We start from the raw sequence: 72,089 nt of genomic DNA, 5'->3' as shown, positions 1-72,089 counted from the left end.
GAAAGTATTTACTTCCAATCTTTCTGTGCATCACCTTAATAGAACTTGTTACCTCTAGTGCATTTATCATGCTGAAGAAAATTGATCCCCAACAGACAGCCTGGATCAGGATGAGACAAACATTTATATTACCCCTTAATTGTCTGTAACACACAGAAAGCAAATTACATTTCTTTAGCTTTTCTGCATATGGAATGGTTGCTATGCCTCTGATTTTCCCTATCAAAAACCACTGAGCCATTTCAAATCTAAAAAGATTATAGAATTCTGAACCATATTCCATTATTGGTCTTATGATTGCTTTGTAAACATGAATTTATTACCAGTTCATCTCTAGATGACACAGTTTTCAAGAATGTTCCTAAGACTATGTTTTTTTTTAATAATTTTATTCACATGCCTTTCAAAACTCAATTGATTATTAATTAAAATTCCTAAATCATCATATTCTACACTTTCACTAATAATGGAGTAATCTATAATGTAAGGGTAGAAGGTTTTCCTACACATGCAGAGCACCTTGAACATAAAGTTATTAAAGTGCATACCATTCAAATGAGCTTAATGGCAAGTAAATCTAAATGTGATTGCATTCTGTGTTGGTCCTTTATGAAAGTAACCATCTGTGCAATTTTTGCGTCATCTGCAAATCATCCAAATTTTCCAACATTTATGAGCAGTAGGAAATGTAAACATAAAGATGTGAAAATGTACAGACCACAGACAGAGCCATGGGTTACACGCCTAGATATTAAAAACTCTTTGATTTAAACCATTGAATTACTACTCTAGTTATTTTATTTAACTAGTCCCCAATACATTTAATGATATAGTTATTAAATTTCCTTTTCTCCAAGGCTCCATTAATTTGTTGATGAGGAATAGTACTAAAGGCCTTGGATGAATTCAGATATATCATAACATCTGGTAGACGCATATCCAAATCCTCAACTACATCATGATAAAAACTAATCAGGTTTGATATAGCAGACCTTTTTGAAGAGTAACTGTGTTGAAAGATGTCATCATACGTTTGTTCCACTGATTTTTAAATGACATCTAACAACATTCTCTCAAATGTTGAGGAATTAATATAACTGCCAATGTGTGAGCAACTCCTCAGCACAGCTCCTTACTCTAAACTTACAATCTAGCAAAATTCTGCATCAAAAACTATACAATTGCTTCATACAATGACTTCATTGCAAGCATGAAAGAGCCAGATAGACAAAATGTTACTATTTTGTAAGAACAGAATTTACATATCTTTTGATCTGTAGGTGTGACTGATTTACCCTGGTTCATGTGTTGTAGCTGTACACCATATGAAAATCTAAAAAAGGAAAGATGCACTCCTTTACTAAAAAACATTTATAGTCAAGCAGTCTCAAGCTCTACCAGTAAAATATCCAACATTATGTCCAAAAATGGACCTGCAAACTACAAAAAAAATCTTTCTTTACTACTCACTCTGGAAAAAGATGCCTCCAGTAAAAGATCCAGAATGTCTACCAAAGAAGAAAAGAAAACTTTAACCAAATCCAAATTAGAGCAATTGTTTGTACTAGAGGAGTTAAAATGGCTTCCCAACCTTTCTAACAAGTTATCCAACAACTGAACAAATGACAGCCAACATAACATTGAGTCAAATACCTAACAGGCTGGAAGTGTTGAAGAATCATGTTACTCATTGTGAAGATAAAATTGACAAACTTGATCAATAAATTAAGAAACACTGAAGACATCAAATATATTAATGAGAAACAACTCCTAGATCTGGAATCAAGAACCAGGTGCAACAACATTCTGGTTCGAGGTTTGTCTGAGAATAATGACCAACTATTTTTTTTTATGATGAACCAGTCTTGATTAAAAACCTTTCACTCAATATGCAACAGTTTATTGAATGATGATCAAGCAGCAAAGAATAGAACAGGCACGCAGAGCAGTCTCTGAAAGATATATGTTAAACTATTAAACTTTCAAGATATAACCAGAATTGTTGTAGCAGCAAAGAAAAGAAACAGCTTCTTTGGCATGATAATAAACTCACACTTGTCCAAAATCTTCCCATGCAAATAAAATGAGACAGACTAAAACTGTCACAGTTTTGTTTCTTCCTGATTTAAAAAAAAAACATCAAATTCCAGTTGCAGTACCCTAACACCATGACATTCAATTACAAAGGAAATAAATACACTGTACATACCCTAAGTGAACCTAATCTACTTTTCTAGTTTTATTCAGCTTTAAACCAAACTGAAAATAAATATAAAGAATATACTGTCCTAAGTTTGTGGGTAGGATTTTGAGCACAATCACTGTACTGTTTCCAGACTGCAGACTGATATGGCCTAGAATAGGACTATTTACACAATGGAAGATTCCAAGTATTGTACTATGGTTCTTAAAGTTAATGGATACAACATTTTGACAGTCTTTGTGTATATACTGACCATGTCTACAGTTACACTTCCTTTAGATGTAGGAAATGCTTATAATTGGATCATCATAATCATTCAAGTTCTGACAAACAATGCTTTGTTTAACCAGCAGTATTGACAAGATTTGTTTATTCTTTTTATACAAGCAGGATAACAGACATATCTACAAACTGTATTTTTTCTTTACCCTCTTAAGTAATATAAATTTTATGTTTGATTATCTATTTTAAAATCTGAGTGATTAGAAAGTATAAAAATGTATTCAAATCAGTAAAGACAAGATATTTTTTTTTTTAACCTGATGTGGTAAATAACAAAATATGTTAGTATTCAAATAGTTGTTTTCATAATATTTTATATGTAAGCATTTGTTATTTTAAGGTCAGCTTCGTTCCATATCTGATTGAAGCATTTCTTATAACTTAGTTTAACTGCTTTTTAGGGAGCAGTGCTGTAGTGATGTAATCACATGTTTCATCAGTGTTTAGTTCTGCCTTAGTTATTAGGGTTTTTAAAGTAAATAATATATTTTATTTAATAACCATAGAAGCTCAATGCTATTGTTTGTAGCTCTTTTCTACTACTAGTCTGGTGTAGCATCTCTTTTTATTGCTCTTCCCATGTGGGATAGGGTCTTTAAGGAAAGAGTCAAGTGCTGCATGCTTTACTAAGTCTACTCAACAACCCTTAATTTCATGATATTTGCTAACTTTTCCATCTCTTTTTAATAACTTATCTACTGTTTATAGTGCATTGTTGACTAATTATATTACCTTGTACTACCAGACTACTTTACTTGGGTAAATAGTCATTAAATGTGAACAATTGATTCTTGGAAGGCTAAGGGAATTCAGCAACTAAAAAAGGGAAAATATTCTTCCAGCTATTGTAAAATCTAAAGCCAAGGTACCCTTTATACAAGAATCCTACATGTCTGTAGAACAATGGAATCAAATTTTAAAAAATGGCTGCAGTCCATTGTAACAGCTAGTGCCAAATATAACATGTTAGGTGGTATGGAATTATTTAAATCTTCTTTTCCTGATCCTATTGTAGTTTGTGGCACTGATCCAAATGGTAGATAGTGATATTTTATTTGCAAAAATACCTTTTTTTAATAAACCTGTTTTGTTTTTGAATATTTCGGTCCCATTTTAACCAACAAGACTTCATTATGGAAATTCATAATTTGCTAAGTAAATTCCACAATTTTCATTACATTGTAGGTAGTGATTAGGTATTGCATCCTGTAAGGGACAGAACTAAAAAAATCTAGATTATATAATGTTAATGCCTCTTTATAGCTGATTTAATAACTGATTAACTGACTTCAATCTGTTTGACCCATTCCAAACACGTAGCATTAACTCATCTATTATAAGATACACTTATTTCTCACATTGTTATAAAATTTGGTCAAGGTTAGATTTCATCTTGATTTTGTACTTATTTTCAAATGTACAACTTTATTATGAGTCAGAACCTAGGTTTTTTTCTGACCATTCTAAAATCAAATTAAAATTAGACGGGTCCAACCTCAAAACAGTTATTCCACACAATTACAACTGGATATTTAATCCTATGTTACTTTAGAAAATGATATTAATCAAGAGATTGAATTTCTGCTACAAAATTTCATACAGAACCCAGACAACTCTCAACTACTCCATGATGGACAATGAACTGCTCTCAAAACCCAAATAAGAGAATTTATCATTAGCAAAGCATCTTACTATAAAAAGCTATATAAATTAAGAGAATCAGTCTTAAAGCAGGAAATTACAAAATTAGAACAAAGCAATCTATTAATTACTGCAATGAAACTAGTAAATATACTGTTCATTAAAATGGGAATTATACCTACTGATCTATTACTATCTATATCTATCTCAAGCTTCTTGATATCAAATTAAATGTACTTCTGAATACTCAGAGTGAGCATAGGTGGGTTTATATTATATAATCAAAAAGTCAGTTCCGTGAACAGCACTTACATCGAAAATGCCGTTCAGCAAACTGTTTATAGTAAGAGCATGGTACAGTGAAGATTGTAAAATTTGCACTTTCTTCACTGTAGTGCGATCTCAGAGTTGGTATATATAATTAGCTGGGGGTGTGGGGGCACAGCCCCCCACAAGAGCAAATTCGATGAGCGACATATTCTATATAAGTGCTGTTTGCTGAACTGACTTTTCAATTATATAATATAGACCCAGCACCCTCACTGGCCTTAGCAAAATTAATAAAAAAATTAAAAACTCAGTCCCAGTCATACATGAGTTTGAGTATAATGTTACTACATTTTGTACAAACAACAAAATCATTTAAACTTTTGCTAACATCTACTCCCAACTATATGGAGAGCCCAAGCTTAGTGTAATGAAGATGAGTTGGCCTCTTACCTAAATCAATTACATTTCCCTAAAATAAATCAGGACAGAGAAAAATAATCTCACATCTCCCTTTACCAAACAGGAAATCATTAAGGTCATTAAAAATCTTAAACAATGTAAAGCTACAGGCCCTAACAGATTTTGTTCATATTTTTTATAAATATTTTATACAAGACATCCCACAAATGTTGCTACCAATCTATAAAAATAAAAGTTCTAAAAATATTACAGATCTTTACCTAAATGGTCCCAAAACCATTTTATATCTAAACCTAACCTAAACCTTAAACATCTGTCAAATTATAGATCAATCTCTTTTATTAATGTGAATTTAAAGACTTATGCTACATTACTGGTTAATGGACCAATATCTATTTTGCTATCTACAATTACAGCATTTCAATCTGGGATCATAAAATCCTGACAAACCTTGACATTTTTAATTGATAACAAACACATTACCTTTACCCTTACTTTAGAATCTTCCATAGCTTTTGAAAGCACAAATCTAAATTTTCATTTTCCTGCAATGCAGTATTTCAACTTTCCCCCATCATTTTTAAATGCAATTGTAATGCCTTTACATATTTATACATTAATCAGACTAGCTCCCCTTCAATACCAGTCATCAATGGTACCAGACAAAGCTGTCCTCTTTCCCTTATCAACCTATACATTGATCCCTTATTCCTTTCACTATTGCAGAATGTTAATACCTTGTGCCAAAAATGTATAATGTCTCTTTACAGCTAACAGCCTTTTCAGATGACATCAGTATTTATCTCACTCTACCTAACTTAGATCTGCCCAAAATAATTAAACACCTACCCACTTACTCAAAGTTCTCAAATTATAAATGAAATATGAATAAATCTACTCTCTTTACCCTTAATTCAAGATGTCAGCTAATTGATCCCATTCTTATAGTGAGATTAAAACCAGTACCTTTCTGAAATATTTAGGTATCTCTTTCACTTAATATATGACATTAAAGTACAGTGATAACATAGCTGAAATATGGATGGATATCACTAATGATATCAAAAGATGGGAGAAATTAAAAATGCCCTTCCTCTCAAAACTTGTCATAGTGAAAATGAATATACTACTAAGGATATTATGTCACTTAAATTCCTTGTTTCAGATACTGCATATTATTTTTTTTTTCAAAAAGTTGTACTTCTGTTCTAGGAACATTTATTTGTCAACTTAAACATGCCCAAATTGCCTATAATAAGTTAGTCCAACCAAAAAATATGGTGGGTTAGGATGACCCAAATTCTCTCTATATTATATGATAATCAACACCAGAAAATTAGTAAGAATAATTAATTTCTAACTTGAATAAAATATATGATTTCCTAGATGGATTATATTGTGTTATAGCCAGATACAAAGCTATCACTGCAATCATTTGGATTTATTGTTCTTATATATAAAAAAATGAAACTAATTAAGCTAATGCAAATTTCTATTTGATAGAATAATTATTACTCAAAATTAATCAATGCCCTCAACTTACTGTTTTCATTTGTACTTTTTCAACCCATCTTTTTAAACCCCAATTATAAAATCAGTAATCAAATGTTACACCTGTCCAATTTTCCTTTATTTAAAGATAAACTAATCTTAGACATTATTTCCAATAAAATTTATTTTTAGAAGAACTAAGAATTTCTCTTAGGTTGCCAAAAGAATATCTCCTTGTGTTAAACCAAATTTCTCAATTAATACAACATAAAATGTCTGAATTACAAGTGAGCACCAAACGATATCAGCGTTTGCAAACAGTTATGTAAATCATTATTAATTTCTAAGAAGCCCATTTACAATATGTAACTATTTAAATGTTTTCCCTAATAAACAACCCATCTGCACAGCCAGGTCTATATTATGTTGTTGAAAGATGAATTAATTGAATACATCTTTATCAACACATAAACATCAAACACTATAATTGCCAAATGGCCACTTCGGCAAATTTTTTCTCAGGGGGAAAAAAATTGCTTGGCCGTCATCGAGGATTTGCCCTTTTCCCCACTGTAGTGTGATCTTGGAGTTGGTATATTTAGTTAGGGGGGTGTGGGGAGCACAGCACCCCACATCAGGGGTGTGGGGGTGAAGCCCCCCCCCACTATGTAGGGTTTGAACATTTGCTTTGTGTTTCTACAGCCAAGCAATTTTTTTCCCCTGGGAAAAAAATTCAGTGTTCTATGTTTATGTGTCGATAAACACGTATTCAATGAATTCATCTTTTGACAACATAATATAGACCAGCACAGCCTTTAACTTTTATAACACAGATTTGTTACACATATCATGGAATTGAAAATATTTTCACCAACTGTGGTGCTCCTTAAAAGTTAGACTAGAAAAAAGGACTATGAAAAATCTACTTTCTCTTGGGAATTTTCAATACTTCATATCCCATCATCAAAACTATCCAAAAAAGACATTTTATGTTCTAATTCCATTGCTCATGTTGGTTAAATCATACATTACACAAAACTGGCATGAAATAAGTGAGCTATATTGGACCGACTTTAATAAGACAGCTCTAAAGTACATCAGTGTCTATAAACTGGTGCTTTACATCCGAACCCATGCTTGCTTTTTTAGCAACTGCTGGGAAAAATTCTGGAATGTGTTATTTGAGAAATGATGTTACCTAGACTTCTTTTTATACTTTAATTTAATTAATCATTCTAAATGTAACACATTTGTATGCATAATTGTACATACCCGAATAGAGTTTTTTTTCTATTTTTTGTTGCTATTTTTATGGTTAATCTGCACTTCTGTTAGTTTTTCATTTTTGTAATGTTTTTACAATATCTCATCATCAAATAAAAGACATCTGAAAAAATCATTCTCTCAAATGTCTTACTAATAAGATTAGTCAAACTTATAGGCCTAAAATTGTCAGTACCATCATTCTGATTCAAGATAATTAAGACACATTTCCATTTAGTTGGTACAATTCTTAATTCCAAAGGTACTCAAAATAGATAAAGTAGGATTTCTATAATACTCTCTTTACTAGAGAAAAAAAGAATCATTCATTTCATCTGGAAATGAACCTGTGTCTTTTCATATTTTTGACAGAGCCTTCGTTAACCATTTTCTTAGATGTCATTTGAGGACATTCACAATCTAGTGAACAAGTCTAGAAGAAGGAATTTGTCATAAGGCCATCCCCGCACTAGTTCCCCAAAATGCCCAGCAAAACTATTTACCAACGCATTTGGATCTCTTTCTCTCTAGTCTATCTTCACTTGTCAGAAAAGTGTATGAACTCTCCGCCTTGTTGCTTTGTCTAGCATATTTATACAACAATTTTTGTTATCTTCCACATTGCATTTCATACTTACACTTAGCCTTCCTGATTTTCCCTCTAAGATTTGATGTCACTGTCTTAAACCTTATTAAATTCAGATGGTGATTACTTTATTTTTTCTCAATACCTCTTTTTTTCTTAAACACTTCCCTATTTTAGAATTAAACCAAGGGGCACTATTTACTTTTGATGTGCTGGCCACTCTTCCTACAAAAATAAACTTTTCTGTGGAGAGATTTATTTTCTCATAGAATTTAGGCCACATCTCATCTACTGATTAACCTCTGAACTCATGCCTCCATTACCAACTGATAATGATAATAAAAGTAGCTTTGTTAATAGTTTTTACACAGAGCTGAATTCAATTTCTTAACAGAAATTTCCAACTAAAATTACATTTAGCTAAACAATTGTCAGAGGCACTTATGGGATTTAAAATAACAACATCCTTCATCACCATCCATAAAAATCCTTCTGGAAAACTAAACACTGTGAGCCAGCAATGCTAACTGCTGTGTAATGTGTTGCCCCAAAACTAATAATTTCCATTAATATGGGAAACTATAAGGATTTCATCATTTATGATAAGGAGATTGCTGGTGAAAGTAAAATGTGTACCTTTTGTCAGAGAGGTTGAAGATCTGAAGAATATATTTTGAACCAAGCCTGGATTTTTTCTGGGAATAGACAGCTATGCAAGTGAGATGGCTGATGTAACAGTTGTCCAGAAATGGCGTACCTTTTAGTAGGATAGTAATGTGTGGCTGATCTATGTGAGTTCTGTAACTTTAGTAACTCTAGACACCTCAGAGATTCATAACTAAAATGATTATTATCCTTAAAAATCTTAGTTATCATGACAGAATGTCAGTCCTCTCTCTAGTAAGTCTCTTATACACACCTCTGTGGACATCTGTGCCCAGCCTTTTCAGCCATAAAAGATCTGACTCTGTTTGACTTCTTATTGCTTTATAGAACATATAGTGTTCATATACCTGATTACAGGAACTAACCCTTCATCAGCAGATAAATAGGACATGATGGCATGATAAATTTTTACCCTAGTGTATGTCTCACCTCTGAAACAAACACCCACAACATGACAACATGCCAAGCCGAGATCACACTTGCCACCTAAAAGGTAAAACTAGATAACCGTCGGGTAGGCTCAGATTCTATCACAATCCTTTTTGTCTTCACTTCTTGATGCTGGATGAAACTTTTGTATAGGAGGTGTTGGCCAAGCTTGCAATGTTCTGCAGACTGATTGCATCGTACTTACCCATGAACCTATGAAATTTTGCTATTGTTTTTGTATTTCCATATTTTTTCCCCTCAAGGCTTTCAGGCTATAGTAAGACCATTCTTTTTACAGTGATTTTAGAAACATTGATTAAATGATCCTAAGATAATTATATATATGGGAAAAGCAAATGAAAAGGATGATGATAATAAGCCCCTCTATGTATTTTTCCGCAAAGCTTACAGGCTGCAGCAAGACCATTCTTTTTACAGTGACTTAGGAGGGTCTATGTCAAAGAATCAAAGGTTCTCTTCCCCGAACTACTATTCATCGAGACCACAGCAGCTAACACTTATTTCACAAAGTTTTACATTGCTGAATTGCCATAGTTGGCAAACATAGCAGACATTACAATACTTTGTGAATAAAAAAAGTAAAGTGAAAAAAACAATCACACACACACACACACACACACACACACACACACACACACACACACACACACCACAAAAACTGCTAATTATATATAGCAACTCTGAGATCACACTCCAGTGAGGAAAAGGGCAAATTTCCTGATCCCTGCTGTAAGAAGATCTCAGTCAAAAAGCTGAAGCAGTTTTTGTGGTGAGTGCAGGTGAGTGTTCTTTTCTGTTTACTTTTGTTGTTCACCAGGTATTGTAACATCTGCAATGTTGGTCAGCTTTGGAAATTCAGTGTTGTGAAACTCGGTGAAATTAGCATTCGCTGAATGGAATGTTCGCTCCTGTAGTCTTGATGAATAGTAGTTCAGGGAAGAGAACATATGATGCTTTGACATAGACCTGATTTTGGAAGCATTGATTAATTGATCCTAAGAGAATTACAAGCATGGAAAATTAAAAGAAAAGGATGGTGATAATGCGCCCCTGTAAATGTATTTCTTAACATTTTTAGGCTATAATAGGCAATGCTCAAGGAAATAGTATCACTGTCTCATTCAGATCTCTCCTGATGCAAGAGATGGAAAAGTGGGACAATAGGCGGGTGAAATTGAAAGAGACCTATGTAGGGTATTTCTGCGAAAGTGTAGGTGCTTAGGAGAAATGGCGCATTAATTTCTCTTGCTCATTTAAGTGTGTATATAAATGGAGTTTGACAACCAGTACCATGAAAGAGCTATAAGGAGAGAAGGATATGGGCAAATGGCAAACCAGGTTAATAGACAAGAGAAAAGCAGGATAGTTTACACATTAACCACCACATGGGAACTATATATAAAATCATGCAAGAATTAAGTGTTTAGCAACAAATTTACATTTGTTTCCAAGGGGAAAAAGAAATAATAATTTTCTTTTTGGAAAGTAAAATTGTTACAGGTTTATCTGATAACACAGTGAAGGGATCCAGTTGTGGAAACAGTAGGCACAGATAATAGCAAGCTCATTGTATTATTAAGAGACTGTGAGGGTTGGAATTTCTCTAATATGAAACCCTTCAGCTGTTTTTGTAGTTTTAGGGAAAACATAGCAGTAAAGTTATAGATTTTGTAATCAGCTGCATCCCAGTAATAATATAAGGGGTTTTTGCTGATAAAGAATAAAAAAGGGAGCCTGAGTTATGATAGAGGTTGATGCGTTAAAGGGCTAGCTGTATCAACTGAAACAGTCTAAAGAGCAAATAAAGGAAATGTCTGAATAATATAATTTAAGGAAATATCGTACTCCTGAGGACATTTGGAAAATATAGATAAACTGTGAAATGAAAGAGTGCAGAAAATGTATTTTTGATTTGAACATATGCTATTTTTTGGTTTAAGCAGGGGGAATCTGTATATATTGGCTTGCAATTGCTGTATGCTGTACACTGGCTATGCTGCTTTAAATAAAACTCACTACTTTGCTGAGACAAGTGCTGAAGGGTCTTTAATATTCACATAAACAGTCAGATGGGAAAGCAGATTAATTTCTCATTTGAAGAACAGAAAGTACCACGAGTGCAGACTTCTTATGCTTCACTGCCTTGTCAGTACAGAAATAATCTGTTTCCAGATCCCTAAGGTAAGGACAGAACCTTGAGTGCACTGATCTTCCAGCAGCAAAGGATAATATGCAATCTACTGAGTCACTAACACTAGTAAATGTAAACAAATCTCTGCATAACCAGTGCACAGACTTAAAAGATGGTCACATGACTTATTTCAGATAAAAAAATAATTATTTTATTTATTAATTTGTTTGCAAAACAACCAATATTTTACTTTACCCATCAGTAATCCTTTTATTTATGCAAACTGCAGTGAACATTTGGTGGGCTATTAAAGTTTAAAACACACACACATACATCTTTAACAAACATATTAAATTAGGCTAGCATTAGATTTGCTGTTTCATAAACTCAGAAAATGCTATTAAAAAGTTATGAAACTCCTAAGCATGTTGTAACAGAAACTAGAAATGTAACCCTGGGGGTTCTAAACCTAAGACTTCCCACCACCATTATTTTCCAGTTTTCTTATTCTGCATGTAGGAACAAGAACATATTTGATGAGTCACAGTAGTAAATTCCAATACTTTCCTCATGCTATGAGCAAGCAGAAATGAACACAAGAGTACTGAATCTATTCCAGTAATATACTACTTATCATATGAAACTGCTGAAGGTCTTGCTAAAACTAAAGTAGGCTATCCAGTTATTCACATTACTTAATTGTCATGAGTAACCAATCAAAGAAAGCTACCTGATACATGGTTCCACACCTAGATGGAGGTCTGGGGTCTCTGCTGGCAAGCATCTGGTGGTTAAGTGACCTACTGAGCCCACCTGGCCTCAGCCCTGAAATGTCTGTGCAGTTGCTCTGCAGCTTCCTCATTACAAAGTGAAAGTGAGGGGTCAGATGCAATGCCAGTCAAGTGGGAGACAAGAATAGGATTGATTAAGATGGATGAGAATGAAATCTGACACTCGGGACAAGGCATGTCACCTCAAAGCTTACATAGGACTTGAAAAGTAGCAGCTAAATTTAAGCCCAGGGCAGGTGTTTGATTCGGATCCTCAAAAGCCATGCACCTTTGTAGCTGGAGTTTGTGCCAGAAGGAAAGAGTGATGCCTCAGTGTGACTGCAAGTTACATGAAGCAAACTCTGTCTGTTGTTTGTGTATATGAACCTAATGACTTCAGAGTATTTAGCCTTTACATATGTTCAAAAATGAGATTCAAGGCATCATGCTCCTTAATGACCAGTACTTTGAGTCTGTTCATTCACCAAGCCTATGAGCCTATGAACATAAAGAAACATTTAGTAGTCTCATAATAGCCCTTAACTTTCTCATTATTGCTTCATTATAAGGAAATCCTCTGTCATCCAATGAGTATTAACCCAATGTTTGAAAATGTCAGTTTCCTGAAATGAGAACATGTGAATATCCATAACAGACCACTGTTTCCTCTGCCTAGAGGTTTCAGAATCACTTTAATTGCTGGCAGAGTTTATGAACTGTTCATTTATTAAATACTTGATTGCTGAAATGTCCATACATGTCATGGCTCTGTACATTTCTTATTCAATACATTTTACAGTTCATTACATCAGAATTTTCTTACTGAATAAAATCCAGTACGGCATTTGAAATGCAACAAGTCTTTATTAAAATGAAAGCAAATAGGTGAGTGCTTTCAGGGGTGAAATTCCTGCTTCATCAGACCTTAATACAGATTTTTTTCTAAGTGTATCTTATATAAAACTTTTAAAACTGCAAAAAACAATGACAGTGAGTAAAACACATTGCATCATTCAGTTGCTTAACTTCTTAACTGTGTCATGGTAACATACACTTCTTAAAAAGGTAACATCATCCCAAAAAGGGAGAAAAAACATATATATATATATATATATATATATATATATATATATATATATATATGTGTGTACCTACACATACACACAAGCAAGGGCTTAAACCCTGGACCCTCAGATTGAGAGTCAAATACTCTACCAACTGAGCTAACTCACACTACAGCAATAAGGACAAAATATTTACATATGCATTAAAAAATCTGTATAAAACATTAATGTATATGTGGCTATTCATGTAAAAAAGTGTGAGTGATGTAAATGTGTGGATCTTAAAACATTGATGCATGCACACATTTTTATTTTTATTTAAATAATGACCTACCTTTTAAAATGGGTTTGAGTGGCAAATGTCCATTCTGACCCATTTTGCCACCAGCCCTGAGTCTAATAATCCATTTTATTTCTTGAGCTTCTGTATAATTGGACAGATCTCCCTTGCGTTCACTGTACTTGGTCTTTTCTAAGACCATAAAACTAAAGTGATGCTCAGAAGAGCTCTTAGCTATATGTTTAGCTGGGTGTACTTTTGAAGAACGAAAGTTCACTACTTAGAACTTCAAAGGTACACACACACTAATGCGAAAGTGCACTTTCACGAAAGTGCACTTTCGCAAACCCGCTAGACCAAATGGGCTAGCAGTCACGGACCTTAGGGTTAGGGCATGGGTTAGGGTAAGGGGATAGTTATCCCCTTACCTTAACCCGTGTCCTAACCCTAAGGTCCGTGACTATTGAACTACAGTGGAAGACATTCCAAATCGGGCTATGTCCTCCACTGTGGTGCGATAGTAACGGACCTTAGGGTTAGGGCACGGGTTAGTGTAAGGGGATAGTTAGTAGGGCTATCCCCTTACCTTTACCCATGCCCTAACCCTAAGGTCTGTGACTGCAGCATGACAGTGGAAGACATTCTAAATCGGGCTATGTCCTCCACTGTGGTGCGACAGTCACCGACCTTAGGTTTAGGGAACGGGTTAAGGTGAGGGGATAATTAGTAGGGCTATTCCCTTACCTTTACCCGTGCCCTAACCCTAAGGTCCATGACTATCGCACCACAGTGGAGGACATAGCCCATTTTTCAATGTCCTCCATTGTGGCACGGTAGGTTCAGTCTAGTGAGCTTAAGCGAAAGTGAAATTTCGTTAAAGTGCACTTTTGTTTAAGTGGGGATGTACTTTCCCATTTCGAAAAAGTGAATTTTCGTTGTAGGAAAGTACACCCATTTAGCTAGTGCATTATTCACATTATGTGTAGTAATATTGTAAAGATGTTCCCTGATACAATCTTTCAGTCTTCTATCGGTCTTTCCAACATAGAAGACTTGGTAAAATCCGCATGGACAGAAAATATAAACTGCTTAGCAGTAACTGGGTGGACAAAATGTCCACTATTATTAATATATAAACAGTAAATACAAGCTTTACAAGGCTTTGTACAAAATTCACTAACACCAATCTTATTTTTCTGGTCATAGTTCCTACTACCACATAACATTCTCGTAATATTTTTCTTGTTCTTATATCTAAAATATGGCTGCATACCAACTATATTACTAATCCTACTATCTGTTGTGAGAATCTGCCAGTGTCTACTGATAATCTCTCTAATATATTTATTATCATTACTGTAATAGATGGAGTACTTCAAATGCTGTTTCTCTAATTTAGTGGACTTTCTATCTATACCCCATCCCTATTACTGGAGTAAAAAGGACAAAACTTTTCATTTCTATCATGTTTTACATCTTCCAAAATAGGACTGATGTATGATTGTTTACAATCTCTAGATGTAAATCTGCGGCTGAGCTCCTTTAATTCATCCTCAAATTTTTTATCTGTGGCATTAAGCCTGGATGCTCGAATGGCTTGCCCACTCACTACATTGGGAAACACATGGGGAGGGTGCATACTATTACAATGAAGCAACTTATTGCATGTACAAGGCTTCCTAAAAATTCTAGTGGTAACATTATCCATTTCATCCTTATTAATCCTGACATTGAAAACATCTATCCTATTTCAATTGTGTTTTATGTCAAACTTCAAAAATACATTAATATTTTGAATATACTCACAAAAGTGTTGAAAGACATCAGCATCTCCAGCTCATACAAAAAAAGATATCATCCACAAAACAACGGTAGAATGGAATAAACTTGCTATATAAGTCATTGCTTAATATATGTTTGGTTTCCCTAGCTGCCATAAATATGCTGGTGTAGCTATTGGCACAGACAGTGCCCATAGCTATGCCATCAAGCTGAAGGTAATACCTCCCATTAAACACAAACATATTGTTGGTTAATACCACCGACATGAAGGTGGTAATACTTTCTAAATCATCTTCTTGATATTCACTCTGCATAACAAGATATTCCCTAAGAGCCATGATGCCATGTTCATTGGGAATTTTAGTGAATAAAGAGCACACATCCGTTGTAACAAACTGAATGCTATTAACCTTATTACATAGAGATCTGACAGAAAACTTCTGGTGACATCAAGAATGTTTTGGTTTACAGAAACAATAGGACATAAATGCTTCTCCAATATAATAGGTAAAGATTTGGTTAACCAACCCTCACAAGGCACAATAGGTCTTGGGGAGGTTGCGTAGGATGCTTATGGATTTTTGGAATGCCCTATATACAAGGAATCTTAGGATGTTCAACCTGACAATATCTGAATATATCATTAGTAATGAGTTGACTGTTGTACAGATTTAATTACATACTATTTACACGTGTTTTCATCTGGTGCATTGTCGACATGTCTATGACACTGAATGTGGTGCAATCTCCTAACATCTCATACATTTTGTCACCATAATAAACAGTGTTCATAATTACTGTTGGTCCACCTTTGTCGCGAGCTTTATCACAGTGTCATTACTGTTTTGTAGGCTTTTTAAAGCTCTATATTCTTGCACATTAATGTTATAAAAAATCTTCTTTCTATCTGATCCTTCAAACAGAGTGTAAATATCATCTGCACATAATTTACTAAATGCCCCCACTACTGGATGATGGGAGCACATACGTACTTGGTTTTATAAAATTACAATTGTTATTAACATTACCTGGATCAGTAGTTGGAAACTGCATCTTCAGCATGATGTTATGTGGGAACATTTTTAAGTCCCATATAGTCTCTGTCATATCTGCTGGTTGAGACATAATAAAGGTAAGTCCTTTTTCAAGGATCAACACCTCATGAGTGGAAAGTTTCTTATTAGAGATATTTCAAATTAATGTGGACTCATATTTCTCCACATCTTCTTTATGATTTGGTTCTCTCCCATCTCTGATGTGAATTTCCCCTTCTGCCTCCCTTGGTTTCTCGATCTGTTTCGACCATACCTTCCTTCCTGACATATGGGTAGCGGTAACCCCATAAATGCACTGTTCACGTTTTTTTAAATGATCCACATGTTTTCAACTGTTACTAATAGAAGAATGTATATTTTGTTTAGGACACACAGCTGGACCTTCTGTGGAATGTACTTCAGCTGTCACAGTGATATTAGATTTTCTAGTCTCACTGTTGTCATTATTCTTCTCCCATGTTGCTTTTTTTATGTGAATTCCCACTAGACACATTATTTGTAGCTGTGATACATTCACCAAACTACTACCGCTGGATGCCTTTATCTCTTTATTAGTGGGATTATTAGCTGATATTCCAGTATTGTCTTCTGGTAGTGGAACAGTGGGCTGTTTTACTTCTTCCCTCTTTTCTATGGGCAAGCAAAACTCTCTACCAAGGCGAAAGTCTTGCATGTCTCTATCTATTTTCTTAAACTTTCCTTGCATAATTCTCTTCTCAAATAGTTAAATACTATCCAAATACGTGAGACATTGACATCTAAAACATCATGAGGAAACTTGTCATATATCTCTATCTGTTGTTTTTTTTATTGTTTCTATTAGTGCCTGTTCCTCTTCCCTAAAAAAAAATAATTCAAAAGTCTCACATATGCAAAACCTGTTTGCAGGTTGATCTTATGCCACCATTTTAATAACTCAGGATAATGCTCTCCCTGCGTGAGTATATTAAGAACTCTAAATCCATGAGGCACTATTTGATATGCAAGGCAGACCTCAAAATATTGCCTCTGTGCCTGATGCCTCTTAAGTTTATACAAATTATCCTGTAGCATATCTAGGCACTTATTCATTTCAAAGTCATTAATACTAGATGTCTTTTCATTTACTTGATCATTAAAAACAATTTTTTTTAGAAATTAGAGGGTTGTTACCAGCAGTAAGCAACGAATCCATCCTTCCCTGTAGGTTCCTCTTGTGGCCAAACTGCTCCGTAGAACTCCTGGTCTCTGCTGTTGTTTCCCCATCAAAAATACTCTGTATCTCCATTTCATGAGGCAAATATTCCAGTTCTAAAGCAATGTTGCTTTCAGCCATGCTCCCTAGGTGATGTGGAAAGAACATCCACAGTATAAAACAGCACAACACACCTCCTAGTAGGATGAACAAACTCCATACAAACCAAAAGTAAACATGCTGAATAAAATCAAGTATGGAGTTTGAAACACAGCCTGTCTTTATTAAAATGAAAACAAATAGGTGAGCGCTTTCATGGGTGAAATCCCCACTTCATCAGATCTTAATACAGCATTTTTTTCTAAGTGTATCTTATATAAAACTTTTAAAACTGCAAAAAAACAATAACAGTGATTAAAACACATTACATCATTCAATTGCTGAACTTCTTAACTTCTTGAAAGGGTCATGGTGAACTACACTTCTTAAAAAGGTAACATCATCCCAAAAAGGGAGAAAAAATATATATGTGTAGTAACACCGAAGCAAGGGCTTGAACCCTGGACCCTCAGAGTGAGAGTCTAATACTCAAGAATAAAAATAATACTGAAGAATATGATTTAGAAAGTATTACCACCTTCATGTCTGTTGTATTAACCAATAAAATGTTTGTGTTTAATGGGAGGTATTACCTTCAGCTTGATGGCATAGCTATGGGCACTGCCTGTGCCAATAGCTATACCAACATGTTTATAGCAGCTAGGGAAACCAAACATGTATTAAGCAATGACTTATATAGCAAGTTTATTTCATTCTACCGTTGTTTTCTGGACGACATCATTTTTGTATGGGCTGGAGATTTTGCTGTCTTTCAACAGTTTTGTGAGTATATTCAAAATATTAATGTATTTTTGAAGTTTGACATAAAACATGATCCACATAGGACAGATTTTTGTATGTTAGAATTAATAAGGATGAAATGGGTAACATTACCACTAAAATTTTTAGGAAGCCTTGCATATGCAATAAGTTGCTTCATTGTAATAGTGTGCATCCTCCCCATGTGTTTCCCAATGTAGTGAGAGGGCAAGCCATTCGAGCATCCAGGCTTAATGCCACAGATAAAAAAATTGAGGATGAATTAAAGGAGCTTAGCCACAGATTTACATCTAGAGGTTATAAACAATCATACATCAGTCCTATTTTGGAAGATGTAAAACATGATAGAGATGAAAAGTTTTGCCCTTTTTACTCTAGAAATAGGGATGGGGTATAGATAGAAAGTCCACTAAATTGGAGAAACAGCATTTGAAGTACTCCATCTATTACAGTAGTGATAATAAATATATTAGAGAGATTATCAGTAGACACTGGCAGATTCTCACAACAGATAGTAGGATTAGTAATATAGTTGGTATGCAGCCATATTTTAGATATAAGAACAAGAAAAATATTAAGAGAATGCTATGTGGTAGTAGGAACTATGACCAGAAAAATAATAAGATTGGTGTTAGTGAATTTTGTACAAAGTCTTGTAAGGCTTGTAGTTACTGTTTATATATTAATAATAGTGGACATTTTGTCCACCCAGTTACTGCTAAGCAGTTTATATTTTCGGTGCATGCAGATTGTATCAACATTAATAATAGTATATTTAGCTCAGTGCAAAGTTTGCCAAGTCTTCTATGTTGGAAAGACCAGTAGAAGACAGAAAGATCGTATCAGGGAACATCTTGACAATATTACTACACATAATGTGAATAATGCATTAGCTAAACATATAGCTAGCAGCTCTTCTGAGTATCAGTTTAGTTTTATGTTCCTAGAAATGACCAAGGACGGTGAGGACAGTGAACGCAAAGGAGATCTGTCCAATTATACAGAAGCTCAAGAAATAAAATGGATTATTAGACTCAGGGCGGGTGGCAAAATGGGTCTGAATGTACATTTGCCACTCAACCCCATTTTAAAAGGTAGGCCATTATTTAAATAAAAATAAAAATGTATGCATACATCAATGTTTTAAGATCTACACCTTTACATCACACACACCATTTTACATGGATAGCCACATATACATTAATGTTTTATCAAATTATTTTTATGCATATGTAAATATTTTGTTCTTATTACTGTAGTATGAGGTAGCTCAGTTGGTAGAGTACTGGATTCTTAATTTGAGGATCCAGGGTTCGAGCTTTTGCTTGGGTATTGGTACATATATATATATTTTTTCTCCCTTTTGGGATGATGTTACTTTTTTAAGAAGTGTAGTTTACCATGACCCTGTTAAGAAGTTAAGTAATTGAATGATGTAATGTGTTTTACTCACTGTTATTGGTTTTTGCAGTTTTAAAAGTTTTATATAAGATACACTTAGAAAAAAATGCTGAATTAAGGTCTGATGAAGTGGGGATTTCACCTGTAAAAGTGCTCACCTATTTGTTTTCATTTTAATAAAGACTAGCTGTACTTCAAACTCCATACTGGATTTTATTCAGCATATTTATGTTTGGTTTGTACGGAGTTTGTTCATCCTACTAGGAGGTGTGTTGTCCTGTTTTATACTGTAGAATTTTCTTACTATTTACAATGACTTCACTTGTGCCATTTGTACGTCAGTGTTATTGTCCTGCTTGTAATGCCTTCACTTGTACCATATAGAAACTTGCATATAAATTACAATCTGTATTATTACTTCATGTTATATGCACTTTTTTCCTTAATTCATAGTGTTATGTTGCCTTCTCCCATCAAAGGCTTGTTCATAGCTTAAAAGGGTCTCTAGGGCAGCCTACACCCACTTAATCAACATAACAATATAATATAATATAATATAATATAATATAATATAATATAATATAATATAATATAGTGGTACAGCGGTAGCATTGTTGTCTCACAGCAAGAGGTTCTCCTGTTCGATTCTCGGCTGGAGTGCCTTCTGTGTGGAGTCTGCATGTCCTCCCCACGGCCGAGTGGCCTCCAAGAGACATGTGTGAATGGGCATGCCTTTGCTAAAGGTTGGGTTCGGGCTGGCAACCTGGCACCATAAAAATCTACTGCCAATCATTAGCAGACCGGAGTTCCGCTGTGGCGACCCCTAACCGGGAAAAGCCGAAAAGACAAACAACAACAACATAATATAATATAACATAATATATATTGCTTAACGCCAGTATAAACTATATCCCTAAATGTGAACAAATGCCTGTTCATACCTTACATCTCCTAACTCTAACTTCTTCACTCACTTCCTTACTTCTGTCAATTTTTCTTCCTTGGCCTCCTCTCTAAATATACCATAAGCCTGCTTTTCTGTCACATCGTATTGCATTTCCTTTCTGTATTATTATAAGCTACCTTTAATTTCTTTATAAACTGGCTAAAATATCTCATGCTATTAAATCATTGTCAGATAACTTGTGTCTATTCTTAACCAATGTTTTCGTATTATGCCAAGTTTGGTCTAATTATTTGAACTGTGGTTATTTTTGTATTGTTTTTAAAGACTGTAAAAGTTCTTAAATTTTTGTAATACTTTGGAGTTTTTCTCCCAGGGCCTCCACTAAAAATGGACTCCTACCCAGTCACACTTTCCCAGTAATCAAACGTCAATAAATATAATATAATATAATATAATATAATATAATATAATATAATATAATATAATATAATATAATATAACTGTTACTCAGATGGGGCTGTGCAGAGGTGTTGTGAGTAATGTTGTTACCACACAGCACTTGATTCTTCTGCTTACTTCTCAGCTGTAGTACCTTCTGTCTGCACTGTTTGGAGTTTTGCCAGGTACTCTGGTTTCCTCACACATTCCAAAGATAATGATATAGGTGAATTAGTGGTTCTGCTAAATGCCCATGGGTGTGCATGCTATGGCTGAATGTATGTGAGTGCATCATGTGATGGGTTGCAGTCCCATTCAAGATTAGTTTCATTTCTTGCAACCACTGACTGCCAGGAAAGGATCTAGCTATTCACCACTCTGAGGTAGTTTATCGGGGTATGACTGAATTTTGGGGCTTGTGAAAAACTGAAACATTCTTCATATTGAATGTTGTTTCTTTGCCTCTTGAGTTGGGGGTAGGTATGATGGTTAAGATGTTTACCTCTTAGATACAAGGTCACCTTTGAAAGAGAAATTAGATAGGCTTAAAATGGCCCACAAGGGCAGCTAACCTAGTACATACTTACTTATGAACCTATAAATATATAAAATGCCTTTGCATGCCTCTTTGCTTGATTCTCTGCAGCCTTTGAAAGATCATGTTCTTTTCATTATAAGAGCCCTCTTAAGGGCAAGGCCTACACATGGCAAAGCAACCCTCTCTCTCACAAGAGGGAAAGAGTACTGTCTCAAATTATCAGCCTTCTACAGCTGACCAAGTGGCACATCATATTTTGTCCAGAACCTGGTGTAGGAACCCAGCCATTAAGTATTTACTTAGCTGTTCCATCCCAGACTTCTGATTTAACATGTGTTATAAAAGAGTCATTTTAAATCATCACAGGCAGCATGATAGTAGTTGCAACAGGTCTATAACACATCATCGAATCACACTTAAGCGAACGTTTCTTCCACAAACACCTATTCAACAAATGTACTATTCATCAAACTAACTTTTCAGTGAAAAGCTTCCTAGGGCACACCAATGGCTGACTACCATCTGGAGTTTGCCTTTTTCTCCACTGTAGTGTGATCTCGGAGTTGGTATATTTAGTTGGGAGAGTGAAGGGCGTAGCCCCCCCCCTGCGTAGTTAAGTTTTATGGTTTTGCTTACGGTCGCCAGGGAAGACTACTGTCAGATTGCCCTGGGAAACTTTTCACTGAAAAGTTAGTTCAATGAATATTATATTGGCTGAATAGGTATTCACAGAAGAAGCATTTGCTTGATTGTGATTTGATGATGTGATATAGACCCAGTGCAACAGGCTAGCATCAGATTTAAAATGCATGAAAATAGTTTGCACAGTAGTAAATGCTTTTTCCAGTTTTTTTGTGTTGGGTTAATAATCAATCTGTGGCTTTAAAAGCATGTGCAATACAAAGAATGATACTAGGAGATGAACTGGATTTTCATGGTAAAATGTCATACTGCAAAGTATCTGCAAATGAACTGAAGTAGTATTATGAGAGTATGATGAGAGATGAAAAAGTAGGGCACTTATTAACCTTACAATAGATCAAGTTTGTACCGCAGATGGTCAACACACTTCTTTCTGCATATATATATATATATATATATATATATATATATATATATATATATATATATACATATATATATATATATATATATATATACATATTGCCTGAAGTGGAGAATTAAAGCTGTCTAGGTAGCCTTCACAACTTTTATGCTGGTTTGTGAATACCTATGGCTCCTAACATCCTAACCTGGTTATAGTACATCATTAAATTACGTCCTGCCCTAGACTTTCTTGAATATTTTCAGCATTAGTTCTGTTATTACATCTCATGATGACTTATCATCATGTTCATCATGTACTTTAAGAAAACAGGACTTCAGAATTAAAATAAATAAGGTTGTACTATATGATATAATGTAAATAAAAAGGTTCTCCTATATGAAGGCATGAGCTGCCTTGAGATGCTAGCCAAGCTAAACCATACAAACTATACAAAGGTTTCAAGGAATTACTATCTGTCATACAAACATGTATTCCTTATTTATTAGTTTTATGATTAATATCTGAAATTATACTGGTAGCATCAAAAATCAATAGTGCAGAACTTGGATACAAAGTTACCTTGAAAGTGACGTGCAATGCAGCAATGCAGTGAAGAAACAGGAAATTTATTTTCTACTGAAAGTATTAATGTGAATAACACTTTCAAGCCCTGAAAATATACAAAAAAGCAGTATAAACAAATGTTGATGCCTGACAACACAGCAAATGTGCACTGACTTTCAAGGAAATACAATGCATTGTAGAAGAAATACACCTGTGCCTCAGCATTGGTGGGCAAAATTAGTATATTGAATTTAAGACAAACATTTACATTTGTAGCAAAAACAATACACAGTAAAATTACTGTTATAGTCAAAAGAAACCCTCACCTTTGAATCAGTGGAACATGCCATGTAGCGCATGTTATGTAAAATCTGACTTGAGAAATAATTAACAGGGTAGCGTTGTCACCTCACAGTAAGACGCTGTCCGGTTCGATTCACAGCTAGAGCGCCTTCTGCATGGAGACATGCGTGAATGGGCGTACCTTCGTTGAAGGCTGTGCATCAGGGCTGGTAACTCGGCACGTAAAAATTAACTACCAATCATTAGCGGACCGGAGTTCCGCTGTGGCGACCCCTAACCAGGAAAAGCCGAAAGACACAAACAAACAAACTAGTAAATGGTATAACTCCACAGTAGAACAATTCAAGATGTTAATATTATATGGCAAAAGAAACCTGGAAAAGGCATTATAAAATTACAAAGGAATGTTCATTTGATTTTGCAAAAAGAAAAAAGAAAAAATGTTAGACTTAAAAGAAATGTTCAGCTGATTGCAGTATAAGCAAAGCCTGATTGTATTGCCTACAGTAGCCATCAGCCAATGGAAACCTCAGAGATGTGTATTGCAGCCATGCAGGGCAAGCAGTACTATACAGCACTGATGCAGTGCATCTTGGTCTGAGTCAAATTCTCCCTCAGAGTACCTCTAGAGTCATTTATGCACTCCCTAGATCAGTTCTACCTCTGGAGTCATTTATGCACTCCCTAGATCAGTTCTACCACTGGAGTCATTTATGCACTCCCTAGATCAATTCTCTCTCTGGAGTCATGTATGCACTCCCTAGATCAGTTCTACCTCTGGGGTCATTTATGCACTCCCTAGATCAGTTCTACCTCTGGAGTCATATATGCACTCTCTAGATCAGTACTGCCTCTGGAGTCATATATGCACTCCCTAGATCAGTTCTACCTCTGGAGTCATATATGCACTTCCTAGATCAGTTCTACCTCTGGAGTCATATATGCACTCCCTAGATCAGTTCTACCTCTGGAGTCATATATGCACTCCCTAGATCAGTTCTACCTCTGGAGTCATTTATGCACTCCCTAGATCAGTTCTACCTCTGGAGTCATTTATGCACTCCCTAGAACAGTTCTACCTCTGGAGTCATTTATGCACTCCCTAGATCAGTTCTACCTCTGGAGTCATTTATGCACTCCCTAGATCAGTTCTACCTCTGGAGTGATTTATGCACTCTGTAAATCAATTCTACCTCTGGAGTCATTTATGCACTCCCTAGATCAGTTCTACCTCTGGAGTTATTTATGCACTCCCTAGATCAGTTCTACCTCTGGAGTCATGTATGCACTCCCTAGATCAGTTCTACCTCTGGGGTCATTTATGCACTCCCTAGATGAGTTCTACCTCTGGAGTCATTTATGCACTCCCTAGATCAGTTCTACCTCTGGAGTCATTTATGCACTCCCTAGATCAATTCTACCTCTGGAGTCATTTATGCACTCCCTAAATCAATGCTACCTCTGGAGTCATTTATGCACTCCCTAGATCAGTTCTACCTCTGGAGTGATTTATGCACTCCCTAAATCAATTCTACCTCTGGAGTCATTTATGCACTCCCTAGATCAGTTCTACCTCTGGAGTTATTTATGCACTCCCTAGATCAGTTCTACCTCTGGAGTGATTTATGCACTCCCTAGATCAGTTCTACCTCTGGGGTCATTTATGCACTCCCTAGATCAGTTCTACCTCTGGAGTGATTTATGCACTCCCTAGATCAGTTCTACCTCTGGAGTCATTTATGCACTCCCTAGATCAGTTCTACCTCTGGAGTCATTTATGCACTCCCTAGATCAGTTCTACCTCTGGAGTCATTTATGCACTCCCTAGATCAGTTCTACCTCTGGAGTGATTTATGCACTCCCTAAATCAATTCTACCTCTGGAGTCATTTATGCACTCCCTAGATCAATTCTACCTCTGGAGTGATTTATGCACTCCCTAGATCAATTCTACCTCTGGAGTCATTTATGCACTCCCTAGATCAGTTCTACCTCTGGAGTCATTTATGCACTCCCTAGATCAATTCTACCTCTGGAGTGATTTATGCACTCCCTAGATCAATTCTACCTCTGGAGTCATTTATGCACTCCCTAGATCAGTTCTACCTCTGGAGTCATTTATGCATTCGCTAGATCAGTTCAAATGATGTACTTCTCAAAGCATGTAAATGTTAGGGCTGTACACAAAGCATGTAAAATGTTAGGGCTGTACACACAGAGGTGCATTTGGCTAATGAAAAAAGAAAATAATATTAAAAAAAATGAAATAAAATAAGGCACTGGCACCAGCCACACAGCCACAGGACTGTAAAGGCAAGGCAAAATGTGACTTTGTCATAACCCAACAGAATTCAGTCACAGACCCATTGACCTTTCCTTTTTGGAATGATCTGTTTGGTCTGTAAACTTTAACTATGTAAATGCCCATATGATGTACATTTGCTTCAGACTCATATCCGCTCTTCTTCAGCCCTAGGTTAACTTGATTGACAATTTAATGTTATTATTTGTTAAGCAGTTAAGTAGGCTGCCCCATGGACTACTTTTAAATATGACCCAAGCCACAAGGGCACTGGTAAGACAGTTTAATGAGGCCAATTAATCAGCATGTTTTTGCAAGGTAGGGAGAAAGTGGAGCACAAAGATAACACCCTGTCAGACATAGGGAGAACATGTAAGAACACGTACGTTCTACAGAGAAAGTGACTACAGATCAGGACTGAACCATGCATTCATGTGTATGAGGAGATTTTTGTACTACTTGAGTCCCAGCACTGTCTAGGTGAAATGATTTTGCTCACTCATCTTCATTCTCACTAGTAAAAAGTTAAAATATGTAATGAAATGTGCCTTTTTATTTACATGACTTTCATAGTAGAAAAGAAACAATTTTCTTAACTCCCTTATTTGGTGTATTACTCAGAAATGAGGTGCAGCAGATCCAGGATACACTCCAACAAAGCATCCTGTAACTGATCTCCTCTAAAATCTTCTTAATGTTAACCCAGATCCCAGGACTGTAGTACTAGAAAGACTATTGCCTTCTTAAATAGGTATTCAGTTTGCTTGCTGATGGCAGCGATGGGAAATACAACCAAATGACATGTTAGAATAAGCCACATACAGCAGCTGCAGTCAACACATATTTTTTTCCTGATAGTACGTACTAGACAGTGATATACATAACAAGACTATGCAAAAAACGCAGAAATTATAAAGAGCCCTGCATTGCTTATTTTCCATTATTTAACCTATTTCTATTTTAGAAACCCAAAGGAAGGGGCACCAGCTATTCCTCTATCACTTCTTCCTTCACTGCCTAACTCGTTACAGCTGAGTGACTGACGTCTCTAGGTGCTTCTGCAGTTACATCCTACTGACACTTCTATGCATCAAATATCACTTGCTCATATTTGCATCAAGAATTCCAAAGCCATGCTATGTACAAGGTATTAAAAGATTTCATCTCAAAACTTACACAAGGCAGACTCATCTGTATTGCTAGTTGACCTCTAATACAGGGGAAGAAATACTAATTGTTGTTTATATAATATTTATTTATATAGACATAAATTGTATGTTTTTTCTAAATATCTCAACAACCAAGTAACACAGACAGCACTTCTTAGCCTCATATGGAAACTCTCAGCTGGATGAACAAAACGCTGGTGGCAGTATCTGTGTAACTTGATTGGTTGCTGAGCTATTGCAAGTTGTTTACAAATTATTAGAAACATAATAGTTACTGTGTATATCATGACTTATAAAATTCAAGTTTAAGATCTAGACCCTAAAGAATAGTACCACTACAAAAATCGTTTATGCCAAAGAGTTTGCCATTGATACTTCTTTAGTAACCCCTGTTTTTAGAGATATGAACATTTGTTTGAAATGTGAGGACTTCATTTGATTCTGTCAAAAAGCTTAGGCTCTGCCCATTGGAGGTTACAGTGCAAACGTCCAGAGCTTCTTTGGAGGAAATGAGTTAAACAGGATTGTCAGCCATACTGCCACACCTGTCTAACCAACTTTAAAATTCCTGCAAATGACCTATCCAAAATATATCACTTATATGTCTACCATTTTTGACTTTTTCAGATCCCTTAATTTTTAAAGTACATATTTTCACAAACACTCCACTCAATCTCTTGTTACTTGCATGTGGTCCTTCTGTTCTTCCAGATACTGAAAAAAAAAGAAAATATGTATTGCCAACTTTTGCTCCAGTCTTCTATTCATACACTTTTTTATTTGCCATTTGTTCTTGTCCAGTCATTTTTTTAAAAAAGTAGTTGTCTTATTTATTTGTGCTCACTTGATTCCTTCAAATTCCCAGTTTCACTTGAAGGATGTAGCCTTAATTTTCCGTTTAACATTTGCTTTAATTAAAATCTAGATATTTTCTGAGTGATTCTACCACTTTTTTGAGATCAAATGTATATTTTGGTGTTATTATTATTACTTTGTATGTAGTGAAGTTTCCTCCCTAAAATGGCTGTTTTGATTTCATTCACTTTTCTCCCCATAAACCAAGTCTTTACTACTATTCATACACCTTTGGGACATTCTTCTTAATTAATACATGTCCGAGATGACTACTACTATATGTTTTGTTTATGACACTGGTTTTAAGTTGAACAGCATTATTAAACAATTTCTGACTTTTAGGCAATCACCTGCTCTGAGATTTGCAATATTGTTAACATTGCTAAGTATTTGGCCTATTTTGTTCACAAATGGACTCATTTACCTAATGTCGGAGGATAATTTCCAGCAAGACACCTCACTTATCCATGTTTCTAGTGTTGGCTGTTGCTGCTGATGGGCATGGCAATCCACAGTAAGTGGACTGAAGTCTCCCATAAGTTGCTCCTGTCCTTGAACTGACATTTTCTCTATGGTTTCCAGCAGAATTTCATCTCCTACCCTGTGCAGCTTGGTAGAGATTTAATTACCTTCTTCAGCAGCTAAGTCAATATGGACAATAACCTTTTAGGCAGGAAGCCCAGGGATAACAATGCATGTGTGCCAATAGTTTAGTAAAGAAAAAAAATAATGATCTAATATTGGGGACCTTCCTTGATGACTCTTTGGTGAGGTTAAGTTCATCGTTTCCAGCAATCAGAATTAAACAAATTTTAGGAAGATTCCATTTTCAGCAGAATACATGCACTCATTCCATTGCATGTCATGACATCATGCACTAGATACATAAGCAAGCTCTACCACAGAGCCTGGCTATTCTTTTTTTCCATTCACATAGTTATGATCATAAGCATAGCTACTGTTAATGGCAAAATGTCTGCATTTATGAACAAAGTAATTGTTCATGCGGCTGTCAGATAACCAATAAAGATCTGCACCAGCACTGTGATGATACCAGAAACTTCAAGTGTGAGAGATTTATTTTTATTTTATTTTATTTTGATTGTTAACCAGGGTAGAGCATTGACCCCATTGGATTTAAACCTTCTGCTCTTCAACACCATAGGTGGCATTACTTGATCTCCCTGATGATCACAAAATGGACATTATTAATAGCTTCTGCCTTGAGGAATGCAGGAAGGATACCTTTCAGTTCTGAGACTACGTCAAAACACTGGTACTCAGGCAGGCATTCAAAGGGTAGATAAAAGCCTTCCTGTGGATACACTGATTATTAAACAAGCACATAGTCTTTGACAGCACTGATTTTGTCCTTAACTAGCAAATGCTCAAGCCTGCACTAGTCCTTCATGTCAGGGAAACAAAAGAGGGCTTGGAGGAGCCATATCCTTCACTCCCACCTTGGGGGTATAACTCAGGGTGCTGGTGCTGCCCAGCCCTCAAATGAGCAAAACGTTTACCAGCCTGCTCTCATGTAGTAGGCTCTTGAATCATCCAGTCACAGTGACTCAGTGGTCGGATATTTGACTGACAGTACCAACCATGGTCTGGGGTTTATTCCTAACCTCTAATCATTGCCTCTATACAGTTTTGCATGTTTCCCCCAAGTCTGCATGTTTTTTTTTTCTCTAAGTACACTAGTTTTCTCCCACCTCTCAATAATATGCCATTTGATTGGTTGTACCAATTGTCTGTATGACATACTTACTCTTGTCCTTGTGGCCAGTGTCATGAATGAAAAGGCTCTGAGAAGTATCAGTTAACTTATTCAGTTAAGAAATCCATACATTAAATTAATAAAAAAGAGCTAAGACTTCTCCTTCTAAAGCTTCCCCAAGCCCACCTTGGACTGTTTCATTTGAAGAAAGTCCAGTGGGTCATCCTGCACTTGAGCTCATAGTTCAATGCCTAGAGATTAAGTAAATAAATGTTTGATGCCTATAGGTAGCTTGAATCATGGCTGTGGTAACATGCCTTCAGGGAATACAGCCTGAATACAGAACTAAAACTATTGCAGGCCAACCACCTCATGCATCTCTAATCAAGTATCAAATTAATTTTATCCAAACCTTAGCATGTGTTATTTGCAATGCTTGCCCTTCCATGAGAAAATTCAGTTGCTAATATCAGGTGTTACAGGACTGACACTAACTCAGACTGTTATTAAGAGTCAGAGATTTGCTCTGCATGGTCTTTGAGATGAGTACAGATAATGAGTCCACATCCACAACATTTTTCAATGGTCCCTCCTTAGGAAAGCTCCTCTAGCTTTTGAAAAGCATATTGACTGGCCCACCTCATGGATAATGCATGTACGCCTTGTAAACACAACCCATCCTCCACTTCGAGACTGGTCATTTAGTGGTGGAATTGTGGTTCAGCTCATTCTGACTTGGAGAACTACCGCAAAGAATCAGTAGTTTTGAGCATAGTTTCTCTCAGCCAGATTTTAAAGCTCACCTATCCTCTTCCACAGAGAGACTTCCAAAGGTGGATCAATGTATTTCAGAAGATATTGTTGGACAGGCCCAGATACTACTGATAAAATTGGTCATAGAAGTTGTCCCATTTTGTGAAAGGAGCCAGAGTTTTACTACTGCCTCTTCCTGGTCCCAAAAGGGATGGTCAATTTCCTTTCAGTTCTGGGCTCAGCACTGACACAGCAAATTCAAAACATTCATTTCCAGATGATCACCCTGCACAGTCTTAGTCCCTTTGTGGAAAGCACATAAATGGTGTAACGTGGCTTAATAAATACCTTCTGGCACATCACAGTGTAGGCTCCATGAAGAACATTCTTCCTTTTCAGCCTGCTAGAACATCACTTTCAGCATAAATGTCTGCTGTTTGGACTTTCTTCAGTGCTTAGAATCTTTACCAAAATATAAGTCATTAATGGACAAAGCCTTGTAGGAGAAGGAACTTATGTGTTCTCTTACCTGGATGATTGGCTTCTAGTTACCTGTTCATGGAATCCCCTCAGTGAGTGGTGTTCCCCTGGATACAGTCCCTGGGATGACAATCAATTAAAAGAAGTCAGAAAAGTCTTGGATTCCTGTTGAGATTACAACCCTCATACGCATGGAGCTTGTCACTCCTCAGTGTTGGTCATTTCTGTCTTTGCAAATGGCCCAGTATGTCTTGGTTTTGTCAGCTAGATGAGGATTCAGTACAGGGTCAGATTCTTCTATATATTATGGACCCAATGGCCCTACACTATATTTGTTGCACTTTTCACATACCTGAGAATATGGGTTATGCAGTGGACTGTGAGACATTACTAGTTGCAAAGCCACAGTGTATTCAAGGACCTTCTCTTGGTACCAGATGCTTCTGCCAGTCTCTAGAGTGGGAAACAGGCCCTGCAACCTTTTGATGGGTCATCCTCTTCCATATATGAACCCACTGCAAATTCTAACAATGATTGCTTCACCTAAAGGATTAGGAGCTTGTCTAGGCTGTAACACTGTTCAAGGGGTATGGTTCCCTGTCATTAACCAGTTGGACCTAGTTGCAGTCCCTTAAATCCTAAAAGTCTTAGAGACAAGCCTCCTTTTAGAGATTGTCATGATTTGGTCAGACAGCCAGTCATTCCTCTAGTCCCTAAACAAGCAAGAAGGTACAAGATCATACCCACTTTGAAATGGGTGATGCTCATCTGGCAATTATTTTTCACAGGCAGAGTCTTCATTCGCTCAGCAGTTCACATTCCTGGGGGAAGTGAATGAGCTGATGGATTCTTGGAGCTGCTCCTCTAGTTGTCTTCTGGAGCTGTGAATTCAGAGACCATGCCTGGTCTGAATGTTCTGGAAGTGGGACATTCCAGAAATCAACCTATATATTAAGTTAGAGAATGTTTCCTCTCCCTCTTCTGCTTGGTATAGCAGGAAAAAAGTAAGGCTGCAATGGATGCATTCTCTTTCTCATGGCATGGGAAATTCCTGCGTGCATTCTTACCATTCCCACTCATTCCGCATGTTATCACAAAACTCAGGGAAAAAGATTACAGCTCATTCCTATTACCCACTGCAGGTCAAGAGCAGCATGGCTTTAGGCACTCAGGTCCCTGGTGAAAGGGAAAACTGTTCCCAGTCCTAGCCAAGGATGTCCCCCAAAGTTGTAGTGACTACCATGACAGCCCAGGGCATGGCTCCTGATGCTGGCTCCCCGATCTCACAAGATGTACCACCTGGAGTCTAAGAGAATACTGATGTTGCTATAAAGTCTTCCACTCATCCAGCCTACACCTCCAAGTGGAAATGGTTCTCTATTTTTGGCAGAGCAGTGCACAGTAGCATCCTAATCAGCTTGCAGGTGATCTTCATCTATTCCACATGCCAGCATGGTTTGTGCATTAGTTATTCCATGTTCAAGGTGCATGCATAGACTCCTTCTGATCACGATGACTTTGTGGAAGCCAGATATGTACAATACTGCTAACATCTTTGAAAAAGCTTCTTTACTCTGTGGGGCTAGAACTTTACAGTCAACAGGTTTGCCTATCCACTAGTTTAGTGTGCTTTTTTGGTAGAGGTGAAGTTTGTTTCTTGGAAAATTCTCTTTCTGATATCTATAACCTCTGTGCTAGAATTTCAAAGCTTTAGGGCCTCATATATAAGGAAGCATATTCAGTTTTTCACAAGGATTAGGTATCCCCTAGGATGAGCTCACATTTTCTTCAAAAGGGATTTTTAAGTTATTGCTAAACCAGTCTATTCATTTCCCTCATTTTATTTTCACAGACAGAAACCAGGGAGGAGAGAGCCCTTCACACCCTGGATGCCTAAAAAAAGTATGCAACTTTAGGAAGACAGATCAGTTATTTATCTCCTTTGCCCCAGGAGAGAATGACTTGTGGTTGTTAAGCAGAGAGTTTCCAAGTGGACTGTTAGTTGCAGTGTATTTTCATCCATTCCCACACATGGTCATCAAGTTGCCATCCCTTAATGGACATTTGCTCTCCTAACTAATGGTGCCCAAGATACTGGGAGAGGCAGGTGAGAGCTGGTAACTGCAGCCATCATCCAATAAGGGTAAGAAGACTTTCACTGGATTTCTAACAAACCCCCTTCTCTGGCTAAAAAAATATTGTGTAGTACCTGTTTTTGTACTGGGCCTTTGGTGAGTACATATGTTCCTAATCCCTTCCTCCCAGATACAGTGCATGCACCTTTTTGGTAAGCTAATGCCCTACACATTTCTTATGTAAGAAAAGCAATTATAGGCCTTCCATAGGTCCAGTTCTTGTGATGGGACTCTTACAGCCCTTCCAACCCTTCCTCTAGGATGGGTAAAGCAGAAGTCAATCAGTTCATCGATTCATAAGTGCTTAAAAGGAAAACAACCGCTGGGGCCTATTTAAGCCTAGCCATGCATTCCAAATCTCTGACAGGTTTTGACAAGTTCTGGTACCCTTGATAAGTGCAAACAGAGGCCTGGGAGATTAACTATTTACAGACTATGTCTATTAGAGAAATAGGTGCCAAACCAGGGATGAATTTCCTGTTCCCCATCCAATTGTCCAAGTTACACTTAAATTGGGTTAGGGAGGAACTCCGCTTGGCAAGAATGGGTAGCCTTTCCAAAAAGGGGTAGTCTTTAGGATATGTACTTGTATCTCCATCAGGTCCTATTTGTATCACAGACAAGGTTTAACTCTTTAGAATGGATAGTTCTTGTGCTGTTTATTTTGTAGATATGCAAGAGGTCCATCAGGGGTCTGACAATGCCCTGTATGCCAGGCATAGATCTCTCCTCAACAGCCTGTAGGAGACAGAATACAGGGACAGGGCTTTGAAGGAGTCTGAAAAAGCCTTGTATTCTTTTAGTGGGGAACACCTGTGAATGTTCCAGTTGTTGGATGTGACTGATTAGGTATATATCAAAAGGGACATTGTACTCGATAATAGGTATGATGAATGTCAAATACAGTAGAACAATGATCTCCTTGGGCCTAGATGAAATATCTCTGTTTATAAATTGCAGAATATAGAATTATTTCTTCACTACTGTAGACATGTGATGATCAAAGGCTAGATTACTGTCTACGTGTGTCCTAAAGTCTCTAACTACTGGGTCATTTCTTAGGGATGTGTTTTCAATATGATAGTTATCAGGGGTGGATGACTTCCAGAAGGATACTGTTATGCATTTCTTGGCATTTCGTTTTAGTCCATGGTTCTGACACAGTTTTTTTTTCTGAATCAGCCCTTCCTGGAGAATATTAGTTTTGGTGGAGGATTCTATGACTGCTCCTAATTTGTAATTGTCCTCAAATTTAGTCAGCCAGAGGCCCTTGGTGTTCACATTGACTTCAGAGGAGTAGATGCCAAAAAGGAGCAGTCCCAGGACAGACCCCTGAGGAACTCCACTTATAACTGGTCTTTTTTAGAGGTAGACTCCCCAGTTCTAACTTCCTGGGTCCTGTCTGTGAACCAGCTGACTATCCTCTGGGTGACATAAGCATTTATACCTAACCTCTTGAGTTTGTCAACAATGTCAGAGTGGAGTATTGTGTCAAATGCCTTGGCTAGGTCAAGATAGGCTGTGTGAACCATTTTGCTCTTCTCAAAGAAGTCCACCATGGTGAATAGGCATGACCTGCCCTTGACAAACCCAAACTGGATTGGGTCCAGTGTTTGGAGTTTCCTGTGTCATTATTGATCATTTCATTGATATGATAATTCTTTCTGTGGCTTTGCATATTAGACTAATGAGACTTATGGGTCTGTAGTTTCCAAGGTCTGTAGATGGCTCACTTTTGTGCAGAGGGGTGATGGTTGCTGTTCTCCATTCATGAGACATGAAGCCTGTTTGGAGGCTATGGTTAAATAACAATTCCAGATTGCCTGGTAGGTCATGTTTCAAGCTATTTGGAAGGCAGCCTGGGATATTGCTGGGGCCCCCATTGTAGTGTTTTTAGCCATAGAGAGATCGTTGAGGACTTGTTCCCTGGTGATAGTATGGGGAGATAAATTTGACGGTAGTTCCTGAGGGGAGGCTGGGGTGTAGACAGGGTTAAAGTTAGAGATGAATTTGTTAGCCAGTAGATTCGCTACATCTTCTAGCTCAGTATAGGTGTCTCCATTAAAAATGAGCTCTGCACACAATTGTATATAGCCTTAGAGGTTGCAGATATAACTAAAGAATGCCTTATGTTTGTCTTTGGCCTGTGAGGCCAAATAAACTCAAATTTGTCTTTGGTAGATTTTACTTGTGCCCTGAGTTGTTTGTTTAGTTTGATGAAAGTGCTTTTATCCTGCTGTGTGCTGCACTTCCTAATTTTTGCTATGATTTCCTTTCTTCTGTTATAAAGCCTACTGATGATGTGATTCCACCAGGGTGACTTAGTTTTTGAGTTAGTTCTGTACTTCATCTTGGTGGATACAGCTACCTCTATGCAGCTATTAACATGATTGCATATGGTTTCTGTGAACAGTTCCACACAGGCAGCAGTGTTCTCGGGGTTTGGGGGGGGGGTGGCTTGAAATTTTGCCAGGTTATCACTTGATAGTAGGACTTTAGCCTTAGAATAGTTCCTGCACATTCCAGAGTTAGCTGGGACTCTAGGTTTTATTTTTACTTTAAAGGAGACCATTTTGTGGTCTGACCTTACAGAGATGGCATTACACTAGGGTGTGTGCAAAATTCCCCCATATTAGTGATGATCATATCCAGTATGTTTGCAACCTTGGCTGGCATACTGACAATCTGGTTCAGGAAGTTTGTGTTTGCAAAGTCCAAGAATCTTTGTGCCTGCACATTTATGATTCCTAGTTAATAGTGGGTAATTAAAGTTGCTAATGAATATGGTATTGGGTTAGATGGTGAGTGTTTCCAGTAAGCATAAATACATGTTATGGGTTTCTTGGGTCATAGAGGGGGACCTATAGCTTGCAATGAAGTGGTATAAGATTTTGCCTATGGTGATTTTAATCATGGAGAAGCTCAGGTGCATTGTCCTGTTTGACCAGCCCCGATGTATATTTACTTCTGATGTAAATTTAGACACCTCCACCTTTAGTCCATGCCTGTATAGTATCTGGCATAAATGTGTCGAAGGCATTATAGCCTTGCACTGCCCAAGTGCTTTCTCAGCTTTAAACCATGTCTCAGTGACTGCACAGACATCAACATTCCCTAGGGTGAACAGAACTTGTAGGGAGTGGTACTGCAAGAACACAATTTATTCACTGTGTGCCACTGTCTACAAAATACATACTTTTTATGCATGTTTCTTTTATTTTTCTGAAAACTGGACAAAGATTTAAGAAAAGTTAATTTCATATATCTTGCTCTTGCCTTTTTTCTATATATACACTAAATAAAAGAAAACCCCATGTCCAAAATGAAAACAATGGAAATATGAAGGACTGGTGCTTAAGCACTTGCTTTCTTGCCCTAGATTACAAAATATTATGCATATCTAATGCAAGACTAATAATTCCCACAAACTTTGCTAGGACGCACAATAACAGGCATTTTCCAGGCCCACAAAACATATGTACACAGGACTAGTAAACTTCCACAATCCCTGCAGTAACCATGCAGTTAAAAAGATTAAGTCTACCGTTCCATAACCTGAAGAGAACCCACATTAATCTTCTGCAGTAGCTCAATGTGTTAATGACGTATGTTCTGACTAACAACACAAGTGCTGCAGTCTTTGAATCTACATTAGGGATAGTTTACCTTTATGTGGTATAATACTACATTTGTAATTCTCGTTTTGAGCTAAAGTGGCACAGTTGGGAGAGTGTTAGACAGAAGATCTGACTCAAAGACTCAGCTGTCAGATGGAGCATCCTTTCCAGCACCCTGGCATAAGCTATCCCAGGAAGGCTCAGGAGTACAACCTTCAATTGGAATATACCCTCTTGTCCTATATGAAAATAGGGACCATCACCCCCGTTTGCCATTTTGGAGTTACTGTCCTCACCTTCCAGTACTGAAAAGGCACATTAACCATGACAACCCAATAATATCCCTCTGTTTTGCATTTCTGTCTGGATTTCATCCACTCAACAGCCTTTCTACTGTGGAGATGTTGAATCACTGTAGTAATGTCATCTACAGAAACTAATCCAGTCTTACAAGTTGCTTTTGGCACTGAAACCTCAGATAAGGGCAAATCCACTGGTTTCTGGAGTCCACAAAGTGCTCCTTCCAAAACCACACAATGCCCCCCAGTTGATATCAGCTATTCTCCCCCTTTCTAAGAACAGTGTTGGGGCTTTCCCTCTAACCTCTCCTGCATAACCTGATTATTTGCCAGAACTGCTATGAGGTCATCTAAAAGTCATTTTTATGGCCTCACCAAATTGCTCCCACACTCAGGTTTTCGCTTTGATGACTGCTTCAGCCATTGCCTTTCTATCCATTTGGTATATATGGGTCAAATATGGAAACTATCCTTTACCTGCATTTTACCAAAAGCCTCTTTTGTTAAGTTTAACTTGACTGCTTCCCTCACTATTAATGATCATCATAGGCTCCTATGGTCAACACCATGACAAACACCAATAACTTTTCAGCCATATCCCCTTGTTACCACCCCAACTACCCACTCTTACAAAGGTGAAAGTTGAACTCTTCCCACACAGAGACATTTGCTAAGTGTTCTAGGGAAACCCTCACTATATTTTTGGTTTCCTGGTTCTGTTCCATCACGACTAAATGGTGATCAGCTGACAACTCAGCACCTGTCTTTAACTATGTACATTACTGCACATAACACTTGTTCCCTAGCCCTAGATAGCATTTATTTTGTAGTGTGCAACTGTCTATAAAATAAATGTCCCCAAGTCTGATGACACAGCTACAAGGTCAATGATTGAACTTTGTCCCAAGTTGGTATGAACAGCCTTTTATTTAAATACGATGTCAGCTATGGGCAAGTCATGGCTAACACAAAATCTACTAACAATTCTCCACTAAGGCTTTGATCAGGAAATCCATTCTCTCCATCACTTCCATCCAGGTATTGCTGTCATTCCTGTCATGACCATTAAAGTCTTCTATCACCTGATGCCATGAAACACAGACTGCTTCTAGTGAGGATCATCTTAGAAATGACAGGAGTCAGCATTAGTTTTGGTAGACAAATCATCAGGATCACATATCCTGTCCTTGTAACCAGAATTCCTACATGGCTATCTAACTTCTATATTGTATATCTTTCTTAAATATAATGGCACTTATTACATAAGCAATTTTGCATCTGTTAGAAAAAATATTTTACCCATACTTCTTGTTAACTATTTTAATAAAATAATAATCATTCCTGTTAACAAGTAGTGATGTAAAAAAACAGTGCCATATATTGCCTGGCATGCCATTGATATGTACACCTGTATACATTATAATCAAATATCCTCTTGGATCTACTTCACAAGCTCGGAGTTTCAAAACTTCAAACTGCAAATGGTCGAGACCATAAGACTGAAGTTTTGAAACTTCAAAATTGTAATAAAAAATAATAAAAAAATGTTTTTACATTTTTGCAGGAGGGCAAGCCCCCCTGCACCCCTCACACCCTGCTAAATAAATATATGAACTCTGAGATTACACTACAATGAGGAAAATGGTAACTGTGAGGAAAAGTTCAAATCTGCTCCCTGGCTCTCAAAATACACAAAACAAAAAATACTTATAAGAAATAAATCCTGGGCTAAATGGAGAGCAACTAAAGATGTCTCAGAACACCTGAACTTTAGACAACTACGTAATACTACTAAAAAAGCCATACTCTCTGACAAACAAGCCTATTACAGTAAACTTCAACAGTCTCACACTAAGAATCCACAAAAATTTTGGACTGCCATTAATAACCTTCTTCAGCCCGGCCATTCTAGTACCCCTCCACCCCTAGAGTCAGATAACAAAAACAATCTAGAAATTGCCAATGCCTTCAATACCTACTTTACAGAGACCATTCAAACCCTGGCCACACAGCTAACTTCTACAAACACTAACCTACCTAATTCCCAACATGACAATCTTCCTACTTTCAAGATAAAACCCATCTCAATCTCCTTTATCCAGAAACTAATTCACAAGCTAAAACCCTGTACACCCTCTGATGACAACCTTCCAGCTGAATACCTTCAACTTGCATCCAGAACAATTGCTCATCCTGTAGCTATTCTCATTAACCGTACCATTTCTGAAAGCACTATCCCCAATCTTTGGAAAATCTCACACATCATTCCCTTACATAAAGGAGGCAACTCTAATGAGTACTCCAACTATAGGCCCATAGCACTGCTCTCACCCTTAGCTAAGATCATGGAGAAATGTATCCATCATCAGCTAATAGACTACCTTACTAAAAATAACATCCTGGCCAGCTGCCAACATGGCTTTAGACCCTTTCACAGCACCACCACTGCCCTTCTATCTTTCACCAATACTATTAACACCAACCGGAACAATAACTACCTCTCATCTGCACTCTTCATTGACCTATCAAAAGCCTTTGATATGGTAAATCACTCCCTACTTATAAATACCCTACAATCCCTCTCTCTGGATTCTAATTCTATCCTTTGGTTCAAGTCTTACCTCAGCAACCGAAAACAAGCTGTTTTGTGGCAAAATCACTTGTCTTCATATCTCCCTGTTTTACTAGGAGTTCCTCAAGGCTCTATTCTAGGACCCCTTCTCTTCTCTCTGTTCATAAATGATCTTCATGTAGCTATTCCTCAATCCACCTGCATACAGTATGCTGATGATTCTACTATCATCTGTTCTGCAAAGTCTCTTCCTGAGCTGAAATCTCTAAGCCAAACTGTCTTCTCCATAGTAGAAACATGGTTCCAAAACCGTGCTTACTCTTGAATGCCAAAAACCAAATTACTTCTGATTACTCCTAACAACAAGACCCCTCCCATACACTTCTCCATCCTAGCTAGTAATGGAACCCTTATATCACCTGATGTGACCTGTAAGTTATTAGGAGTTACAATAGACAATAAACTCACTTTTGACAATCATATTAATAACACCATTAAGTCCATTAACAGAAAATTAGGCTCCTTGTATAGGATAAGACCCTTCCTCACCCCAAAAGCAAGAACTACCGTGGCCCACTCTCATTTACTCTCTACCCTCCTCTATGCTTCTCCCATTTATACCAATTTAAAGCAAAACAATCTCAACAAACTTACCAAAGCCTACAACAGTATTGCAAGGTTTGTAACTGGTAAGCCCTACAGAACCCATCACTGCATTAACCTACATCAGCTAGACTGGCTTGAACTGCAAAATGCGCTGCTACTCTCTCAACTAACAACTGCTCACAAAATCATCTACCTTCCTAACAACACACCTACACTAAACAATCTTATAACACCCTATAATAATCTTCATTCCCTACGCTCCTCTAATAAACTCCTAGCTTATATACCCAAATCTAACAACTTAGCTGGTGACTCCTTGTTCTCCACCACCACAGGTAAGCAATGGAACATGCTGCCACCCAACCTAACCTCTATTTCCTCTTTTCCCCTCTTCAAACTTAATCTTAAAAATCACCTAAAACTTCAATGGTTATGCCCTTGCTGTAACCCTGACTAATATTCTACTATTAGCCTGTAACCTATCTTCTCTCTCTTCCTTTACATTACTACTCTGCCAACAAATGTTATGTAAATGTTATCTTCCACATTTTTAACCCGATGGTTTACTTTAAAATGTTACGTTAATTCCTTCCTAATGTATGTGGCATTGCCTCTTATTGCTTTTTTTTCTATATTATTATTAAGTATGTGGAGCTTTTCTCCCCGGGCCTCTACTGAAAATGGAAATATCTCCAGCTAGACTAGCCCGGTCAACAAATGTAAAATAAAATAAAAAATAAATAAACTATCCCCCACTCCACATTGTACGGGAATCTCCTTTCAAAACGTTCAAAGTTTCAAAACTTTGATCTTATGGTCCCAACCATTTGCAGTTCAAAGTTTTGAAACTTTGAGCTTGTCAAGGAAATCCATCCTTTTATTAACATATTTATGATGGAATGCAGTGACAATATTTTTAAGATTTGCATGCAGTCAATGTGCTACATCTCATGAATCCTCTTGATATAATCATTGGAAATAGACTCCAGACTACTAATATCTTCTGAGTTGTGGAAGCATAAAATGCGTCACATTCAATTATATGTTTTATTACGTAAGTAAAAGTTGGTACTAATACTCTTGCATGCCTGAGAGTAACACATCTGAAAAGCTTTCTCATGGGACGGTAACATTTTATTTAATGATACTGCTATTGTAATGAAAGGAAGAATCCCTGCTAACATAGGCTCCAGGACATTTATGAAAAAGGGTCTTTCACTAATGTCACTAGGCAAAGCACATGGAGCTATCCTGCTCTCAATCTGAGCATGCAAAACACACCTATTAACATTGAAATGATTTATCTTATTGCTAGTCCATAATAATATTTGATTACTGTGGCTACAGTATTCAAAATACTTTGTCAGTGGTATTAACAGCGCTACCTATTTTCCAGTTACATTTCTTAGCAAGAAAATCCAGTGGATGAACTGAGCCACTAATCAACCCAATTGTGTTTTTTCCATTGTAAATTGTAGTTTTGTGAGGCTTTCATCTAATAAAGAACGAACACCTTTTGTATTAGTATGCAGAGTATATAAAGCATTTTAACTGGCACTGTGAGGGATGACTACATTACACTCCTGACTTAGAACATCACCATAACCTATTTTGCTGTGTCTGTAAAAAACAATTAACTGCCTCATGTCACTTGTCAAATTAATCACTATTTGACTATTAGTACCTTTAGTTAGAGGTAATACATTTATTAACTGATTATTGACACAATCAGTTATCGCAGACATTATGTCTTTACCATCTCCCATATCACAAAAAGATACCTTGTTTAGATTATCAAAATAAAAAGATACAAAATGTGATACAATATTCCTGGTTTTCTGTCTTAGTCTCCAAAGTATTACAGCGAGCTATAAGCTTATTTACAACATACCATTTTTCTAAATATAGATATTTTTTGCAAAAAGGCTGTCTTATATAAATAATGCCATGTTATTTGAAAACATTTTATACAATGTACACTGTGAAATAAAATTGTATTCCAGTATTCGGGTTTGGGCTGAAAAGGATCACTAGACCTGTCCACTTAACCAGTGAATAAATAGTAAATAAATAAATAAATAAGTCCTGGCTACAGTAGCTCACAACCTAACAAAGAATAAGGTCAGAATAATAAATCATTTGGCACCAGTTGCAGGAACATTTGGACTCAAAGGATATTTAAATCTTTGTCTGGAACAAGACTCAGCTTGTTATCTGCTGAATGATTCAAAACTGAAGTTGGTAAAAAAATGTACTGATAGAATTTCCAGCCTCATCTTTTTTCTTTTTGTCCTATATAACTGCAAATCCTGCCTGCTGCCAACATTTCAGTAAAAAAGAAAGAACAGAATACATCGATTAATGATCTGTAGTACACAAATGAACACACACATCCAAAACACATTTGGTTCATAAAGGAGGCACCAGACCACGGCTGTAAATAACATAAAACACTTTTTAATACAAGATCAGATATCAGGTGATTACATTTGTGGACTAAGCCACTTCATCAAGAAGTGGCTTAGTCCATGAAAGCACTCACCTGATATCTGATCTTGGATTAAAAAGTGTTTTATGTTATTTACAGCCGTGGTCTGGTGCCTCCTTTTTCTATTTCTACGAATTGACTGCTGGTTGGAGGCACTGTTTGCAATTACCATTTATTCTTTGCTCTTTGTTACATTTAGTTTATAGCTTTTAAATACACTGCTCCTATGGGTGAGAATTTTAAATGTCATTTGAGAAGAGGAAAAGGAAATTTGATTATGAGCAGTACAGACCAGGCATGGATTTTGATAATGTGTTATTTTTATATTTCACCGTACATTTCGTAAGACTTTATGTCTTCCTTCCCCTGTTTCACATACCACAAATGAAAGTATTATATTTCCGCTTTGTACTTTTAGACAGTTATAACCCTAAAAACTGTTTGGGAGAACTTCTAGCTGTATGTTACTTTTATGGAAATTTAGATTATCTTTGTGTATTGTTTCGTAACTGACTCCTAGACCAAATATTTCAGCTTAGCCATTCTTATATAACTCGAGCAAATATTACATAGCAGTGTAAGTTAAACTGAAGGGGAAAGATATGTCTTTTTCTTCTCTTTAACTTATGTAGTTGATATACTGCAGTACTCCAGGAGCTCCCACTACGTAGGTAAGAATCTCACAGGCTTGTAGAAAATGATTGATATGTCTTGACTCATAGGTACTGTGCTGAATGAAATGTGGTAACTGCAAGCATTTTATAGTTTATTTTCCCTATTGTTTTGAAGAATATTATTACAGAGATGGCACAGAGGTCTCATGGGGGAGGGCTTCAGTAGGTTTCAATCGACTGCTGATGACAGATGTCAGTGGTATTGTTGACATAAAGTGTACATAAAGAATTTGCTGGTTAGGATTACCCATGTGCTCATTCAAACACACACACACACACACACACACACACACACACACACACACACACACACACACACACACACACACACACACACACACAAACCACATACACACAAACACACACACACACAAACCACATACACACAAATACATCTCTTAATTTATGTGAGCAGGACTCACTGCACTCTTAAACCAGCTGATAATCCATATGTACAGCCCATATCAAGGCATTTGATATTTTTGAAGTGAAGCTGTATGTGAGGTAACTGATTCTTTTTAAATGTAGATGCTTAATCCCAAGTTGCATTATACTGGTAGGCATATATGTCAGTTGAATTTTATATTTCCATATAACATACTATTTGCCTCTATAGCAAAGTATGATGGTTTGTGCATGGTGTATATTTACATACCAGTGGTATCCACATGTACTATGCAATGAGCCTGAAGTATCTCAGAGTATAAAAAATAGAACTATCTCATGACCCCTAAGGTGATGAGGAAATGTGATAATAAAACAAATTATATATGAATATTAGGTCCTGTCAGGAGGGGAGAGGTGAATAGAAGAATAAGTCAAAGGATGTATGGATATCATTTCCCCTAAGGAGCGGTGGGAATGTGAGAAGGAGTCAAAGGATGTATGCATATCATGCCCCCTAAGGAGTGGTAGGAATGCGAGAATGAATCAAAGGATATATGGAGATCACGTCCCCTAAGCACTGGTGGGGGGGTCAAAAGTTTTGTAGACGAGTTATGGTGATAGAATTGTAAAAATCTATGGTCTTGAGCTATCTTTGTATCACCTCCCTAGAATCTACTCGAGTCATTGCCAAGAGCCTAGGGTGCAGGGAAACAGGATAATGTAAGTTTCAAAGTGGTATAAAGCTACAAGAGGTCAGACTATGTGATGAGTAGTATGAAACTTTTCAGTCTCTGCATTTACTTCATGCGTATACATATACAGCCATATGTTAGACATACTTAATTTGCCAATTTAATATCAGTTATCACAGAACTCATGACCTAAGCCTACAGTACAGGTTCAGTTAAATACCGTAGACAGGAACCCTGTGTATTCTATATTTGTTTGACATAGTTTTTATAACTTGATTTTCTCACAAAATTCACTTGCAGTAGTAGTGCTATGCAGGAGGCAATTGCATTAATTTTCCAAAACTGTGTATGTATTGAAAAATAAATAATTTGTATTCTGACTGTAGTGAAATAACTGATTCATCCATTAGCAAAACCAGGAAAGGGAGTTAATGGATAGGAAGAAGACAACTGCAGCACAAGGAGGATGATGCTCTCCTGAGTGTGCTGTTCCTTCATATGAGATGTTAAACCAAGAACCCATCTGCTTCATTTGGTGGTAGCTCAGGTGGCTGTAAATGATCCCATGGCACTTATTGAAACAGATAGAAGTCCTTTATTTATATTCAAAAACAACTCTTATTTACAAAATATTTATATATTTACAAATATTTATAAATGTACAGGTACAAAGATGTACAAATTGCACATATTCAGAATTTCCTTTACAGTCATTCTAAATTTTCATCTATATTAGACCCACACTCCTTTTTCCATAATCAACATCTGACTTTACTTAATATTGTTGCTAAAATCCATTTACCATTAAACATAATTTCATTTATTCTTGCATTCCATGTAGCCCATATAACATAAAATAATGTTTTATCTATTTTTAGCACATTTGTTGCTTCTGTTCTTATAATATCCATATTTATTCATATCCATGTTTATTTTATCAACTTCTTTTATATCTTTGAAAAATCTTCTTTTCATAGATTCCCCTATAACATTTTTACTCTTTTACATTTCAAAAACAAATGTTCTGTTGTTTTTTCCTCTGGACAATACAAACATATTCTATCACCTTTCTTTAGTATGCCATATTTCCTTTTACTGTCAATTCATCTATTCTGGAATTACATCCAATTATATATACGATTTTTGCATGATATATTCATTTTGTGGAAGGGGAAGCAAGAAGATATCGGGCCTTTTATCTACTATTTAAACTATCCCACCCATTTTTTGGAATTTACATACAAATGGGACCCCTCTAGTATACATTACTTGGACACTATTATTTCTCACACACAAGAAGGGTTGAAGTCCAACATTTACAGAAAAGATAATTTCTGTAATTCTTATTTATACTTCAGCAGTTGCCACCTCTTGGCCCAAAAGAAAAGTTTAATCAAAGAGCAGACCATTCAACTAGCCCATATGACTTCCCATTTGGAAGATCTCTGGGAAGAATTAGATAAATTAAGGGCAATGTTTTGAGAGGGGATATCCTTATTTGATGGTCGATGATATCATCCGAGGAGTATAAGATCAATGGGGAGGTAGGTACAAACCCATTCTTGGTGGGGAGGTCCATGAGAGGCTGGACACGATAAGAAATTTAGATGTTCAAAAATATGAGAAAGCATGTATTGTACAATACATCCCTATGTCAGGAAAAATCAAAGACATTTTAAGGAGAAACTGGAATATTTTTAAAATTGATCCTGAAATAAGTAAAATAATGGGTAACGAACCAATATTCATCAGTAAAACTGGCAGTAGTATTAAGCGGTTATTAGAGAATAGGGTACAAGTAAAACAGGGCTAGGAAACCAATCCCTGTGGATGTTGCAATCAGTGTACCTATATCATAAGGGAAAGTGAAATCATCTTAGGTAACAGGCTGGGTAGTAAGGTGTTTTTTCTTAAGGGAAACTGTTCTTCTATGAGGATAGTTTATTTGGCTAAATGTGAAGGGTGTATGGCATTCTATATAGGTAAGACTGAGTGGGCATTAAAAAGCAGAATATATGAACACTTGTACGACATCAAGAATAAAAAATAAACTAATGCGTTGTTCAAACACTCTGTCAGTTGTGTGAATTTCACTAAATTCACCTTTGGAATTGTGGAACAAATAGTTATAAATTCTAGAGGGGGGACTGGAAAAATCTTTTGAGTAAAAGAGAGTTACAGTGGCAGCTTAGGTTAGCTGCCATGTTCCCTCTAGGCTTGAATGACTTCATCATTGTAACACCATTATTAAGGTAGAGAGCTGATAGATTGTAGAGGTTAAGTACACTGAGCAAGATTTTTTAGATAAAACATGGTTATATATATACATACATACATACATAGAGTAAGGAGAGAAATAACCTTATTTATTTATTGTTTTGTACTATGGTTAGGCAGAAATTATTGTATTCTTTTTAAATATATATTTTTTTAAATCACACAAGGGTTAATTACTATGGTGATTAAACAAGCATTCTTATTGGTGAAATAGGTGTCAATTGGATCCTTTGATTGCATTTAAACTCTTGATTCCTGTGTTTTTTGTATTCTAATGAAGTCCCCAGTGGATTTTGGGATGAAAATGCTTAATATTTGGTTGTTCTGTGTATTAAACATGGATTTTACCATTTGTATTCTCCATTTATTTATTTTTTTATTTTTTAATGGTTGTTTGCATTTTAATTGTCTCCTATGTGAGTTTAAGTAGTCCACTACATAATTCTTTGTACATAAAACCTTCATTTAACCAGTCATTCAAAATTGTATAAAAATATTTTTTGCTAATCCCTTAAGTTTTATACATTTCATACCCTATTCCATCTGGTCCTGCAATTGAATCTATATTTACTTGTTCTAATACCTTATCAAGCCCATTTAAAGAAATCTCCTTTTCCAACTCTTTATTCTCTTTGTCTGTTAACTTTTTTACTTTCAATGTCTTTTTTTCACTACTTTCTTTTTCTTTAAACATTTCTTGTACATATTGTACTCCAGTCTTCATAATCTGCTTAAGTAACATGATACTTCTCTTTTCCCTTGTGAAAAATATCTTTATGTAACAATTCTTGTATTGTTCTTGCATTCTTTCATATAATTCTTTTTCTTTGTCAAAGTACTTTCTGTCATTATGTTCTAAATCTTCTAATTTATCATTATATGTTCTTTTACATTTTTCTTTCTCTGCTTTTCTCAAACCATATTGCCACTGTAGAAAAAAAATGTTTATATTTTCCTTAAATGTCATTCACTATTCAGACCAATTTTTATAACTGTTTATATTTTCCTTAAATGTCATCCACCATTCAGACCAATTTTTGTAAAATGTTCTTATAGTAATAAGATCTTTCCATAACTGTATTACTAATTTCTTTCCTTCTTTATTCCTGCTTTCTCATTTACCAATTTTATTTCTTTGTCTATTTTTATATATTACTTTTTATATTTTTTCTTTTACCCTTTTACCAATAGAATTATTTTTTTCTACCTCCCAATTTATGTCTTCTTCTTCACTTATTTCAGAACCTTCTTCTGTGTCCTCTTTATTAGTTTTTCTCATCCAATTTTTCTTCTATTTCTTCTGCTTCTGAAATTTCTTCTCTTTGTTTTCTTCTTTCTTTTTTGTTTTTCCTTACTCTTATTTTCATATTTGCAATCCAACCATAAATGTCCAATTTTGTTACACTTATAACATTTTAATTCACATTTTTCTTTCGTATAGTGTCATATTTCCCCACAGATATAACATTTTCTTTTGTCACAGTTACTTATCAAATGTCTTTCTTTTCCAAAAAAAACATGTTTTGAGTTTTCTCTAGTATTTTATGACACCCCTATTCCCCTCCACATCTATAATGCACCACTGTTCTTCAGGATTGTCTCTGTATCCTTCTTTTGCATTTTATCCATAATGCCCCCCCCCCAGAAACAATCTCCTTCATTTTCTGGCTCACTCTGCACCACCATTTGTTTAAGTAAATCATCCTGCAACCCTCCACACTGGAGGGTTTTATTTATTCATCCATCAGTTGTTGACTCATCTCCATGAAACAGCTTTCTTTGAAACATTTCCTGAGAATCCTGCATATATTCTCAGGTCTCAATATTTGCTTTCTCCTCCATTTGTTTCACAACCCCATCATTTCCTTCTCTCACCATCTACCTCCCTGCTTCTCCCAGCCACCTCTGTACCTGGAACAGAAAATAACTGCTCCTACAAAATGAGTCCCACTCACAACAATGATGAGATGGGGAAGTTCCTTCCCCCTTCCCTGGCTATATTGTCCCTAATCAGTATGAATACCACCTCAGGTCTGCCCTGAAAAGAGACCATTGGCCTAGTAGGACTAATTGAGACAACAAAATGTAAATAAACTCATATATGTATTTCCAATTATGTGACTACATTAAATATGTTTGTAGACATTTATCATTGCTAAAGAGTGCCAGTGTGCTTCCCCATGGTCTTTGGCAGATCGTTGGCCAGTTAGCTCATTTTTAAAGCTGTGCAGATATGTTTTCATTGTGAAGTACCTCTTGCATTTATTTAAAAAAATAAAGAGTTTTGTTTTTGTTGGAAATTTTTTAGGGCATTTCCACTCATTGAAATACTTGTTGCTAGAAAACTTTACCTTTGAGCTTCAGTTTTATTGGTGGGACTTCTCTGATGGAAATTCTATGTAAAATTGTGTTTTTCTTCTAAAACTAACTGTATTTTACTTCAGAAAGTATCTGTTGTACTTCCACTTTATTAGACAGGGTCATCTGTTTTAATCTTTTTCAACAAAAAGTTTAATTTTCAGTCAGAAATGGAGACTGACCCTTCTCAAGTCTGCTAAATGCTTATTTGACTCTAAGCTGATTCTGAGTCTCTGTAAGGCTTAAGTCAAAAAAATAGCTGGACCACACCAAAAACAAGCTCACATATAGACTAGGAACCTTTCCATGTTGGAATTGTAAGGCTTGTAATTTTATCAGTGAGCAGAAATACTTTGTTCATCCTGTAACTGGACATAAATTTGAACCACGGTTTTATGCAGACTGCAGAGGTTCAGCTGTGATTTACTTAGCATTATATCGGGACTGCCCACATTTTTATGTTGGGAAAACCAGCAGACAACTAACAGAGTGTATTTTGGAACACCAAGGCAATATACATAGAAAGTCTGATTCCAATGCTTTAGCAAAACATGCTATTATTTTTGCAGGTCATGATAAGTTTTCTTTTTGATTTTACAAATTATCCACGGCAATGTTAGAGGTGGTGATTTTAATAACAGGATAGAGAAAGCTGAAACTAAATGGATTATTGCACTACAGACACACAGAGCACCTAGTCTTAACATCACTGTCCCTTTAAAACATATTCTTAAGGAGCATCAGTTATCACACAGCTAATTGTGTTAGATACTCACCAGTGGTAGTGTAGAATGTTTTAATGGTTCTTTATATAAGGTACATTTTTAATGTGTTTTTATGGTCTGATGAAATGGTAGTTCTGCAAAAGCACTTACCAGTAATAAAGAATTATATGTTAGCTTGTTTTGGTGTGGTCCAGCTATTTTTTGACTTTGGTGTTTCCATTTGTGCTTGACCACACCACTGAGGCTCACTAATTTTCTTTTTCTTTTTCTCTGTAAGGCTTTCCTAACTCTTTTGTGAATTTTGGCAAAATTTGTGAGGAAAAGGTGTTCTGCTTATGCATTACTTTGTTGTGAGGGGTTTATCAAGTGGGTTTGATGCTTGTGTTTGAAAATTTTTACTTCAGTAACTATCTTTTTAGTCTTGAGATTTCACAACTCTTCTTGGGACTGCTCTCCATCTTAGAGAGACTGTACATGGCTGAAGCATGGACCTGGGTCCTGAAAAGTGATTTAAAAAATGTCAATCTGTCTTGTTACTTACTAAAGCTGCTGAATGCAGCTCTGTGTTGGTGCCTTAAAAGTCTGAAAAGCTTTTACTTGCTGAAACCGGTCTAATTAGTACACTGCTTCAGTGCCTTGTAAAAACTTTGGGCAGGATTCACGAAGCCTCCGTGTAAGAGTTACAAGGCTTACACTGAGGCTGCAGTTAAACGGTGTGACATCAGCATGTCATGCATATGCATGAGGGCATGCTGAATCACACCTAAGGCTTACACGGTCCGTGGAAGACAGTAGGGGGCGTGTCCGTAGGCCGAGCCCTGCAAACAGACATGCCCCCAGAAGAGTAAAAGTGCAGAAAGTAAACCCCCACGACAGAGTCCATGGAAATGTGAATAAACACAACACAACACATGCCCCCACAGACTATGAACATAAAATATATAAATGAACATGTTATATTTTTTTTAAATTGTAAAGATGTTTGCCCGTGAGTGCGCTCGTTTGCGCGGGTCTGCCCATAGCTTAGCCACAGTTAGCAGTAAGTGGAAAAGCATATAAGAACTAACTATGCAAAGTAAGCCAAAAAGCAATAGCGTAGCGGTAGAGATGTCGGCTGAAAAGCAGGCAGTCATGGTTTGAGACCCCACAACATCAATTTTTATTTTTAGTGAAATAAGCACGAAACAAGTCCCTGACATATATGTACACATATAAAATTATATTTTATGTAAAATGTAATGAAATGGGCCATTTATTTTGAAGAAATGTGAGATAACAAAATAATAAAAAATGCCAGATGTGCCTATAGCTGAGCTACAGTTTAACAAGTTGAGTGCATCTGCCCGTAGGTGAGCAGTGGTTTAACAGGTGTAAAATGAGTGCCCGAAGGTGAGCAGTGGTTTAACAGGTGCAAAATGAGTGCCCATAGGTGAGCAGTGGTTTAACATGCTGAAACTGTGTGCCCCTAGCTGAGCTGAGTGTAATATGCGTGCTGACAGCCAAACGACGCGTAAACCAGCGTAACCCGTTTGCGCGGAGCTGCGCACCGCACCAACAAGCTAACCGACGGGCAACGTTGAGCAAGCTGTAACAAAACTGCCTTTACACAGACACACCTCCTAGCCTGTGTAGACAGTCATAAAATATAAAAAGCAGTGGCCAGGTTCGAACCCAGGATACCATGCACCATAGTCAAGGTACTGAACCACTAAGCCATGACAGCTGTACTTAGAAATGCAGTAATAGCAAATATATAGGAATGAATAGAAAGAGGAGCATGACAAAGCAGGTTTTGTGAAGCTGATACAATTCCAAAATGAGCAATCACAGATAAGTGTGGGAAAAACGGCATATATAAGCCCCATAGGCGGGAATACACAACATAACCGATTGTAGAACTAACTTGCAGCCAGAATGTCAGGAGTAGGTGAGGGTAGTTGCTTTCGAGCACAGAGGTGGGACATTGAGGAGTCCAAATATATGGTTTGGCTCCTTGTCCACAATCATGAGGCCCAACTCATGCAGGGCCAGGTCCAGTGGGGAGCATATAGGGCTGAGGCGTGGGACCGGTTGGCTCATGATCTTACCAGTGCCACAGGGATTCCAAGGACTGGTGAGCAGGTCCGTCACCACCATGTGGACCTGAAGAGACGGAAGCAGGACCAACTGAACCTTTGGATCCAGGAGGCCCGGCAAATACCCAACGCCACACTACTAAGTAAGTTACATCTAATTATGTATGTAAGAAATTAACCTAGCTGATATTATGGAGATGTGTATTCCAATATTACTTTATTTATATTACAGCTGCAGGTGTCTGTTCTGCGAACCGCAGAGCCTATGGCGATAGGCTGGTGCGGTTGCGCCACCAGGCAGGTCAGTAATCCTCTCCCTGTAACTGTAAATAAATATAAAAGTATGACAGTTGGCAAAAGAGTGCAGTGTAGTCACTAAGTAATAAAATGTGCAAGTAACAGTGTAAGAGTGTTTGCAAGTATTGCTTGATTACAAAAGTGTGTTGCAGTCTGTAATCCAAACAGAAAAATGTAAATGTCTGAAATAAAGTCTGAAATAAAGATGTCCCACCTGTAATATAATAGTAAAGTCCAACCAAATGGTGTTGAAGTGCTGAAGTATAACCAGTAAGAAGTAGTAGCACAACGTTGCGAGTCCACAGATAGGATTTATTAATACAAAAATACACAAATAGTTAAGCGCTTTCATCAAACAGTAGGACTTCATCAGAACAGTTAAAATATGAACTTTCAGGCTTAAATACCCCACAGTTTGAATTCATTGGTCTAGGAATTAGCAAATCATATTTCAAACATGCCAAATCTCATGAATAATGAAACAAATAATTAAATAAGTCCAACATTAAACATGTGTACCATTACAATATACATATAAAAGTAGCACATTTTTATATATATATATATATTTTTTTATATTTTTATATAAAAATTATAATGCAAAAGTGCAGAAGTATAAACTGTTAACATTTTAAAAAAGACTTTCTTACATATTAAAAATTACTTCACTGACTGAACAGCCAGTGTATTATACTAAATCTGCCTTCTCTTTCAAAACAGGCATAATTGAAAGATGTTCATTAATGCCCGGGGGTTGGTCAGCAGCTAGTCGGAGTTGCCACATCAATTCCTTCTTGTGCAACTTATTTTGCCAATCACCCCCCCTCACATCCACTGTGACAAAATCCAAAATACCAAACTTAAAACCACTAAAATTTCTACACAAACCACTATGTTTGTATAATGCATTAGTATTTTTTCCAGATTTGATATCATATAAATGCTCATATATCCTGTTCTTCAACATCCTTTCCATCTTTCCAACGTAGAATGAAGAACAGGAAGTACATTTAGCAAGATATACCAGTTTACTGGAACAACAGTTCCCATTTTTCAAATAAATATGACACTTGTTGAGATTATTAATAATGATGTCACGTTCAAGCATTATATAGGAACAATAATGACATCTACCACAAGGCTTACTACCATATGAGTTTCTCTGTTTTTCATTGGAGTTTCTGGAAACCTCCACCAAGGATTTTATGTTACTACCTACTTTGGTGGAGAAAATAGGTTTATCACCAAGAACCCGGATTATTTCCGGATTGGTTCTAAAAATATTCCAATTCTTTGACAAAGTTGTTTTAACTTGAGAATAAAGCGAACTAAACTGCACTACACATGCCTGTTGAAAATTGGTGACAACCACGGTATTACCAAAATCAACAGTATCAACTGGTTTATGATTGATGCTACCCAGTAATGGTTTGTACATGGTACCCCACTTGTCACCAACCTCCTGGAGTATTGAATCAATGAAGTACCCCGGGTAGCCCCTCTCTAAAAACATCTTCCTTAAATTCTGAAATTCCAGTATCATGTCTTCTTTTGTAGTGGTCATTCTGGCTATCCTCACTGCCTGTCCCTTTACAATACTTCTTTTCTGGTGGATAGGGTGGTGACTGGTATAATGCAAATATGCATTGCAAAATGTATTTTTTCTGTAGATTTTGGAGTGGAACCTATTTTGTTTTTTAAAAATCTGCACATCAAGGAAATTAATTTCCTGCTGATGGTATTGAAAAGTAAATTTTAAATACCTAGTAGTCTGGTTTATATATTCCAAAAACCTAGGGATTCCTGCTACATCCCATTTCCACACAATAAAAATGTCATCCAAAAATCTACCATAATATGCAATGCAGGATGAAAATTCCATATCAGTTTGAAAAATATATTTTTGTTCCCACCCTAAAAGCACTAAGTTAGCATACAAAGGGGCACATGCAGCACCCATAGCAACTCCCTGCAGTTGTTTAAAATATTCACCACCAAAAAATATAAAATTATTCTCAAGAATCAGACTCATTAACTCACATAAAAGTGATACCTCATCAGGTTTTAAAACAGAGTGGGAAAAAAGAACTTCCTCAAAAAAATCTAGCCCTTCCAGTTTTGGAATACAAGAAAAAAGATCCTGTACATCAACTGTAAGAAACCAACAATCAGGTATCCAAATATCTTGCTTAAGCTGACCCAAGAAGCCCCAAGAATCCTTTAACAAGTGCGGAAATTTCCTGACAATATGTTTCAGTTTCACATCCACATAAACCGCTAGGTTATGCGTCTTGGATCCTGCAGCTGCAACTATGGGTCTGAACGGTGGTTTCCTATAATCTTTGTGGACCTTCGGTATCCCAAAAATTGTTGGTATCCTAGGAAATTTGTTTAACAAAAAGTTGTATTCTTCCTTCGAAATCCTCTGATCTAGCAGGTATTCATATAAAAAACTATCCAATCTCCGGTAAGAAATATTGATTTCATTTTTAGAGCATAAAGAGTATCTATCCTTCTGGAATAGAATATTCTGCATATCATTATTGTATTCTTCTACACCATAAATAACCACCCCACCCCCTTTGTCAGGGGTCATGATTCTTATATCCCTATTATTTCTGATACTGTCAAGGATGTTTTTTTCTTTAGTGTTCAAGTTATTAAAAACTTTCCTTTTTTCACCCCAGGTTTTATATAAATCTTCCCTGACTAATTTCTCATATGCCACTATAAGTGGATGCAATGGGGGGTTAAACATGCTACTTTTCTTTAATACCTTGTTGGATTCACCCTTGTTTGTTTTATCTGACAGTATAAGATTCAAATTTAGTTTCCTAAGGTACAACTGCAGGTCAATCATGACTGAAGCTATATCAGGCACGTGAGTTGGTACAAACTTAAATCCCTTCGAAAATAATGAAAATAAATCCTTAGTAATAGGAAAATTAGAATAGTTGTATATGTTGAAACCATCCAAACTGTACTTAGTATTTTCAACACTCTGAATCTGTTCTATACTATCTACCATTGGTTGTAAGTCTGATTCTGCTTCACAACCCTGCTGTAAGTCTTGTTTATCCCTTGTCTGCGTTTGGCTATTCTTTCCGAGCGTCGAGGCATGGGAAAATCCTGAATGTCATCCAAACACTCAAGATCATTATCACCATGGTGAATATCATCCATGTCAACCTCCATATTGAGGCTAGCTCTAAGCCTATTGTCTATCCCTCCAGGACCGTGTTCCTCCTGCTGCTGCATATAAAAAAACAGTTTATCAGTTGGATAAACTCTACCTTGCTTATACTGTTTGTTATCAGTTCGAAGCAGAGATTGAGTCAGCATTTGTGGAAACTAGCAGGCATACTGGAAAACGCCAGGAGCGTGTAACTTTCAATTCTAAACCAGGTACTGTTTCTAAGTCAATGGCTGACAAGACTAACATTATTCCTGGCTCTAATGGCCATTGTCAACCTCCTCTATGTAGAGGTGGGGAAGACAAAGAACCCTACTGTACAAACTGTTCATGTAATTATAAAAATAAAACCTTTCCAAGTCGATTGGGAAACAAGCAACATGAACTGGGTGAGGAAAGATGTTATGTTAATAGTGGTTCTAGGGGAAAAAATAATATTGGTAATGATAATTCAGCTAGTAATAACAAAACTGACAGATATGGAAAGTTAATACAAAGACATTTTTCTTTTCAGGAAACTGGTAGTAGACTGTATAATTTGAATTCTGAGTCTAGAAATTTTAAGCATGTTGAATACACGTCTTTAAAGGAAATGATTTATGCTTTTGAAAAGAAGCTGTTCAAATTTAAACTGTGTGAAATGGAAATATGCTATTTAAATGAATGTATTAAGCAAGAGTTAGTACCACAGGGACTAAGGGTTTTTAAGTTTCCTTATGGAATTTATTATGACAATGTGACTGTAAAGAGTTTCTCTGAAATGTTTGATAAGTGGGGTTTGGAATTGTTGGTCAAAACTGTTGCTGTTTATGAATCCATGATTATTGGATTAAGGGAAGAAGTGAATATGTTGAATGAAAATATTAACACTGATTTACTGTTTTCCCAGTATGAAAATTTGTATTACAAGATTATCAGTAGGGTGGACCAAAAGTGTGACAATATATTCAAGAAAAAAGTTAAAAAAATGGAAAGGGATAACAAACAGTATAAGCAAGGTAGATTTTATCCAACTGATAAACTGTTTTTTTATATGCAGCAGCAGGAGGAACACGGTCCTGGAGGGATAGACAATAGGCTTAGAGCTAGCCTCAATATGGAGGTTGACATGGATGATATTCACCATGGTGATAATGATCTTGAGTGTTTGGATGACATTCAGGATTTTCCCATGCCTCGACGCTCGGAAAGAATAGCCAAACGCAGACAAGGGATAAACAAGACTTACAGCAGGGTTGTGAAGCAGAATCAGACTTACAACCAATGGTAGATAGTATAGAACAGATTCAGAGTGTTGAAAATACTAAGTACAGTTTGGATGGTTTCAACATATACAACTATTCTAATTTTCCTATTACTAAGGATTTATTTTCATTATTTTCGAAGGGATTTAAGTTTGTACCAACTCACGTGCCTGATATAGCTTCAGTCATGATTGACCTGCAGTTGTACCTTAGGAAACTAAATTTGAATCTTATACTGTCAGATAAAACAAACAAGGGTGAATCCAACAAGGTATTAAAGAAAAGTAGCATGTTTAACCCCCCATTGCATCCACTTATAGTGGCATATGAGAAATTAGTCAGGGAAGATTTATATAAAACCTGGGGTGAAAAAAGGAAAGTTTTTAATAACTTGAACACTAAAGAAAAAAAAACATCCTTGACAGTATCAGAAATAATAGGGATATAAGAATCATGACCCCTGACAAAGGGGGTGGGGTGGTTATTTATGGTGTAGAAGAATACAATAATGATATGCAGAATATTCTATTCCAGGAGGATAGATACTCTTTATGCTCTAAAAATGAAATCAATATTTCTTACCAGAGATTGGATAGTTTTTTATATGAATACCTGATAGATCAGAGGATTTCGAAGGAAGAATACAACTTTTTGTTAAACAAATTTCCTAGGATACCAACAATTTTTGGGATACCGAAGGTCCACAAAGATTATAGGAAACTACCGTTCAGACCCGTAGTTGCAGCCGCAGGATCCAAGACGCATAACCTAGCGGTTTATGTGGATGTGAAACTGAAACATATTGTCAGGAAATTTCCGCACTTGTTAAAGGATTCTTGGGGCTTCTTGGGTCAGCTTAAGCAAGATATTTGGATACCTGATTGTTGGTGTCTTACAGTTGATGTACAGGATCTTTTTTCTTGTATTCCAAAACTGGAAGGGCTAGATTTTTTCGAGGAAGTTCTTTTTTCCCTCTCTGTTTTAAAACCTGATGAGGTATCACTTTTATGTGAGTTAATGAGTATGATTCTTGAGAATAATTTTATATTTTTTGGTGGTGAATATTTTAAACAACTGCAGGGAGTTGCTATGGGTGCTGCATGTGCCCCTTTGTATGCTAACTTAGTGCTTTTAGGGTGGGAACAAAAATATATTTTTCAACCTGATATGGAATTTTCATCCTGCATTGCATATTATGGTAGATTTTTGGATGACATTTTTATTGTGTGGAAAGGGGATGTAGCAGGAATCCCTAGGTTTTTGGAATATATAAACCAGACTACTAGGTATTTAAAATTTACTTTTCAATACCATCAGCAGGAAATTAATTTCCTTGATGTGCAGATTTTTAAAAAACAAAATAGGTTCCACTCCAAAATCTACAGAAAAAATACATTTTGCAATGCATATTTGCATTATACCAGTCACCACCCTATCCACCAGATAGAAGTATTGTAAAGGGACAGGCAGTGAGGATAGCCAGAATGACCACTACAAAAGAAGACGTGATACTGGAATTTCAGAATTTAAGGAAGATGTTTTTAGAGAGAGGCTACCCGGGGTACTTCATTGATTCAATACTCCAGGAGGTTGGTGACAAGTGGGGTACCGTGTACAAACCATTTCTGGGTAGCATCAATCATAAACCAATTGATACTGTTGATTTTGGTAATACCGTGGTTGTCACCAATTTTCAACAGGCATGTGTAGTGCAGTTTAGTCCCCTTTATTCTCAAGTTAAAACAACTTTGTCAAAGAATTGGAATATTTTTAGAACCAATCCGGAAATAATCTGGGTTCTTGGTGATAAACCTATTTTCTCCACCAAAGTAGGTAGTAACATAAAATCCTTGGTGGAGGTTTCCAGAAACTCCAATGAAAAACAGAGAAACTCATATGGTAGTAAGCCTTGTGGTAGATGTCATTATTGTTCCTATATAATGCTTGAACGTGACATCATTATTAATAATCTCAACAAGTGTCATATTTATTTGAAAAATGGGAACTGTTGTTCCAGTAAACTGGTATATCTTGCTAAATGTACTTCCTGTTCTTCATTCTACGTTGGAAAGACGGAAAGGATGTTGAAGAATAGGATACATGAGCATTTATATGATATCAAATGTGGAAAAAATACTAATGCATTATACAAACATAGTGGTTTGTGTAGAAATTTTAGTGGTTTTAAGTTTGGTATTTTGGATTTTGTCACAGTGGATGTGGGGGGGGGGGTGATTGGCAAAATAAGTTGCACAAGAAGGAATTGATGTGGCAACTCTGACTAGCTGCTGACCAACCCCCAGGCATTAATGAACATCTTTCAATTATGCCTGTTTTGAAAGAGAAGGCAGATTTAGTATAATACACTGGCTGTTCAGTCAGTGAAGTAATTTTTAATATGTAAGAAAGTCTTTTTTAAAATGTTAACAGTTTATACTTCTGCACTTTTGCATTATAATTTTTATATAAAAATATAAAAAAATATATATATATAAAAATGTGCTACTTTTATATGTATATTGTAATGGTACACATGTTTAATGTTGGACTTATTTAATTATTTGTTTCATTATTCATGAGATTTGGCATGTTTGAAATATGATTTGCTAATTCCTAGACCAATGAATTCAAACTGTGGGGTATTTAAGCCTGAAAGTTCATATTTTAACTGTTCTGAAGTCATACTGTTTGATGAAAGCGCTTAACTATTTGTGTATTTTTGTATTAATAAATCCTATCTGTGGACTCGCAACGTTGTGCTACTACTTCTTACTGTAATATAATAGTACACACCTGTAGCAGGCTGAAAAGTACAGCTGCAGAAGATGAGCAAAACACGTGTGAAATATATCCCTGTTGAAATACTGAAACATGACAGAAGTGAGACTGTTGGAAAGGATTGTAATAACTACAGTTAAACATGTCAATAAAGCCTAGAAGTAAGTACCATCCTGAATTGTAAAAATAAAACAAGTGAGAGAGTGTGAGAAAGAGCTATGAATCCACCAATAAAGTAGTAATAACTCCTGAATAAAGTATACTGCAGTCAGTACAGAATGAAATGAATGTGACAAGCAGAACCAAACTGCGAAATGTGTTCAAAATGTTCCTGCAGCTGGAATGTGTATCCCAAAATCTGGATATGTTGCTCTCAGTCTGCAATATGCAGATAGTATGATTGTCTGAAATACCAAACATCCACAGTTGTCTATAGCTATATAAAGCAAATGTAGCAGGATGATGTAGCTGAACAGAGCCAGATATGAACGTGTATGAATAAAAATGAAAATGTATATTGATGTAGCAGTAACATTCCTATCACCAACTTGAAGTAGTAATCACATAGGAAACTGTAGGTAGAACTGTAGTGTGTATATATCTGCAGCTATTAGAAATGTACAGCATATGTATTGGTATTTGAAGGTGTTAATTATATTTTCTGCACCCTACCCTATAACCACATATAATCCATTCCACGTGAAATTGGTATGTGCAATCACAATTAACACCCCTGGACATTTGTCCTGTTGGGTCATACATATTTGCATGTACGTTGATGCATCTGCCCTGTTCATACATCCAAACCTGATGGCCTGTTGCCATCAATCAACCCTGCATGTTGTTGGACTGTGTATTGCTGTTCAAATTATGCATGTGTTATGCTCGCTGTTCAATGGTGTGAATATCTGGGTGTTTGGTTAATGGGAATACTAATGCATGCTGTTACAACTAATTATGAATGGTATTGTATGTTACTAACCCAAACTGTCATGACATAATGCAAAACATAGGACGACAGGGAAGGCGGGTTCCAGCGGACCCACCTCTCCCACCTCAGCTGGCGAGTGCACCTGGCAGTAGTGCCCAGGCCGGACCCTCCTCCGGTGGCCCTGTGCCACCTGTGGGTGGAAGTGCTGCAGGGGATGGGGCTCATCCCCCATCTGCAAGTGTGGCCGGAAGAGAACCACCACTCACCCTCCGTAGCGTCCGGACTGTGGTGCGTAGGGAGATCCAGGAAGCTGTTCTTGGGCCCCTACGCCTGCTTGAGGCACAGGTGGCACAACTAATGGGCATGCCTGCTGCCTGGCCTACACAGCCCCCAGCACAGCCCCGTCCTGGGCAGTGAAGGCACAGTGGCAACTGCCCATGGGTGGGGATATCAGTTCCACTGTTGCCATCTGTGGGCTCATGGGCTCTGGATATCCAAACATCCATCCCCGTCAGTTGTGTAACCCCCCCCCACATGTGTCATACACCGCCCCTGTATGCGTCTTGTTTGTCTTGTCTGTTGACCTACCCAACCTACCTCCCCAGCTATACCGACTTCCTTTACCTGACATACCACTCTCACCTGAAAAAAAGGCACTCTGTACCCACAAAAAAATTACGCCCCATACATAGCTGCCCATTTCGCACACATGTCTGCTTGACATGGAAACTGTCAATTACAATTGGCTGTACAACAAGTATTATTGTTGTCCTTACACCTCTCTCAGGGGTGGAAGGTTTCAAATGTCACACCAAATTACAAACATATGCACAGCTGTTGCTGAAGAAGAAATGGGCAGCTATGGGCCTTACCTACATCTCTCCTGCAAAACCCAAGCTTGTTTCCCTACTGTCTTACCCTCTTTGTGACCCCTTTTTCACCACTTTCCTGTCTCCCCATTTTCATTTCTTTCAAAGAAAATAGCGCAGGTGTGCGCACGAGTAAGCACTTTTAAGCAGTTGTAAGTGGGTGTGCGCGGAGCTGAACGCCAGTGCGCATGCGGGAGCTCCGCGCAAACCAGTACTAACCCGGTTACAACTGCTTAAAAGTGCCTTAGTCACTCTGAATGACAGGTCCTGTAGTCTGCTCAAAAGCAAAATAAAATCCCACTGTCAGTCCCGAACCCAGGAAACAGTAGTCTGCATGACTTACCACTAAGCCATGACTGTTATATAAGAACATTGTGCTACAATAAATATATCATGTAATAGTAGGAATGAATGTAAAGGGAATATAGGATGTGTAGTACACAAAGCATGTCATGTATATTTACTGTCAAATCTAGTGGATTTCTATAATAGTAGTGTGTGAACAGAAACAGCCATGCTAGTTGGTAGCTAGTAGGTAATAATGTCACTGTAGCACCTTGCAAGCCACACACATACTCACAGCAGGATAATCACTGCCCATACCCCACAACCTGTTACAGGAACACATCCAGACCAAGTAATAAAATATGTGGAGCAAAGGGCCAAAACCAGGGACACATTCCAAATAATGTTACAACAAACTTAGACAGTTCAGAGAGTAACAGGTTCTGCATTTTGTTGGATGTTTGGAAGGGTATGAAGTCTGAAACTTAAATGTTTGTCACTATATTCTGACTTGAGCCCAGAGTGATTTGCCAGAAAGAGCTGTGCATGAGATATTGACCAAAATATGAGGCAGAAATGTGGACAACCTGCAAATATCTGTACACTTGAGAGGTCTGACACTGCCATATTTGAATAGTTAAGAGCCTAGACATAGCAACAGTGACTGAGTTACAGGGATGCCCCACAGACTCCATGTGAAATGTACAAACAGTAGGCAGAAAGGTGTTACAACACATGCAATGGTAACTATGAAGTCCTGAAAGTATGCACCACTTGCACGGCAGAAATAGTGTAGTAATACATATGCTCATGCTATCCCACAGTCACAACTGCAGAATACCAGACAATTTAATGGGTGTACCCCACTGATATGTACCATTCCATGAGGCAGATAACAGATGCACCTGAGAGTCTCTGGGGCCTGCTCAGCAGCATACTCAAATACCCTAATAGATGTCAAGGCCCACACCATGGCCAGACCACACTGCATGCTGTAACACCCTAGCAGATATAGCAAGCATTCCAAGGTGTGAATGTACATGGAAAATAGGAAAGCCACAGCAGCACACTACAGTCAAGACACCTAGCAGGCATACAAGTAGTGACTGTAAAGGGCAAATATTGAAGCCATAGCAACAAAGTGCAAGAGCCACTGCTATATACCAGTTACACCACATGTCCCACAGGAAAGCACACACACCCACATTAACAGTAGTAGTAGTCTTAGGTGTCAGTGTACATACACACTTAGTACAGGAAACTGGAGAAATGAATGGAGAAATGTTAATCTACAACACAGCCGGAAATATGAGAGAGATACCAACCTTTACACTCACAGAACAGTGTCCACAGCATACCAGCATGGTCCCCGCCCTTAAAATCTGAAAGGGCTACGCCTACCTCACATACCTTTTTATAGCACTGTTCTGAAATCACAGTGAGAACTGCAATCAGTACACAACTGGCTGCATGCAATTAGCAAATGCTGGCTAACAACTGGTGCAGAGGCCATCACATGGACATATGCAGATACCTACAAAAGCTTGCTGTACTTCCAGTCCACACATGTAATACTTTCATTGCACCCTGTGGAGGTAGTGAGAGATAGAGAGAGAGAGAGAGACAGAGAAAAAAAAATTAAACATACACAAACAAAACTGGTCAGCAACAGCCACCTGAAAGCTGACAACTGGCAAGTGGAGCAGCAGGACACAAATCCAGACGGCAACACAAGCAGCTGTGACAAACACAGGTAATGTAAAGTAATACTATAAAAGTCTACATACTGTGAACCCTCCATATGTGTCATTGGTCTGTATCCATATGTATATGAAGATGTGCAAAGGGCAGGGGACATACAGCAACTATCAGTGAAGGCTGTACATACATTTGTATGTGAGAGCATCTATGTGCACATATCAATGTAGGTTGAATGTAGGTTGTAGTGCAATGTACAAAGTAGGTTTCAAAGTTATGTATGTTTAGCAGTATGTTAGTGTGTGTATACAGTATGGTAAACAAACATGTTGATATACCTATCTATCATATGGATACGTATGTATGTCAATATATGTATGTATATATATATATATATATATATATATATATATATATATATATATATGTATACATACATAGAGAGAGATGTAGGAATACATAGACAGATGTAGATAGATAGAATATGTACAAACATATATATGTAATACACACATACAGATATAGAATATGTAGATACATATACATAGACAGACAGATCTGACTATCTACAGGTATGACTGTATATGACGATCTCACACTCCCCTGTCCCACCCCCTCTGTCACTCTCACCCCCTCTGTCACCCCCCCTCTCCATATCTATAGCAATATATGTACATCAATATATATATGTGTATATGTATACAGACATATATATATATACATATAGATATATCTATATATATATATATATATATATATATATATATATATATATATATATATATATATATATATATATATATATAAGAGAGAGAGAGAGATGTATATATATTCTGAGTGAGGCACATGTGTACAGATGTATTGCAACAGGTGCCTGGTGACAAAGGCATGGAGTGAACACCAGTGTCAAAACTGGAGTACCATACCCCATTTCAAATCACCTACACCAGTAACCACCAGATATGTGATTGGCTGCCCACCACTGCATGTGTCAGGGGTGAACAGGGTCATAAATGTGTACAATAGTCCCCCCAATGATATTCACAGTGGCACACTATTCCTGGAATACCTGCACATGGTATGTGTCAGCAGACATGGTGTGTCAGCTACGGACATGTAGGTCAGTGTACCCCTCCACACCACATAATGGCTGCCATGGTATGTACCTCACATAACAGCTACAGATATGGAGAAGGACACAGTGACATGTACAACACTGTGACAATGCACTCAAACACATTACCAATGCTCAGTGACTGACAACACCACAGAGTACACACATACTACCCACATAGAGGTTACCACTCCTGGATTTACATACTTAAGTCACACCCCTGACAGATGTCCAACAACCATAGTAGCACCTCACACCATCCACAACCTAAATGACTGCTGTGTGTCGTCCGTGCCACTGCAATAGAGAGCACATGGTGGAGGTACAGGTTCCTACCCACAGATAAGACATACCCTGCAATAAACCACACAGTGTTAAGAAGCAAGACTCCCCATGAGTACATGTCACACATACCCCTGCTGAATGTTAGTCAGATAGGTAATATGCCATATGAGTCACCATGTGTAACTGTTTGACAGCAGCAGGTACCATCACATCACATGTGTCACAATGGTCAGGGTAGCAGAACAGTATGCTGCTGTAGTCCCAGGGGCAATAGCATATTGTATAGTATTGTATTGTAATGTATCGTATTGTGTTGTGTTGTATTGTATTGGTATGTAGAGGTGCCTCCTTTGTGGAGTTGAACCACTGCTGCTGTGCGCCAGTATACAGGTACATATCCTGTAGTCAGGCTAGTGTTACATAGCACTTCTATATGTGTGTTTAGCTCCTCTTGGAGTTCATGTAGCATGCAACCGGGGATACCATCAGGTCCCATTCATGTTGTGTATTCTGCTTTCCTGAGGGCGGCTCTCACCTGGACATCTGTGATGACAGGGAGGTTACAGTCAGCTGGGATAACTATGTCATCTGAAGTAGGATATTCATTTGTCTGCAACCTGTGGGTTATGGATCCGATATCGGATCCGAACCGGCATAGTTTCCAGCTATGGATCCAAGCTCTCAGCTCCTCCCCTCACCCATAATGCCCTGCTCTACCCTCATGACCTCAGATCTTGTTTGCCGCGCTGGTAACTGGATGTGGTTTCTATAGCTCTCAGCTAAGTGGAATTTTCTTGTACAAAATTAGAATATTTTTGCTTACTTTAAACTTTTTTGTGTGAAAGTTGTAGGTTTCCCTTTTGTATTGACTGTTTTTAGTTTAATTTTATTTACAGTAGTATATTTTATTCCCTCCCCTCGCTGGTACGTAGAGTGTGTGTGAGGCCTGTGTGCTTGTTATAGTTTATTGTTTTAAGTTACTTCTGTAACTTTTGGTTAATTTTGACTATGGCTGACCAGCCTAAGTCATTTTTCTCTAAGCCCGAGTGTGGCCATAAGCTCTCACCGCTGATGGCCACACTCGGTGTGTTAGTGTCTTGGGGTTGAACACCTCACATCTGGCTGTTCCATTTGTGCAGGGTTCAACCCCAGGGCACTGAGGAGCGGAGGTCCAAGCTGGTCCTGGCGGGTCTTTTACCGCCGGACTCGGCTCCGACCCCGCTCCCGGGGACTCCTGCGGCTGCAGCTGTTCCCCTGTAGCACCCCTCCTGCTCCTGGGACTCAAACTCCCGCTTCAGGACAGGAGAGGATGCATCTAAGAAGGACCGGAGGGAGAAGCACCTGGCGGGCCGAGACCTCTGTTTCGGCCCGCCAGCCAAGCGGCTTCTCCCTGGCTTTGTTGGAGCGGTCTCCTCCTTCTCGGCCCGGTCACCTGTGTGCTTCTCACCGGGTCCTGAGGAGGAGGAGACCGATCTCGGCGAGGCTATCGAGGAGGCATTCCAGGCCTACCTCGGTAGCCACGCCGAGATCTACCCATAGCCTTTCGGATGCTGATCTGGACCGGATGATGCGAAGGTTCATCCAGGCCCAGATGCAGATGGGAGTGCTCTTGCCTCCCCCCCCTCCGGGGGGGAGCTCAACACCCTTTTTCAAGCCTATTGCTCCTTCTCCGACCCGCTTCCGGGGTTCGGAGCAGCTGGAGCCGAGCAGCCGAGCCGGGGAGGTCGGATCCGATAGTACTGGGTACCGGATCCGACCATGCCCTCGAGTGGCCGGACCCGATCTTCGGAGCCTGGATCCGAGCCGGATCCGGGGATCAGTGCTCCTTCGGCGCCGTCTGTGTCGGAGCGCACTGTCCCTTCGGATCCGAGTGCTTGGCGCGGCTCCGATCCACTCTTCGGATCCGAGGGGAGCCGATTGTCGGATCCTTTGGTCGAGGTCGGCTCCTTCGGCTTTTGATGTAGTGGAGAGGGCTCTGTTGAGGGTCTCCGGACCCCGGCACTTGCTTCGCCCGTCCCGCTCCCTCTGCACTGGGCCAGGCTTCCACCATCCGGCCCCTGGGACAGCCCGTTTGTGCCCCAAGTTGCTCCTATGGAGCAAATTGCTGCTTGCAGGACTCCTCTGACAGCCCCCAGAGGAGGCTCCTCGCAAGCATACGGCAAAAGGAGGCACATTGACTCCCCTGAGTCTCTCACTGAAGACACGGACTTGGAGGAAGGGGAAGGCTCCCCACGGTCACCCCCCGAGGATGTCTCCTTCGGAGACATCATGGAAATGTCCGTATCAGGGGTGGTCTGCCCCAAGTCTTCCTCGGACGAGTCCGTGTTCTTGGAGGCATTCAAACGGGCCCGTCTACCTCTTGGGTGTCCCCTGCCGACCCCTGGTGGACCTTATTACCACCAGGGCGTGGAAGGAACCGGACACCGTGGAGCCAATTCCCAAAAGACCTGATAAAATCCTTAGCCCGCCTTCTGACAGGACCCATTGGAGTAAGGGGCCTCCTGTAGATGCCATGTTGATGGCGGCGGCCAAAGAGGGAACTGGCTCAGGAGAGTCCCTCAGTCCACCCACCGAGCAAGGAGTCTCGATGATGGACCGCTTGGGAAGCGGATGTTCAGTTCGGCGACCTTTTCGTAAGGGCTGAACTATTTGGCACATGTTATTCGGATGCAGCGAGACCTTATTAAGGAGCACGCTGCATCTCTGAGTCCATTTCGGAGGAGGACAGAGCTCTGCACTCCACCAAAATGGCCACTCTTAGGTCAGTCACAATACTTCTATGCGGCTACTCTCCCATGCTACGGAGGGCGCCGCTAGAGCTGCGGGACAGGACTGGTCACTAGACGCCAGGCCTGGCTCCGCCACTGCGATTTTTCTGAGCCCTTCAAGGCGCCGCTTGCGAACGCCTTTGATGGTTCTGCTCTGTTTGGCAAGACCGTTCATGAGACGCTGACCCAGAGCGAGAAGGACGGAAGACGCTGTCTGCCGTCGAATCCGCTTCTCTGCACCCCAGAGGCCCTATTCTAGGAACCAAAAGGGTCAGAAGAAGATGTGGTTCCGAAGTCGCAGCAGTCCCAGCCTGCTCCGGACAACCAGTCCTTCCGTGGCAGAGGAGGACAGGGAGGACGCCCCTAGAGGCAGGGGGGCTCCCAGGACCTTCGGGTCCAGGGAACCGGTCTCTGGACGGCCCGCCCAGCAGCCCTGAGGGCTGCCCGACTGCTCTACTCTGGAGGCAGTCGGGGACGTTCCGGGGCACCTAGCGGCATGGGAGTCCATAACATCGGACCGCTGGGTTCTCCAAATCATATCCAGGGATATCGCATTCCTTTCCTTCACCTTCCAAAGATGAAGTCCCTCCCAGACGTACCACCCGGTCAAAGGGAGGCCGCTTTAGCAGAAATTGGCCATCAACTAGAGAAAAGAGCCATCCAGCCCGTTCCCCAGACCAGATCGGATCAGGGTTCTACTCCAGGTTCTTTTAGTGCCAAAAAGACGGGGAACTAAGACCAATCCTAGACCTCTCTCTCCTGAATCTGGCAGTCCCCAAAGAAAAATTCGAATGGTCACTCTACAATCTATTCTCCCCTTCTGGGAGAATGCCACTGGATGTGCTCGATAGATCTCAAGGACGCTGCTACCACATCCTAATGGACAGGCGCCCAGGAGGTTTCTCCGCCTCGGCTGGGAGCCAGTCACTACCAGTTCGGGTCCTTCCCTTTGGTCTCACCACAGCCCCCAGGGTGTTTACCAAAGTACTAGCAGTGGTAGCGGCCCACCTGAGGCTTCAGGGGTGCAGGTCTTTCCCTACCTGGACGACTGGCTCCTTACGCCCCAACAAGGCATCTACTTCTCTCGCGCAAGACTCCTTTCTCCATCTTGCTCCATTTCTGGGCATCACAATAAATACAAAACAGTCCAACCTGGCACCCACTCAGCTCTTAGATTTCATAGGGGCCAGACTAGACACAAGGAGTTTACGAGCCTTCCTCACTGCGGACAGAGTTCTAAATCTGCAGCTCCAGGTGCGGGCCATTCTCCATTCATGTTCTGTTCCAGCGGAGTTGGTCCTGAGGGCTCTAGGGTCCATGGCTTCGTCGATAGCTCTTCTTCCTCTTGCCAGGCTCAATATGCGCATTCTACAGTGGACGCTCTTAGTACAGTGGTCATACCTTGCTCTCCCCATGTATCATCCCATAGCGATCAGCAAGGCTTGCAAGCGGTCCCTCTTGTGGTGGCTCCACTCCCCGGATCTCCACGAGGGTCGCCCATTTTGTGCTTCTCCCCCTCTCGCCACAGTGACCACGGACGCCTCCCGCCTCGGGTGGGGCACTATGGCCGGACAGTCCAAGGCACGTGGAACGATTCAGAGACCTTACTGCATATCAATGTTCTAGAGATGAGAGCAGTGCTCTTAGCGTTGCTAGCACTTCAGGACTTTCTTCCCTTGGGAACAATTGCGATTCAATCGGACAATATGTCTGTTGTCTGGTACATCAACAAGCAAGGGGGAACAAGGTCTTACCCTCTTTGTCGAGAGGCCATGAGAGTTTGGGAATGGGCAATCTCCACCAATCGCTTTCTCATAGCAACGCACATTCCGGGTCGGTCCAACATCCTAGCGGACAAGCTCAGTCGCACCATTCTGACCCCTTACGAGTGGTCTCTCAATTGTCAAGTAGCGGAACGCATATTCGCACGGTGGGGAACCCCTTCATGCGATCTTTTTGCCTCTCCCTCAAACACCAAGTGCGACAGTTTTTTCGCTCTGATACCTCCTCCCGGAGGTACCCCAAGAGACGCTCTGGTGCATGCTTGGCCACCCGGTCTTCTGTATGCCTATCCACCCTTGCCTCTGATGCTGCAAGTTCTTCAGAAAGCCTCTCGGGTGGGTTGCAGAATGATTCTCATTGCTCCGCTCTGGCCTCGACAGATCTGGTTCCCCTTCCTAAGGTCTCACTCGGTGAATCCTCCTTGGATTCTAGATCCTATTCCGGATCTGATATCCCATCCATCCTGCATTCCTCCTCCGAACCTGACAGCCTGAAGCTGACCGCTTGGCTGCTCCAGTTCCACTCTTGATAAGGACTCGGTATCTCTTCACCAGTAAAGGCTATTTTGGTGGCGGCTCATAAACCATCCACTAGAAAGGTTTACAAGCAAATGGAAACGCTTTCTGTGTGGGCGGAGGCAAGGCCTAGATCCCTTCACGGTTCCTCTCCCGTAGTGCTTGATTTTCTAACCTCTCTTTAATGATGGTGCCAGCAGTTCCACAGTCAAAGTTCAACTGGCGGCAATTTCTCACTATCACATTGGTCAAGAGTCTAATCCTCTTATGTCAGCCAAATTGTGCAAAACTTTTCTTAAAGGTACTTTCCTTCTCAGGCCCCCTATTAAGCAAGCAGTTCCTCCTTGGGACCTTTCTTTGGTCCTACAGGCCTTGACCGCTCCCCCTTTCGAGCCCGCGGCTACAGTGGACCTCAAATTCTTGTCTTACAAGACAGCCTTTTTGGTAGCCATTACATCAGCCAAGAGAGTTTCTGAACTTCAAGCTTTATCAGCTAAACCTCCTTACTTGGTTTTTTATCCGGACCGTGTCTCCCTCAGGACCAACCCGTCCTTCCTGCCTAAAATCGCTTCTGAAGCAAACATCAATCAATCCATTAACCTCCCTGTTTTCTTCCCCAAGTATGAAAACAAAGGTGAATATAGGCTACACTCACTAGATGTTCACAGGCAACTAAGATTTTATCTCAACATGACAGCTGGTCATAGGCAATCCGACCAGCTGTTTATTTCCTTTGCAAAATTCAATTTGGGCAAGCCAATTTCCAAAGTTTCTCTGTCCCGCTGGATTTCACAGTGCATTTTATTGGCTTATCAAGCGCAGGAAGGCCCGCAGGAGGGTGTTCATGCCCATTCAACCCGGTCAGTATCTACCTCAGCAGCCTTCAAGGCTAGGATTCCTCTGGATGATATTTGTGCAGCAGCTACATGGGCTTCATCTCATACATTTATTTCTCACTATAAGTTGGATCTTGCATCCAGGGGTAGAGCATCCTTTGGCTGGGTGCTCGGAATATCCTTCCATGATGGCCCAAGATTCAGGTAGCTGGGGACTCTGTCCCACAGGTTGCAGACAATGAATATCCTACTTCAGATTTAGAAGTTATGTACTCACCATAACGTTCCATCTGAGTAGGTGTATTCATTTGTCTGCAAATCCCGCCTCCTATCCCCCTGGCCTTTCAGTTTCCTGCATATTACTTGTTACCCTTTTGAGGGTATTGTTGCTTTGGCAAACTCGATCTGAGGTCATGAGGGTAGAGCAGGGCATTATGGGTGAGGGGAGGAGCTGAGAGCTTGGATCCATAGCTGGAAACTATGCCGGTTCGGATCCGATATCGGATCCATAACCCACAGGTTGCAGACAAATGAATACACCTACTCAGATGGAACGTTATGGTGAGTACATAACTTCTAATTATTTTGGGGGAGAGTGAGGGGGAAACCTGCACTGAATCTGTCTGCCACAATGTTGCCAATATCTGTGGGTTCAGTGAATTATTTGTTGTTGTGTACTAACTATGAGCATAGTGGAGGGTTTCTGACCAGGTTGCTAACATAACTGAAGAAGGCCTTGTGGTTATCTGTAGTGTCCCTGTTGATTTCCCTCTCAAAGTTGCCCATGGATGTTTGTATGAGAGAAAATAGCTCCTTACTAGTGCTGATCAGACATGCCTTCCCTTTATGGAATTATGCTCTGTCTTGCAGTAGCTTCCATCTTTTGTAATACAATCTGTCTATGGCTGGGGTCCACCAGACAGGATGCTGTCCCTTTGTGGAGAGTGTCTTGGTCTTATATGGGATTGCATAATCCATGCATTCTCGGAGATGTCCGTAGAAATCATTTGTGAAGGGGTCAGCATTGTGGGTTGTGTCTTCCACTGGCCCAGTGGGCTGAAAGGATACCATGTCACTGTTACAAAGTGTAAAGTTTGCATTTGCAATGTTATTCACTATAGTCGTTTGTGCTGGTGGTGGAGGTGGGATATGTTTATCCAGGGCAATTAGTTTGTGGTCAGCTCACAGTAGTTGATGATGTACCCCATACAGTACCTAGATACAAACCCCCAGAGTGAGGAGGTGCTTTGGACCTGAATCAGTGTTCTGACTGCTGGGGTTTGGTAGTATGTCGTATGGAGTGTGCCAGGTACTGTTGCACAGTTGCTGGCTGAATACTGATACCTGGCCATTTACATGTGTATCCACCAATAGACAGACAGATGCTATATATGTGAGATATGTTGTATCACAACAGTCGAGTAGCATGTGTAGTATGTGTGCCACATTCTGTTGACATATATTGCTGATATCATGTTATTTCCTTTTTCAGGACCATGGCTCACCTGCGAAATCCAGCTTACTCTGCAGCTGAGGATGAGGAGATACACCAGAGCCTGGTGCGGGATTATGCAATACTCTTTTCCCGCACCAGCCAGAATCAGCAGGAGAGGGCTGCACTGTGGCAAGACCTGGTCCATCGGGTAAATGATATAGGCACGCATAATAGGACATATGAGCAGGTATGACATCACTGCAGTGATTTAAT

Source organism: Protopterus annectens, chromosome 3.part1, assembly GCF_019279795.1.
Source record: "Protopterus annectens isolate FY-2018-M chromosome 3.part1, PAN1.0, whole genome shotgun sequence".
NCBI classification, from domain to species: Eukaryota; Metazoa; Chordata; order Ceratodontiformes; family Protopteridae; genus Protopterus; species Protopterus annectens.
Note: the sequence above shows the minus strand (reverse complement) of the source record.